This window comes from Gigantopelta aegis, chromosome 1 (assembly GCF_016097555.1).
Source record: "Gigantopelta aegis isolate Gae_Host chromosome 1, Gae_host_genome, whole genome shotgun sequence".
Taxonomy (NCBI): Eukaryota; Metazoa; Mollusca; class Gastropoda; order Neomphalida; family Peltospiridae; genus Gigantopelta; species Gigantopelta aegis.
This window is the reverse complement of record NC_054699.1, coordinates 15,755,435-15,827,523: the sequence shown is the minus strand read 5'-3', so window position 1 is coordinate 15,827,523 and position 72,089 is coordinate 15,755,435. Positions and strand designations below refer to the sequence as shown.

Sequence of the window (72,089 nt, the reverse complement as noted above, 5' to 3'; positions counted from 1 at the left end):
TTAAATGTGTTGAGTGCATCGTTAAATAAACCATTTCCTTCCTTCCTTCCTCACGACTTCTACGACTGTCCAGTTGCTAGTTTGAGCGCTTTTACAACTCAAACCCATTAGTTGTTAATCTGAGGTCACCCATCTTTCTTTTTTCTAATAGAGTCACTGATTAGACAATGTGCTGAGGTGTCATTAGATGATAAAATATTTTTATAGTATCCACTATTTATATAATGTGCTGGGGGTGTCATGAAATTCCATTTTCTGTTGACTGAGATACTTGGGATGTAGGATTGAATCCCTTCAGTGGACCCACGATTAGTATATCAAAGGCTGTGGTAGGTTGTGTCCTGTCTATGGGAAAGTGCGTATAAAAGATCCCTTACTGCTTATGGGAAAGCCCACCTCTACCTGTTACTGACTCCGGATGGGCTACTGGTGCTCTCTTGCACCTGCCAGCACAGGCGGTCCCCTATCCCACCCACCCCTTTCTTGTCCTGTACAGAGAAGCTGGCCAAAGTCGGCACCTGTACCCATGACAGGCATGCGCTAAAACAGCTTGCTCTGAATGTGCATGTTAAACCCTATGACCTGACCTGACCTTATGGAAACATATAACATGTTTTCTCTTAGACTGTATTTCAGAATCATCAAATGTTTCACATTCAATAGCCAATGATTAATAAGCATTGCTTTTTTTTTCTTCTAATAGCCAAATGTTTCAATAAATATCCATTCCCTTCTTTTCCTATTAGCTTTACTGATTAAACTGTGTTGGTATGTGCTGTCAGTAAATCATTATTCCTTTCTTTTCCTATTAGCTATACTGATTAAACTGTGTTGGTATGTGCTGTCAGTAAATCATTATTCCTTTCTTTTCCTATTAGCTTTACTGATTAAACTGTGTTGGTATGTGCTGTCAGTAAATCATTATTCCTTTCTTTTCCTATTAGCTATACTGATTAAACTGTGTTGGTATGTGCTGTCAGTAAATCATTATTCCTTTCTTTTCGGTATAGCTACTGATTAAATCATGCCGTGATGTTATTAATTAATCATTCGTAATATTTTCCTGATGACTATTAATTAAATAATACACCAGGTTTCTGCTTTGTGGTTTCTCAGACATTGCTGTTCACTGTTTTTCAGATTTACGTTCGAGCCCTGTTTCCTTATGACCCACATGACGACGACCTGATACCGTGTTCACAGGCTGGCATCTCGTTCAAAGTGGGAGATGTCTTACAGGTAAGATGTCAGTTCCAGTCACCAGGTCTCTTGAATGCCAGGGTCCCGTTCCACGAAGCAATCTTAGCACTAAGATCAACTTAGTGCATAAGGTAGCTATGCACTTAAGGTGATCTTAGGGCTAAGATCGCTTTGTGGAACGGGTCCCAGGCCTCCTGAATGTCTTGTGAGTCCTCAGTTTGGAGAATTAAGCTTCCAGGATGTCCAGGGCTTCTACAATGTGTATAAAATCCACTAGCCATGGGATCAATGATTTTAGAAATTTACTAACCATGATTAAAAATTCACTACTTTACTTGGTTAATATAATTTTACTAAACAATAGTAATAATCAGATATGTCACCTAAAGAGGGAGACAGAGATTAAAAACACTAACATTGGGGGGATTGGGGTGGGGGCGGGATATTCATATTTACAAAATAGACTTAACTGCAACATTTGACAATTTTGTTTTTCACTAGCCGTCAGGCATGACAATAGTAGTTATTTACTAGGCCACCATTGACTACCACTAACCATAATCTAGAAGCCCTGAGGATGTCCTAAAAGTGCTCTCCTTGGAGAACTGGACCTCCCAGAAGTCTTCATATTTTCTGAATCTGTCTTTCCAGATATTCTATAATTAGTGTTTCCAGGCTCCATATTCCTAAACGTACTTAAGTCAATGTATGATACCTATCTATGTATTTTAAGTATGTATTTAGGTATCATACATTGACTTAAGTGAGTTTATGAATATGGAGCCAGATCTCTTTAAATCCTCTACTTGGATAATTTAGCTGTCACTTGTCCCAGAAGTCCTCTATTTGGAGTACATGTGTATATGTGTCCCAGATATCCAGCATGTTCACTTAGTTTCAGGAATGTTCCTCTTATTTGGATATTCTAACCACTCAGATATATATTGCAATTACCAAATGTTTGACATCCAATAGCCGATGATTAATAAATCAGTGTGGTCTTGTAAGTCATCTATTTAGAGAACCTGTCTTAGGTAGGGCCTCCACGAGTCCAAACTATTGGACTCGAGTACTTGAGGGTCAAACTCGACCCGAGTACCCGAGGGTCAAACTCGACCCAGACCCGAGTACCCGAGGGTCAAACTCGACCCAGACCCGAGTACCTGACACTTATACTGCAAAATAATGAGACTAAGGAATAAAGTAAACTAGCATTATGCATCTATTTTCCAACGCTGAACATGGATGCCAAATAATGCCATTATATTGCATTCCACACATTCAACTTTTGTTTCATAGCCCTATAATGTAACGGGTGTCAAGCATATGGCAAAATGATGTTAAAAATTATAATTACATGAGAAAACTCTTCCTTGCATGGGTACTCAAGCCCTGTGAATGGACGACACAAGTCTTGTTGCTAGAGCTGGCCCATGCCCAAGTACCCGAGTACTCATGGAGACCCTACTTCTAGGTATCCTGTATATACTCTGTTTAGAGAATTTTTCTTCTCAGAAGCTCTGTATGTCCTCTTTTGAATAATTGCACCTCTTGAGTCTTGAATAATGTATATTAATGATAACCGTTCATTCTTTTTGTTTTGTTAATTAAATTTAATCCTTCAAATTGTTTATGTTTCTATATATATATTTTATTTTCTCTACCTGCAGGTGATAAGTAAGGATGATGCCAACTGGTGGCAGGCTAAGCGGGTGGATGATTCGTCCAACGAGCCGGCCGGTTTGATTCCGTCGCCAGAACTCCAGGAGTGGAGGACGGCGTCCCTCGCCATCGAGCGATCGCGGAGAGAACATTCAGGTACTGTCACTTCTTCGGCCATCTCTATTTAGTCCCCTACCGGTCCAACTGGAGGGGACTATAGGTCTCTGTCTGTCAATATGTCTCACATACAGTTTTCCAGTGATTTTTTTTTCCCTTTTATTTTGCAATGCCTCAAGATATTGAGCTACAGTTTTGTGTACAGTTGCAGATCAAGTTTGACTTTCATGCTGTTACTGTCACTTTTTCAGCCATCTATATCCAGCCGGAAGGGACAACAAGTTTCCATCTGTCTTTTCATCCATCTGTCCCACTGTCTCAAAATAGTTTTCCATTTTTTTGTTGTTGTTGTTTTTTTCGGGGGGGGGGGGGGGGGAGTGGGTGGGTTGCAATGCCTCAAGATATTGAGATGCAATTTTGTGTATAGTTTAATCATATACTGTTACAGTTCAAGTTTGACTTTTACGGCAGTTTACTCATTTTAGACAGTTATGACCCTTGAACAAAAGAGATATGAAAATTTGTTTTGCCTGGTAGGAGACATGATGAAATTGCTGTAGCAGTATTCTCGGAATGCTTGTTTCAGTTTTGTAGCCAGCCATATGGTCAGATGTTGTTATATCAATGTTGAATGGATGGAACCAAACAGCTTGAGATATCAGTGGCACAATTAAGATAAGCATAATAGTTATTAATAAAACGTATATACCACAGGACCATTTCTCGATTTCTCAACCCTGCGGTAATGAGATAACAGAGGTCAGGATAATGGCATTTGATGTACATCAAATAAGTTTATTGTGGCAAGACATTTAATTCCACAGAATTCTTGTAATTTAGTACTTTTTTCTTTCTTTTTTTAAAGATACAACAACATTAAAGAGACATACCCTAGTTTCAGCCCGTGAAAATTAACACTAAGTTGAGTTAATCTACAAACCTGTAACAAATTTGGATAACGTTACAATTGAGTGAAACATGAGTCTGTGACTTTGAAATGGTGAAATACCTTTCTAAAAATAGACTAAACCTCGACTCCCATAAGTGTTTCTTCTTAGACGCATGTGCGTTTTTAAAAATATGATAAATACCTTTTGTAATATTAAAAAACCCAGGATGATCAAAAACACTTAGAATGTACAGAAATGGATAATCTAAACTATACAATCTAAGTAAAGTATGATTTCAGTTATCAAAAACGGCTCTAACAGTAAAAATAATATGCCTTAGTGTTTAAAACCTAGAGTATGTCCCTTTAATCATGACTTTACATTATCTGTACACGTATATATATATATCTGTCTTTTTCATTTCTTCAGTGCATTGTTCATGGTTTGCGCGCAAGAAGAAAGACAAGTATCTGATCAAACACAACGCCGTGTTCGACCAGTTGGATCTCGTCACATACGAAGAGGTCGTCAAACTTCCGACGTTCGTGAGGAAAACATTGGTGCTGCTTGGTAGGTTCGGCTATATAGTACAGCTAAGACACGAGTACAGTGAAACCCCTGTAAACCAGACAGCCGAGAGACCAACCAAGTAAAAAGTCTGGTTCTGAGGGTATCCAGTTTAGAGAAGTTATGTCCCATACTGATGTTTAAAAATGGACTGTGAAAAAGTCTGGTTCTGAGGGTATCCAGTTTAGAGAAGTTATGATGTCCCATACTGATGTTTAAAAATAGACTGTGAAAAAGTCTGGTTCTGAGGGTATCCAGTTTAGAGAAGTTATGTCCCGTGCTAATGTTTAAAAATGGACTGTGAAAAAGTCTGGTTCTGAGGGTATCCAGTTTAGAGAAGTTATGATGTCCCATACTGATGTTTAAAAATAGACTGTGAAAAAGTCTGGTTCTGAGGGTATCCAGTTTAGAGAAGTTATGTCCCGTGCTAAGTGTTTAAAAATGGACTGTGAAAAAGTCTGGTTCTGAGGGTATCCAGTTTAGAGAAGTTATGATGTCCCATACTGATGTTTAAAAATAGACTGTGAAAAAGTCTGGTTCTGAGGGTATCCAGTTTAGAGAAGTTATGTCCCGTGCTAATGTTTAAAAATGGACTGTGAAAAAGTCTGGTTCTGAGGGTATCCAGTTTAGAGAAGTTATGATGTCCCATACTGATGTTTAAAAATAGACTGTGAAAAAGTCTGGTTCTGAGGGTATCCAGTTTAGAGAAGTTATGATGTCCCATACTGATGTTTAAAAATAGACTGTGAAAAAGTCTGGTTTTGAGGTTCCGATTTTGACGAGTTTCGCTGTATTATCTATCTTGGCTGTCTTGGCCATTATAGAGCATGTCCTTTATAGTCAAGTGGTTCGTATACAATATGACATTTGTAGACAAGTGCCCAGTGTATCGGATTTGTCCATTTGGATGCAGGGGCAGAATTTAGCTTAGTCAGTAGATCGGTCACCTTGGGTGCTTGGGTTTGTGGGATCAAACCTGACAAGTGGCCAGTGCACCGGGTTTGTCCATTTGTATGCAGGGGCAGAATTTAGCTTAGTTGGTAGAAGGCTCAGCTGGGGTGCTTGGGTTTGTAGGATCAAACTTGACAAGTGGCCAGTGCACCGGGTTTGTCCATTTGGATTCAGGGGCAGAATTTAGCTTAGTTGGTAGAAGGCTCAGCTGGGGTGCTTGGGTTTGTGGGATCAAACTTGACAAGTGGCCAGTGCACAGGGTTTGTCCATTTGGATGCAGGGGCAGAATTTAGCTTAGTTGGTAGAAGGCTCAGCTGGGGTGCTTGGGTTTGTGGGATCAAACTTGACAAGTGGCCAGTGCACAGGGTTTGGATACAGGGGCAGAATTTAACTTAGTTGGTAGAAGGCTCAGCTGGGGTGCTTGGGTTTGTGGGATCAAACTTGACAAGTGGCCAGTGCACAGGGTTTGGATACAGGGGCAGAATTTAGCTTAGTTGGTAGAAGGCTCAGCTGGGGTGCTTGGGTTTGTGGGATCAAACCTCCTTGGCAGAGTGATTGGTTTTTCCCCATCTCAACCAATATCCCATGTATGTCAGTATGTCAGTAAACATAGTCCCTTTTTACCTGATTAATTTACATCTACTTTGAATGTTATCAAATGCTGAAAGTATGTGATCAATGTGAGTTTTTTAAAATTGAATATGCTGTCTGTTATACAATAAGAAATGTGCTAACAGATGTTTGTCTTTTTAATCGCAGGTGCTCATGGTGTTGGCAGACGGCACATAAAGAACACTCTAATCACAAGTCATCCAGATAAATTTGCTTACCCCATTCCTCGTAAGTTCAAAATAAATATACTTACCCCATTCCTCGTAAGTTCAAAATAAATATACTTACCCCATTCCTCGTAAGTTCAAAATAAATATAAAAAAACTTACCCCATTCCTCGTAAGTTCAAAATAAATATACTTACCCCATTCCTTGTAATGGGTGGGACGTAGCCCAGAGGTAAAGCTCTCAGTTGATATGCGGTTGGTCTGGGATTGATCCCCGTCGGTGGGCCCATTGGGCTATTTCTCGTTCCAGCCAGTGCACCACAACTGGTATATCGAAGGCCATGATATGTACTATCCTGTCTGTGGGATGGTGCATATAAAAGATCCCTTGCTGCTAATCGAAAAGAGTAGCCCATGAAGTGGTGACATCAGGTTTCATCTCTCAATATCTGTGTGATCCTTAACCATATGTCTGATGCCATATAACCGTAAATAAAATGTGTTGAGTGCGTCGTTAAATAAAACATTTCCTTCTTCCTTCTTCTTCTTCCTATTCCTTATAAGTTAAAAATAAGTATACTTACCTCATTCCTTGTAAGTTCAAAATAAGTATTCCTTGTAAGTTCAAAATAAATATACTTACCCCATTCTGCATAAGTTGAAAATAAATACACTTACCCCATTCCATGTAAGTTCAAAATAAGTATACTTACTCAATTCCTCGTAAGTTCAAAATAAATAATACTTATGCCATTCCTCATAAGTTCAAAATAAATATACTTACCCCATTCCTCTTTAAATTCACAATAAGTATACTTACCCCATTCCTTGTAAGTTCAAAATAAATATACTTACCCCATTCCTCGTAGGTTCAAACTAAGTATGCTTACCCCATTGCTAGTAAGTTCAAAATAAATATACTTACCCATTCCTCGTAAGTTCAAAAGTAAGTATACTTACCCCATTCCTTGTAAGTTCAAAATAAGTATACATACAATGAATGCCATCTACACTACAAACCAAAAGAAACAAATCAGTCATGGCAAGTTTTTCATTAGAATAGGTTTGCTTGATTATAAACACTCAATTCTTTGAAATGATCAATTAAACTCTAGTCTATTTTTTTAGTGTCACAGACTCTCGTTTCACTCTGCTATTTGTAGATTTTAACCAAACTTACATGTCGTTTCTGTTTTCATGGTTTGAAATGAGGATCTGCCTCTTTAATTATTAGTGAATTAAAACATTTTAGCACTTTTATTTCAGACACAACGAGACCTCCACGAGAAGGCGAAGAAGACGGCAAGAATTACCATTTTGTAACACATGAGAGAATGATGTCCGACATCGCTTCCAACCAATACCTAGAATACGGGACCCACGAAGATGCCATGTACGGGACAAAACTAGAGACAATCCGCCAGATTCATAAACGAGGATTGATGGCAATTCTCGATGTCGAACCTCAGGTTGGTTTACTGAGAATGTGACAGTTTTCAATTGATGTCATACTTCATTAGTTTACTGAGAGTGTGACAGTTCTCAATTGATGTCATACTTCGTTAGTTTAATGAGAGTGTGGCAGTTCTCAATTGATGTCATACTTCGTTAGTTTACTGAGAGAGTGACAGTTCTCAGTTGATGTCATACTTCATTGGTTTAATGCGAGAGTGACAGTTCTCAATTGATGTCATACTTTGTTAGTTTACTGAGAGTGTGACAGTTCTCAGTTGATGTCATACTTCGTTAGTTTACTGAGAGAGTGACAGTTCTCAATTGATGTCATACTTCATTGGTTTAATGCGAGAGTGACAGTTCTCAATTGATGTCATACTTTGTTAGTTTACTGAGAGTGTGACAGTTCTCAGTTGATGTCATACTTCGTTAGTTTACTGAGAGAGTGACATTTCTCAATGTCAAACCTCGTTAGTTTACTCAGAATGTAACATTTCTCAATGTCAAGACACAAGTTAGTTTACTGAGAGTGTAAAATGTCTCAAAGTCAAACCTCAAGTTAGTTTACTCAGAATGTAACATTTCTCAATGTCAAGACACAAGTTAGTTTACTGAGAGTGTAAAATGTCTCAAAGTCAAACCTCAAGTTAGTTTACTCAGAATGTAACATTTCTCAATGTCAAGACACAAGCTAATTTACTGAGAGTGTAAAATGTCTCAAAGTCAAACCTCAAGTTAGTTTACTCAGAATGTAACATTTCTCAATGTCAAGACACAAGTTAGTTTACTGAGAGTGTAAAATGTCTCAAAGTCAAACCTCGTTAGTTTACTCAGAATGTAACATTTCTCAATGTCAAGACACAAGTTAGTTTACTGAGAGTGTAAAATGTCTCAAAGTCAAACCTCAAGTTAGTTTAATGAGAGAGTGACATTTCATAACATCAAACCTAAGGTTAGTTACTGAGAATTTAACATTTCTCAATGTCAAACTCAATGTTAAATCTCAAGTTAATGTGATGAGAGTACCGGTTTGAGAGTTCTAAATGCCAAACATCAAGTTACTTTCATGAAACCGACAGTTAGATTATGTCAGTTCGTCATGTCAAATTTATTCATAAGCATATGCGACGGGGGGGGGGGGGGGGGGGGGTGTGTGTGTGGGTGTGGTTACTGCCCCCCTAGTGCTGGAGCAAAACCTCAAATTCGAGCAAAATGATACAGATATTTGGCCAAAATATGCTAACCTGAGATCGTTTTACAATGTATTTCCACCATTCTACTCTTAAAAGTAGTTGTAATCTGTGTAAAAATGTGTAGTGATTCGTTTGCAACCCTGTTTAGCTGTTCGGTAGTAATGCTAATATGAATTTAATTGTTGGTATTCAAGATTCTGGCATTTTCATTTAATTTGGGCAAAAGCCAGCCTGGCCCCCTTCAAAGATGGGAGCCTGTACGCCTATGCCAAAGTTAATTTACTATATATAACAATTCTGAGAATTTTCCGTCAAACTTCAGCTTAGTTTAATGAGAGTGACAAGTCTTATTTTTAACCTCTGTTCAGTTCACCATGTGACATTTTTTTTTTTTATGTTGAACCTTAAATTTAATTATAGTAACTTAAATTTCTGAATGTTGTTATTTTATTCTATAATACTTTAATTTCGTTAGTTCCAATAATGATGTTTTATTTTAAATTTATATAGAGAATAATATGAAGGATCTGTTTGTTTTGCAGGCCATCAAAGTGTTGCGTTCGAGCGACTACACTCCTTTCATAGTTTTTATTGCAGCTCCCACTCTCCCCGCCATTCATCAGGTACTTTGTGGCATTTCAGCCAATCAGAGCACGCTGCAACAGAGTTCCTGCATGTTTGTCAGCCAATCAACTGTGCCGATGTATTTGTTGCATGTCGTTTAACTAGCGAATCGGTGAATTCTTGTTAACATGGTTGTAGAAGGGAAAGAGATAATTCTGAGGCATAAAATGTGATGGTGGTAGAAACCGACTAGACAGAATTAGATTTTATTAGGGTAAGTGGGATGAACAATGATGGGATGGTGGGTTGGGGGGGGGGGGGGGGGGGGAGGGGGTTTGGATTTAAAGTCGCAGACCCTAGTTTTAGCCAGTGAAAATGAACACTAACTTTAAAGTTAAAGTTTGTTTTGTTTAACGACACCACTAGAGCACATTGATTTATTGATCATCGGCTATTGGATTTCAAACATTTTATAATTTTAGAATATAGTCTCAAAGAGAAAACCCGCTACATCTGAGAAAGGGATCTTTTATATGCACCATCCCACAGACACGATAACACATACCACAGCTTTTGACACACCAGTCGTTGGTGCACTGCAATGAGAAATAGCCCAGTGGTCCACTGACAGGGATCGGTCCTAGACTGACCACGGAACACTAAGTTTAGTTAATCTACAAACATGTAACACACATTTGAATAATGTTACAACAGAGAGAAGCTAAAGTCTGTGATGTTTAAACAGAGAAATACCGTCTAAAAATAACTAGAGCTTGTCTCGATAACCATTACTTCTCAGACAAACATGCGTTTTTAAAATTATGGAAAATGATTTTGGGGTATTACAAAAGCCTGGATGACCAGAACCACTTCAGGTGTACGAAAATGAATATTCTAAATAATAAAATGAAAGTATTTCTAATTTAAATAATAAAAAATAGCTTTTATAGTAAAAAATATGTTGTAGTGTTTAAAAACTAGGGTCTGTCATTTTAAAACAGTGCCATTTTATTATAATTCTTAGCATTGCCTCTTTCCTGGAACAACATTACAAAAGATTTTGTTTGCTTTAACCTGACAAACTGGTAAAAATGCCCTTGCTAAAAAAAAATTATTCATCCATGTTTGTTTTAAATTAAAATAAGATTTGACCAACTAGATCACTATGGACAGTCAGGTTAAGGCAAACCATTTTGTTACGGGTTGTTCCAAAAATAATTACACGTGGGGATGGAGAGGGGGGTCAAGGCAGTTTTTCATAAACTCACCACTAGCAAAATAAACTTTTTATTTAAATGATTTATGCATAAATGGAAAGTTGTCACTGATGCCTATGACATAAAATAATAATTATGGTACCCACCCCCATATGATCAATTTTGGAACAGTCCTAATTTGAATGGTCCCATGCATGTGAATACACAGCATGGAGTCTGGAGCGATTCCGGGGTTTTGTCCAGCATGGAAGAAAACCAGTACAGGAATATATGTTTTATATAACAGATTTCTGTGTTGTTGTTGTTGCTTCCATGTTTGTTTTCGGGTTATATTATATGTTGTGTCAGGCCTCTGCAAAATGAAAATAAGTTTGCATAAATCGTTTATGGGTTATATTAAACAAATTATAGACAACACATTTCATTTTGCTTATGTTTACTGATTTTTGTACATACGAAAAAGAAAAAACAACAACATTAGGATGACCCACAGCACTAACTAATGACTGCCGGTAGTAGGGGAGCATAGTAGGTGATTACAAGTGTCTCTTAACAGTGCCAGAAGTAACACTCTCCGAAATGGTCAGACAAAGCCCACAGCTAAAAGCTGCTGGGTTATGGCAAATGTGTGGCAATGACAGCCACAAGAGACAGGCACCTGTTGCGGTTGGAGTGACAAGGACTGGGATGTTGCGGTGGATAGCGGAAGAAGTTGAAAGATAGGAGGAGTTGCCAGATCGGGAAGAAATGAGATAGGAGAGAAAGGAAAGACGGCAATGGAATAAAAAAAAAAGCCCACCCAAAAACCCCATTAATTAGGGTGACCACAAACACTGAATATACAGACTCTGATATTCTAAACAAGAAAGTGTCTTAACGTGTGATTTTATTCGTTAAAAAGGCTCCGTTAGTCAGATACATCTTACAATGGCAGCAACCTCTGGACTTTACCTTGCTTTGGGTGGGACGTGGGGCGGGACATAGTCCAGTGGTACAGCACTCGCTCCGTTAGTCAGATACATCTTACAATGGCAGCAACCTCTGGACTTTACCTCGCTTTGGGTGGGACGTGGGGCGGGACATAGTCCAGTGGTACAGCGCTCGCTCGATGTGCAGTTGGTGTGGGATTGATCCCCGTCAGTGGGCCCATTGGGCTATTTCAAGTTCCAGCCAGTGCACCATGACTGGTATATCAGAGTCTGTGGTATGTACTGCTCTGTCTGTGGGATGGTGCATATAAAAGATCCCTTGCTGCTAATCGAAAAAGAGTAGCCCATGAAATGGCGACAGCGGGTGTCCTCTCTCAATATACATGTGGTCCTTACCCATATGTCTGACGCCATATAACTGTAAATAAAATGTGTTGAGTGCATCGTTAAATAAAACATTTCTTTCTTTGCCTTTCTTGTTCAAACACGCAACTTTTTTATTCTTTCAGTTTGCAGAGGCCTGTTTCAGTGTTTGATTAATTTCAGTTTAATACATGTGCTAGTGGGGAATGTGTAGAAATGTTTGGTTGATGGTCTTGGTTTGTCACCGATGTCTGCATGTTTAATGTGATTGCATGTTACAGGCACTGAAGGTACTCAGGGCTGCGGAGAACGCTCCGTTTGTTGTTTTTATTGCCGCACCACGAGCCGTTGATTTACGAAAGATGAAAAATATTGCTGTGAGTCAGTAATTAAAGCATTGTATGCATGAACCAATTTACCAATTAATCAAGTACAGTTTTCATGATCGAGTAAAAATATGTAGGGGAGTGTTTGTTGTTGTTTATCGAATACAGTAGAGTTAGTTTCCTAGTTACTAGGTGTGTTCAGACTTAAATAAACCAACAGTGGGTGGCTAGTTGACTTTGTAGTTGGGTTGCATACTGTAGATCAGTTTTGACATGGGCATTTTAGAAATCACAAATTTGAAAGATGTATTCTTGCTTAGATTCTACCTGATTGTAAGTTTATACTGTATACTGTCAGTTTATCTATTAATTAATAGAAAACAAATATTAAACAAAAATTAAAATTTGAAGCTGTTCATATTTTAACTAAGATAGAGTGAGAGTGAGAATGAGTGAGAGTGAGAGTGAGAGTGAGAGTGAGAGTGAGAGTGAGAGTGAGAGTGAGAGTGAGAGAGAGAGAGAGAGAGAGAGAGAGAGAGAGAGAGAGAGTGAGTGAGTGAGTGAGTGAGTGAGTGAGGGAGAGAAAGAGACAGATTGATTATGTGAGTGAGAGAGTGAGAGTGAGAGTGTGAGTGTGAGTGTGAGTGTGAGTGTGAGTGTGAGTGTGAGTGTGAGTGTGAGTGTGAGTGTGGGTGTGGGTGTGGGTGTGGGTGTGGGTGTGGGTGTGAGTGAGAGGGAGGGAGGGAGGGAGAGAAAGAGACAGATTGATTATGTGAGTGAGAGATTGTATAAGTAAGAGATTCCTCATTTATTAATGATAGAATGCTATAAATATTCAGTTGGACATAGTACATAATCTTGCTGCACCTAACACCAACTCACATGACACACCACCATGTCGCTCTTTGGCATGCTTAAAGTCTCTTTTGAATGTCTTCCCACTTTCCCACTAATGTCAATCATGTCCTGACCCTCACCACCTTTCCTTGTTAACACTGAACAATTGCCTTGTTGGTTTTACTAATGTCTTTACAAAATTAGTTTAAATGGCATAGTAATTAAGCCATCTTTTCCTGAAGGGAGAGGGCTGTGTGTGGGTGTGGACAATTTTTGGCATGCTTCCATCAGAGAACTGTTCAAGCTCACCTGTCGTGGGCACAACCTCTGACTTCGCCAGAGAGTTCTGTCCATGACAGTGGGGAGAGGGCTGTGTGTGGGTGGAAGTGGGTAATTTTTGACATGCTTCCATCAGAGAACTGTTCAAGCACACCTGTCGTGGGCACAACATCTGACTTCGCCAGAGAGTTCTGTCTATGACCGGGGGGGGGGGGGGGAAGAGGGTTGGGGAGGCATACAAGATAGAAGGCATTGTAAGTTAGCAAACTTGTTACAGATCCTTTTGTTCTATGTGTGTTAACATGTTACAATAGCAGAGTTTTGATTGGTCAAATGAAAGGTTGTTAGGACATGTGATAATACTGGTTTTGCCGATACATTCCAGGAAAAGTGTTCAATAAGATCTGAAATCTGTTTTATAACTGATGGATTTTTTTTTTTAATATAAAAATTGTTTTCTTTTAAATATAAAAATTGTTTTCTTTATTAGAAAGATTTTCAGAAATAACTTCATGTACATGTACAAATATGCGACATAATTTGTATTGATTTAATGCTAAACGGTTCTGTGCAGCCGAATAATATGCAAATAACCGATTTATGCTATAAACCGATATACAATGAAGTGGATTCAACTTATATATAGTTGAATTCTGTCGGTACTTGAAAAAGTGTTCGACCCATCGAGTAGTTTGACCTAAACATTTGGTCAACATCATGTAACTTCATTTTTGGTTTAAGCCTTGTGGTGTATTCAACCATTCTGAGTTTAACCCAATGAGATTCTACTGTATATTTGACTAGATTTTTTGTTTTTTGTTAATACTCATCCACTACCCATAAAATGAAGTAATAAATAATAAATAAAAAAATTAAATCCTGGTTATCCTTAAAATAAAAATAATTTTAAATACCTTGATGTGATCAGTTCTAAAATATAGCCTTAATTAAATTATTTAATTTTTTTTTTTTTTTGTATTTTTATATTGTCCTAGAACATAAAACGGCAGAGTCAGGGTTAAAAATGGCCTTGATTTAAATTAAAATAACAAAGAATAAAAATGATTTAACCTGTCATATTTTGTCGCACAGTTTTTATTATTTCATTCTTTATTAAATTTTTTATTTTTTTATTTTTGTGTGTGTTTAGGATGACAGTCTGGAGCGGCTTGCCCGGGAAAGTGAGTTGCTGGAAAAGGCGTACAGACATTACTTCGATCACAAAATTGTGAACAATGACATTGACGAAACCATTAGGACTTTGGAGAAAGCCATTGACGAAGTCTGTTCCACTCCACAGTGGGTTCCTGTTAGTTGGGTGTACTGACGTGTATCTGAACACAACTTAACAAATGAATTTAATGGCCTTATACAAGAAATGAAAAAAAAAAAACTAATCGCCAAAGTGATTTTTTTTTCTTGGTTTTTGTTTTTAAATTTTGCGTCTTCATTGTGATGAAATAAAACAAAATTGGCAGCAGATTTTCCAATGATTACCATGTGGTGATAAATTTGCGGTTTTATTGGATCATCTTTTCGCTGAGACTAGACATTTGATTTGACAAACGTCTGTGATTATTGGAGTTTTAATCTGTTACCGTGGAGTCGCAGATGGATTGTGATTGGTGGAGAACTGAAAGATGAAAAGATGGCTTGTTGTTTGGAAGGTAGTATCTTCCTACACAAGATGGCTTCTAATGATATTTAGACTGGAAATCTTAAAACAAATGACTAAAATGAAGGAAATATTTTTTTGTGATCAGGAACATTGATATACATTGATTTGATTTTTATTTGATTTAATATGACTATCAAAGGTTGGATGCGAGTAAAAAAAATAATTAAAAATTGGATTGGATTCTGAGGAAAGGAAATCATATTTTGATTGGTTGTTGGATGTTCAGTCATAACTTTAACTCAAATGGTCACTTCATTTTCTTGTCAGACATTTCCTGCTTGTACAAACTTGAACATAAACAAAACACCTACAAAATTACCTGTTACAGCATTATACATGTATATATTCACACAAGAATACGGCATTGGTTGGTAGAGAGAGAAAAACCAAGTACAGATAGTGATCAAATGATTTAATAAGAGGTTGGCAAACTGCCAGTTGATTATTGGTGATTTGGAGAAAGTCTTTCACTGGTCACTTTGCATGAAGTTTATTTCATAAACATCTAAATGGTGATAAACAATTTCAAGCCTTCCTCATAACAGACATTTCTGAATGAAAGGGGTTAAAAATGTTGTTTTTAAATAGCCATTTTCTTCGGTGCATGCAGTCAGACACTTTTACTACCTGTCCAAAGATTTAAAGCAAAAACTTATTTTTTGTACATAAATATAGTACTAATATGATTGGTAGAAAATCAATCACAGATTATTATTGGCTGATTTGACAAGTTAATTTCTTTATCCCAAATATAAGCACAAAGCTGATTGGTAGAAAAGCAATCACAAAAAATGATTGGTTGATTTGAAATACTAATTTTTTTATCCCAAATATAAGCACCAAGTTGATTGGTAGAAAAGCAATCACAGATCATGATTGGCTTATTTGAACTGTTAATTTTTGTATCCCAAATCTAAGCACCAAGGTGATTGGTAGATATAAATTCTGTATTGTATTTCTTTCTTTTTGCATTAACAATGCTTAGATAATGCTGACTAAACAGATTGTTTTTTTTGTTTTTTTTTGTTCTATTAGTCTTGGGTGTTCAAGCTGGTTTTTTAAAGCTACACATTCACCATACTATAAAATACTATTAAATATAGAAAGAGTTTTAGACATTGTGCATGAGTTGCTGATGTCACATATTAAAATGTTATGCTCCCGTGCTGTTATTAACTTCATAGATATTGTTTCTATTAATGTCATTGATCTCTCATAACAAATTTATATTTTTATTGGATACAGAATTCATCCAAAAGGTATGGTAATCCTATTCAAATATTTTGTGCTGCACATTTTTAATTTTTATTTACTTTATAATTTGTTTAGGTGTTCTACAAAGAACAATTTCTTTTTTAAATATATAGGTTTTAAAAAAAATATTCTGCAATTTTTTGTTAATAATAACAAAACAAATAAAACTAAAACCATCTACAATCAAAGATTTTCATGAGAGAAAAGCAATAAATTTTATTTTATTCTTCCATCAAAAATGGTTGCTAATTAAAATATTTACAGAATAATTGCAACACTTATTTGAAGTCACACACAAGGACTTGACAAAATTAATGTCAATCTTGTGTCACTACAAGAACAGTTACAAAGTTACTTAATGATCAAGTATTTTTTATTCATGTCTTGTGTGAAATGTAAAATTTATCCCATAAACTACAATACATGCTAAAAACATACATCTTTGTAATTTCGTCACTACTATTTTAAAATCATATTATTGAAATAAGGCTGACCAACATGTTAACGTGATGTCATAGTTTAAATCTGAACTGCATTTCCATTTTGATTTGAAAAACCACCCAAAATTGGCCACTGTTTTAATGGATCTGTGAAGGATATTTTCTATGTTCTATATAAAACTTTTCCTCCAAGGATTATTGAGAAAACTGCTGTTTGCGTCAAGTGTCAGAACATTAGATTTTGATATTCTTGAGTTAATTACATTAATATTTATATGTGGGATCAAGTAATTTTTAGTAATTTATCACAAATACATATAAAATAGCAAAATATGAAACTTTAAAATTTCAAGAATGCACCTTTAATTTTTTCAGTTTGCAAACCTGAAAAACAAATAGCTCTAATGTTTCTCCTAGTTTCAGAAAGATATTATTTGTGTGGATGCAAGCACAAGCAAGCTCTTCTTTGAAGTAATGTTCTGAAATAAATCTTGTAATTAGTTTATAATTAACTGACTTGAAGATTAATTATTTATAATCAGCAACATACATGTATATATTTATATATATAAAACTTTAATATAGTAACAGTTTCTCTGAAACTTCCCATTGTCTAAAAGCCTGTGTAATTAATAATTATAAAATAATATTACTTACATGTATATAGTTTTTCAAACTGTTCTGATATTTTGGCTCATCAATCTTGAGATGATGATATATACCACCAACCCATTATTTACTAACATTGCAGGTTCATCAGTGTTATGGCATTTATTATTTGCTTTTTATGAACTGATGTGGAGGTGAAATGTAACCCATCTGCTGTTGAGGTCTAGGAAGATGTTTTAGAAAAGAACCTGTTATGTGTATGTTGTTAACAGCAATACCAATGCTAATATAGATCGAGTGTTCGTTATGGGATCAGAAGCATAATAAAAAGCGATTCTGTGAAATTTATGTGTGTGAGTTAAATGTACAAGTCTTTGGTTTCGGTATTTCGGCATTGTGGATGCTTTTCACAACACAGACACAGGGTTTTAAACTTACATTTTATAGATTTTTGTTAACTCAGTCTTACAGGACTTTTGCATCTGTTAAATGGCACATTTATAATTACATAGTATCACATGCTTATAGAATTATTTTATTTATTATTATTGTTGTTTTTTTTTAAACCATATGTATTACTTTTATTTTTACAACACTAAATTGTTTTTCCAACAGATCACAACTCTAAACTGTTTTCTAACAGTTAAGATTATAAAATCATCTTTAACAATTATGCATTATTTTCCTATCAGGCTTTTCAGTTTTATCCTGTCCTAACCTGTGTCCCGCAACTCTTACAGTGCTGTCCGGTGTATCGGCGCACATAAGCTTTCAAGGACCATTTTCTATATGAACATTGTGAAATATTTAATAAAATGCATATCTCACCAATGAAGAAGTGCATAATCTGAAATACACTACAAACTGTTTTATGTCTGTAGTAAATAAACATTTTAAAATGGTGCATAAATATAGGCACCCCCTTGTATCCAAAACGATTTGCATGTCCGGTGATTCAGCACAGTAGATGTGGATCGTTGACCCCGCTATTTATAAACCGCCCATGACCTCACTTTTAGCCCACTTTTAGAATTATTTAGTACTTTTTTGTTTTGTCTTATTAAAAATATTACTATGAAAATGAACGATCACACATCACCCATCTCATGATCAGTTTTGGAATCGTTTTCTTGAGAAGCACAGTACTGCAGATGCATACATGTTCATTGTCATGCATGGCTAAGATGCCTACATGGATTTTATTTTTCTCGGATAGATTGTACACACACGTGGATCTTATTTCGCTTTTATTTTTTATAACAATGTGACAGTTGTGAACTGGAATGACTGTCAATTAAGGTGTACAATTTTCGTTTTGTTTGCATTTGTCTGTGTTTTCTTTTTCGGTTTAAATAAAAAATAACCGAACAAAAATAATTAAATTTATACTGTTTACTATAATTTTTAAAATGCAGGAAAGGTGTTTTTAGACTGGTTTTAACATTCTTAATATCAATATTATTGATTGTCAATAAGGATAACCTAGGCTACTTCGCGTTTATAAACACGAAAACAGGTGAATGATTTATTTTGAAATTATTATATAATTATTGATAATTCTAAAAAAAAAAAAAAATTGCACCCTTAACGATAAATATGTTGATACTTATTGAAAAAGGAATTGAACTTTAATTCGTTACAAACTCCAACAACATGACAACTTCCTAAGCATACTCAAGCAAAATACCAAGTGCGCCGAATCACCGGACGCGCCGATACACCGGACACAGTTGTATATCAAAGGCCATGGTATGTCATGTCATCTCTACCGGCCTTGGTGGTGTCGTGGTTAAGTCATCGGACATAAGGTTGGTAGGTACTGGGTTCTCAGCCCGGTACTGGCTCCCACCCAGAGCGAGTTTTAACTACTCAGTGGGTAGGTGTAAGACCACTACACCCTCTTCTCCTTCACTAACCACTAACAACCAGGACAGACTGCCCAGATTGCTAAGGTGTGTGCACAGGACAGCATGCTTTAACCTTAATTGGATATAAGCACGAAAATAAGTTGAAATGAATTTATGTGTCCTCTCTGTGGAAAAGTGCTTATAAAAGATCCCTTGCTACTAATGGAATAAAGTCATATAATTTAACAGTAAAAAACCTGTATATTATTAAAATGGTTGAAAATAGTTTACACTGCCTAATATTTAAGGTTTGTGCTTTTAATATATATATAATTTGGCCTTCCTTTGCATCAAGATCCCCCTCGGTAGGCCCATTGGGCTATTTATCGCTCCAGCCAGTGCACCATGACTGGTATATCAAAGGTCGTGGTATGTGCTAGCCTGTCTATGGGATGGTGCATATAAAGGAACCCTTGCTGCTAATCGAAAAGAGTAGTCCATGAAGTGGCGACAGCGGGTTTCCTCTCTCAGTATCTGTGTGGTCCTTGACCATATGTCGGACGCCATATAACTGTAAATAAAATGTGTTGAGTCGTTTTCCTTTGCATTAAAAACATGGAAGGCCAAATTTACAAAGCCTGTTTATTTGTCTGACACACGTCTAACCATATAAATTAAATGATTTACAGTGCTTAAACACCTGCGTTTATTCGTCTCACACACGTCTAACCATATAAAATTAAATGATTTAGTCTTAAACACCTGCGTTTATTCGTCTCACACACGTCTAACCATATAAATTAAATGATTTACAGTGCTTAAACACCTGCGTTTGTTCGTCTCACACACGTCTAACCATATAAATTAAATGATTTACAGTGCTTAAACACCTGTGTTTAAGAAAAAAATAGGCTGCGTTAATTCGGCCCAGAATGTACATACTTTTAAAAACATTTTTAAAAATCTACAATAATATAACACCAGTTTGTTAAAAATGTATATATAGACCAAATGATTTTGTTTGTCAACCTATGCTGAAATTCTGTATGTTTGTTTGGTCATGTAGTGAAAGTTGAAACACTTCAAAACCAGGCCCTCTGTAAACCGGAATTTTCTTCCAAAAGCAGATATTTTTAAATATCGGTATACAACAGAACCTCTCTAAATCAGATACTCTTAAAACAGGACTTTTAAATTGGTCCTGTGGGTGTCCAGTTTAGAGAGATTTCACTGTAGCAAATGCATTTCTCATACATCTTATAATGCTGGTATTTTATTTAATAAATGTTAAAGAAAATTAACAGTGTTGTGCAGCCTGAACTTATATTAGCAGTTAAATATATATATGTATATGAATTGTACTTTTGAACAGATTCCACAGTGCATCTGTTTTCAAAATATTTACCTATATGTTGGCAACAGATTTGTTTTGAGGTTTTGGTGGGATCTAGCGCTGGCCTGAGCTGCATGGGTAGTAGCATTGATCCATCTTGGTGGACCCATTCTCTGAATGCTTTTTTTCCCATTCCAACCAATGCACCACAACTGGTATATCAAAGACCATATTATATGCTGTCTTGTCTGTCTGTCTGTCTGAAAATGCAAATATATAAAAAGTTATCAATGTACTCTAGTGGTATGATTAAAAAACAATATGATGCTTTGGTTTGTAATAAGTAGCACTAAGCCCATTCTTATAATACTAATGTCCAAATATAAGACTTCAGTAAAGTCTCCAGATGAACCACAGTGAAACTAATCAAAACCAGAATTCATTGAAAACCAGATGTTTTTCAGGATTTCTTTTTAAATATTAGTACAGTACATAACTTCTCAAAACCAGATATCCCTTAAAACCAGACTTCAGTCCTGTGGGTGTCCATTGTAGAAGAACTCTTAAAACCCGACTTTGGTCTGTTGTAGAGGAACCCTTAAAACCAGACTTCAGTCCTGTGGGTGTCCATTGTAGAAGAACCCTTAAAACCCAACTTTGGTCTGTTGTAGAGGAACCCTTAAAACCAGGCTTCAGTCCTGTGGGTGTCCGTTGTAGAGGAACCCTTAAAACCAGACTTCAGTCCTGTGGGTGTCCATTGTAGAAGAACTCTTAAAACCCAACTTTGGTCTGTTGTAGAGGAAGCCTTAAAACCAGACTTCAGTCCTGTGGGTGTCCGTTGTAGAGGAACCCTTAAAACCAGACTTCAGTCCTGTGAGTATTCGTTGTAGAGGAAGCCTTAAAACCAGACTTTGGTCCTGTGGGTGTCCGTTGTAGAGGAACCCTTAAAACCAGACTTCAGTCCTGTGGGTGTTCGTTGTAGAGGAAGCCTTAAAACCTGACCAGTCCTGTGGGTGTCCATTGTAGAGGAACTCTTAAAACCAGACCAGTCCTGTCGGTGTCCATTGTTGAGGAACCCTTAAAACCAGACTTCAGTCCTGTGGGTGTCCATTGTAGAGGAATCCTTAAAACCAGATTTCAGTCCTGTGAGTGTCCATTGTACAGGAACCCTTAAAACCAGACTTCAGTCCTGTGGGTGTCCATTGTAGAGGAATCCTTAAAACCAGACTTCAGTCCTGTGGGTGTCCGTTGTAGAGGAATCCTTAACACCAGATTTCGGTCCTGTGTGTGTCCATTGTACAGGAACCCTTAAAACCAGACTTCGGTCCAGTGGGTGTCAATTGTAGAGGAATTTCACTGTATATTGTTTTTATTTGTATATGTGTCAAACATGCACAAGAAATGTTTGAACAAATAAAAGCTATTTGGGGTTTTTAATTTTTATTTCTTTTACAGCAATTTTAACAAAACCAAAATCTTGATTGATTGCCAGTCAGTGCCCCACCACCAGTTATTTTACTTAAGCTCTGCTTTTAATTAATTAGGTATGTTATATGTTGCTGTGACATCACATTTTTACAGCCTTTAATCTAGGTAGACAATGTATCTTACATGTGATATGAAGATAAGCGTAATGGAATGAAATTTAAAACTTAGGTGTCTGCATATAGAACACTGATTTTGCTGATTTTTTAAATTGAATATTATGTTTTTTGAATATGCTTTCAAAGTATTTTCAACAACAATAAAGTAAACTTTATAGGTTGTGTATCAAAAGATTTTAGCATCATCAAATAATTAGTATTTTATGCTCACTAACATTTTCTGATTTACGGTGCAAAGGCCAATTTCAGACACACAAGTCTTTAACTGTAGATGCTCTTGATTTCATTTGTCCGACGCCATATAACTGTAAATAAAATGTGTTGAGTGCGTTGTTAAATAAACCATTTCCTTCCCTGATTTCATTTGAAAACATTTAGTCGGATTTTCTATAATTTTTAACACTGAGGTGGCTCTGATGGTTAAACAGTGAAGAGTTAGTTAGTTAGTTTATTTGGTGTTATTTTGTTTAATGACACCACTAGAGCACATTGATTTATTAATCATTGTCAAACATTTGGTAAACAGTGAAGAAAGATGAACTTGAAATATTTTTATTTTTAGATGAAAGAGAATATTGGCATGATTTTAATTATTAAATTTTATTATGTTTTAATTGACTTTTTGCTACGAAATAAGTCGCAATCAGCGGCTTTAATTATTTAATTATATCTGTCCATTCATTTATTCATCCATTCATTCATCCATCCATCTGTTCATTTACATGAAATGTTCAGAGATGTACATTGAACTAATACTAATATAATTTCTTTTCTGATGGATTTATGAATCTTTCCACAAATAACCTCAAAATAATAATAACCTGAAATGTTAAAATATTCATTTTAAATCTTAATATTGTATTCTGAAGCATAACATATATCGTTTTACAGTCTCTAAAATATTGTACACAGTATATTATACCATACTCAATATGTCAAGACTTAGACGATGATGTGGCTATGCTGTACAGTCTTTCCAGGTGCAGGTCCAGGAGGTATTTCAGGGGAGGTTTACATATGGCTGCTTCCCTGGAAGTTGTATATTAGCAGAGAATGCATTTTAAAATAAGTGGGAAGAAGAAAAAAGAATTTTTTTTGTCATGAATAGGGGTGGTGGTGTTTAGAACAACTGAACCTCCACTCCCCCCCCCCCCCCTCCTTCCTGGATCCGCACCTGCTTTTAATTCATATTTTAATATACTTGTTTCAAAATTTCATAAAAAGAACAAATTTACCACATTATATAATATTTAAAATGTGTTTTTAATGTGCATAGACTTGCTTGAGATGTATAAGCATCCATTCATTTAAAAAAAACCCAGAATTTATAGCCAAAAAGGATTATGCCATTAAATTTGAGTACTAGTATTTAAATACAATGCATTTTTTATATGTTCATGTACCTACTTGTACATGTGATGGAAAATATGTTGTTGCTTATAGAACTGCCTGAGGTAAACACATGTAAAATATATAACCAAACACTCATTTCTCAGCAGTTAAAGCCAAAATGGTTCACTTTACAACAGCATTTGATTATCCAAAATGTGTTCATTTTTTAATATGCATGGATTTGAGATAAAAACAATATGTGAAGTTGTTTTTTTAATGTACCTGAGATGAAAAATGCTTGGACATGAGATGGAAAATATGTAAAGTGTTTTTTAATATACCAATTGAAAATATTTTAAATGCGCTTTTATCTTGTTCTTTCTTTTCTGTTTTTTTTAATGTGTATGTATGTATATGAGATGGGAAAGATTTGAAATTGTTTTTAATATGTGTGTACATGAGATGAAAAACTATTTATAATTGTTTTAATGTGCATGACAACCTGGAAAATATTTTTTAATGTGCATGCACATTAATGAGGGGAAAATGTGGAATAAGCAATGCAGAATTGTTCTGATTTTGTCATGTATTACTAGCGTTGTTAATGTCTTCCAAATCAGAAGTCTGACTGACTGACTGACTGACTACAAGAAGTTATTTCTTACCCTCGTTACTATACTACTACTACTACTGCTAGGAAGAAACCAGTAGTTTACAGGCTTGTAAGAAAGATATCTGAAATGAGGAAGGCAGAAGCAAAATATTTTACCTTTAGATTGCTGCATATGCAATTTCCTAGTATAGCATCCAGTGTTTCTGCCAGAAAGAAATTTTTGGCTATGTTACTATGGAATTGAATGTAACCACAGTCAACAGTGGGAGGGAGTATGGAAGGCCTCCCCCAGAAAGAAAATGGGTTAAGTTTAGGGTTAGGGTTAAGAAAATCATACAGTAATGATAAGAGTAATTAATTTTGTCAAAAAAAAAAAAAAAATTTAAAAAAAAAAAATCTGCCAAAAATATTGGATATGGCACCATACCCGTTTTACCCTCTGGCAGAAACCCTGGTATCTACTACTATACTGTTGGGGATTTACCAACCTGTAAGAAAGATATCTGAAATGCGGAAGGAAGAAGCAAAAAAATTTACCTTTTGATCACTGCATATGTGATTTCCTAGTATAGCATCTACTACTAAACTATTGGGGATTTATCAACTTGTAAGAAAGATATGTGAAATGATGAAGGCAGAAGCAAAATTTGTACTCTCAGATTGCTCTATTATTTTAGAAAAATAAATTTCAATCTAAAGTTAATTTTTGTTTAAACAAATCTGATAGGATGTGGGGGTTGGGAACACATGCTCTCTGTCCCCTCCCAATTCACATGTGTCTTCATCTGTCAGAGATTCAAGCATATTTATCTGCCTTAGGCACACTTAACAAGTTACCCCCCAAAATCTTTCAAGAATAGATAATTTTAATTTCTTACATACAATATATTGGAAGGTTCAAAGCACACTTTTTAGGGCTCTTAACCCGTCTGAGATTAAAAGGGCCAGTTATATTGCAAGACCAAATCTGTTGCCATGGGTTGCTGTGATTATCAATCAGCAGCAAGGAATCTTTTTTTATGTATGACTCATGCATGCCATGGTCTTTGAGATACCAGTTGTGAAGCTCAATCACCATTTAAAGCCTGGTGGGGGAACAAATTACTGTCTCATACAAAAACGCTTTATATATATATACAGTATTAAACACTTAGAAACTTGCCACCATACAACTTACTATATTTTTGTTTGTGTCATAATTGGTTAAATTACATACAAAACGTTTGTTTGTAGGTGGAGAAAAACAAATTAAATTCACTTGAGTACTCTCTGGCATTACATGGCTAACTCTGGGTGAGCAAAACATTTCACCAACTTGTCTATTAAACTAATTAAAAATTGCAGAAATTGTCAGTTATTTTCTTTAAAATATCAATTATTACATGAAATTATTTCGCCAAACTAAAATAAAATTTGCCAAATGCTTTTCAAAATTGACAATTGGCGAATTTAGCGAGTGCCAGAGCTAGCCCTGCTTTATAAAATGCTTGCTAACCTGGTTTTTGCACTTAATGTTGAAGGATTGTGACTCAGTTAAAATCATTACATGGTACATGTGATAAACCTGTGTATTGAGCACAACCCAAATCTCAGCTAAGTACATAGTGTTGTGACAGTATGAGAAAACCATACCATCATGTTAAGTAATTCACACAAAATAATCCAGATTTAAAAATTTAAGTACCTTAAGCATCTGCAATTAAGAAAAGTTAAAAAGCAAAAAAGTGCTGCAGAGAATTAAATACTCTGCAGCAATCTCCATGGGGTAAGCAATTGCTGTTGGTAGTTGCAGGGGTTCACAAAGAAAATTGGGAAATGTAGAGGGTTTCCTCTCAGACAATGCGTCACAATTATCAAATGGTTGACATCTTATAGCCAATAAATCAATGTGCTCTAGTCTAGTGATGATGTTGAATATAGAGAATAATACATGAATTGTTTTAAAATGTATCTAACGAGCAAAAGCGAGTTTGAAACGTTTTTAAACAATGGGTTGTGATATAAATGGTATCCAACGGACACGAATGTATTATTCTATTTCTTACATATCCACAAAAACCAGGTTTTGAGCAAATTTTTAAATCTTTATCGACTAAAAGATATTTACAACCCTTTGCACTTATAGCTGACTTACGCATCACAGACACGATTGCCAGTTTAACTATATGTCACAGTGTAATCGATTTCAACCATGCTGGGTTTTTTATAGGACATATGGCAATGGTGACATGGTCATCACCTAGGAGCAGCCAATCATATGTCTTGAAATTGTTAACAGCTATGTGTTACCAAAATAATGCATGGTGTTCTCACCAACATGTGTGTAAGAAAAAAACGAACTTTCTAATATGTGGTTTTAAATTATTCCATGGGTGAAGGTTAACTAGCAGTAGTAGACATTGGAGGACACTGAGGTTAGTATATAATAATATTATAGTATGCCATATATCGCGAATCAACATGTTACCATATTGAATGTTACTTTGTAAATGCAAAGATTTCCCCAGTTTGGTTGAGATTTCTCGGTGGAAAATAAAATACACTATATATGTAGGTGTTTGTGTTGTTTGTGTACATTAATTAACATTATTACAGACCGGTGTAAGATATTGCTCATGTCATAACAATCGCTCAATATCTAACTAGTGTAATACTGGTGTTTTGGCTTCGTACACAATCAATATAACTTATAACACACCAGTGTAAGATATTGCTCATGTCATAACAATCACTCAATATCTAACTAGTGTAATATTGGCATGATGTAGATGACTTGCTGACCCAATTCATTGAAAAATGTGTAGTAGGTCTCGACATGATAACAACATCTGCTTACTTCTGTGTTGTGGCTTGTTTGCAGTTGGTTTGTAATAAATAAAATACCAAACGAGCTTGCCTGTTATACCATTTTTATGAAACTTGTGAACAGTGTTGGTATCAGACTCACTTTTGCTCATCAGATACCAAAACTGTTGACTCATTTAATAAAAATGGTATGACAGGCAAGCTTGTTTAATATTCTATATTTCTGATACCAAAACTGCCAGGAAAGGTGAGTGATCCCTTCCACTCCCCTCCACACGCACCTGGAAAGTTTTAGGAGAGCGGCAAATTGATCACCTTGCAATAAAAAGCATCAGTGGACATACCCTTCTAAAAAGAGGAGCTGCACAATTGACATGAAATAAGGAATTAAAAGGAGAGAAAAGAAAGAGGACAGTGTGATAAAAAGTATTAATAATAAAAAAGAAAGAAAGCAAAAACACCTTGTGCATTTTCATTATCAACGTACTGGTATATGCATAGTCAACTGCTTGGATATGTCATACAGGTCTTAATTTCTGCCATGTTTTATAATAACATTACTGAAGCTTACAGTTCTTGTTTCAATAAAAAAATTATGTCAGAAAACAAATATATCTTTAAATAAATATAATTTGTCTATTTTTTTTTTTTTTTAGGGAATTTGGGATTTTATGAAAGCATGTTGGTGGCCAATTTGTTTTTAACTTTTTTAAATCAAGCCTAAAGATGACAAAGTGGCACTGTACAGAATTTCATTCAGAACATAGTTTTAAATAAATCTATGAAAAAACCCAGCTTGCTATACCCCATTTCAACGTTCACTTGATTTGGTGCCAGACTATAATATATTGTTCAAATACCGGGTAACAAGAATTAAGATAAAGGAACTCGCAAGTCCACCCTTTATCAGGCCCATAGGAATGGTATCTAGAGGGGGGTGGGGCATATACTCTAGTGAGGATGGGGGGGGGGGGGGGGGAGCACAAGCCACATTTTAACCTTTATTTTCATCCCAGTGGGGGTGCATAGCTCCCCAGCTCCTACAGGCCTGTTAATACAGACTACAAGTCAACAGCATCTGGTTTACCAGGACAACTTTAACATCAAGCTTGTTGATCTGGGCAAATTTTGACACAGATTAATTTGTGGACCACTAAACTTATTTGCCTTTTATTTGCCATTTTGTATGTAAACATGGCCATAATCTTTATATATTGGTAAAAAAAAAAGGAAGAAATGTTTTTATTTATTGAATCACTCGACACATTCTAAGGTTATGTCAGATATATGGATAATAACCAAAGAGACTATTATAGAGGAAACTCGCTGCCACCACTTCATAGGCTACTCTTTTCTATTTATTAGCAGCAAGGGATCTTTTACATGCACTATCCCACAGACATGATAGTACATACCACAGCCTTTGTTACACCAGTTGTGGAGCACTGGCTGCAATGAGAAATGGCCCAATTGGGCCCACAGACGGGGATCAGTCCTAGAATGACCGCTCATCAGACACGCACTTTACCACTGGACTACGTCTTGACCCTTACATCGGGCGGCAATTGTCCATATAGTAATGGATGTGAAATTTCAAAGTTGCAGTCTTCATACCTTTTTAAACAATAACATATTCAGTAGGGTTATCGGTTTGTTTTTGTTTTGTTTTTTGGAGGGGGTTAGGGGTCCACCCGACAGGACCTCCATGAGTACTTGGGCACTAACCGAGTCTAGCAAAACTGCAAGGAATAGGATAGGATAACATTTTAACACATCTATATCCAATTAAGGTTCAAGCACCATGCAAAGAAGAACATTCTCATTTAATTATATGTTTTATGTAATTTTGCCATATGCTTGCAGCCGGTCACATTACAGGGCTATGGCAATGTCTGCAATACAATACAATGGCATGATTTGGCATCCATATTCAGTGTTGGAATAAAGATACATAATAATTCTGTAGTCTCATTATCATCTAGTGTACTCAAGTCCAGGTCGAGTTTGACCCTTGAGTACTCGGGTCCAATATTTTAGACTTGTAGAGGCCCTACCACCTGATATATATTGGTAAAGACCCTTGTCAGTGACTTGTTTTATGGCGCAGGGCGTTAGATTGCACAAAAGATAAGCCAACAAATGCTGTATCCTTCCTCAAAATTACTGACTCAAAAAAGAAAATCAGTTCACGGCAGTGTCCAGTTGCAGAGGTCACGGTCATTGTCATACGGAATGACTCGGTGTGAGCTAAATAAGCAATTAGTGTAGTTTAACTACTTTGAATGGCACAAAACTCACACTGAATACTGTAAAACTGAATGAATAGGGATAGTTTTGGCCATTCAAGTGAATGTGTATCAATACATAAGTTTTCCACCCCAAAATGTTTTGTAGAGGATTTATGTCCAAACATACAAGTTAATAATCCTTTGGCAAAGCTAAACCAATTATTTACATAAACAGATATAATTTATTTGTTGTTCCTATGCACCACACAATTATGGTGAATAGGGACAGCAGTTATTAATTGCCACTACTCTGTCTATTGAACCACACACAGGACACACATAGGAATGCAGAATAGTTTGGGTTTTTACAAAACAATTCTGATATATTTACACAATCTGAACAATAAACCATTATCCATAGTCAAAAACGTATCTCTGCACAATGCAGAGTTGAATAGTGGTCGATTCCATGAATCTCTATCTCAGGGAATTGGTGAACTGTAAAAATGAGGAAATCTAGAGGGGTCCGGACTGCCATTTTTACTTCAGATATCCCACGCTGCATTGTGATGCTGGCTAAAGCTTACTCGCTCCCTTTGCAAATGAAACCAAGTAAGAAAAGCAGCCGCATTTAGATTCATAATTAATGACATCACAACGTAATTTGATGTATAATGTCATCATTTAGGACAGTTTTACGATATCGTAGCGCTAAGATAGGTTCCAAAATCTGGGCCAGAAGTTTACATGACCGATTTTTTTTCCCCGCGGAAAGGACAATTAAAATGCGAGGAAACGCAATGTTCCATGAGAGGAAAACCATGGATCCGAGGAGAATTCCCACCCTTGCTATCTAGTAGATAGCAGCCTATAAGAGAACATCCACTCCTGAAGATATCCTTTACTGGACACTACATGGTTCCTGCACTGCTCAAAGGACTGCCACTATAGCAAGATCATATCTGACGGTTGTTAAACTTCACACACATATTAGGCCTACGTAGTTAAAAAAACCCACAAAATTAATCATCCCTGTCAACATTGCATACTTTTTTCTCTTTTTTTTTTTTGAATTGCATTCTAGACGTGAGAAAAGATGACCCTAAAGGTTTGTGTAAATCCAATTAGAAAAGAAACTGAAGCATCATTCACCCAGTTTTATTGTTATTAAAAAACAGATATATTTTAGTATGCTTTGCTACCTTCTTTGAAAAAATAAGTATGCCCAAAAATGTGCCCCAAATAACTACACATATCAACTACTAAAGAATTTAAATTAGAAAAAACTACTGAAATATTAAGCCTAAATTAGCTTGAAATAACTCAACATGCATTTCTGAATATCTACAACACTTCAAATCACTTTCAGAAAGAAAGAAATGTTTTATTTAACGACGCACTCGACACATTTTATTTACGGTTATATGGCATCAGACATATGGTTAAGGACCACACAGATTTTGAGAGGAAACCTGCTGTTGCCACATAGGCTACTCTTTTATGACAGGCAGCAAGGGATCTTTTATTTGCGCTTCCCACAAGCAGGATAGCACAAACCATGGCCTTTGTTGAACCAGTTATGGATCACTGGTCAGTGCAAGTGGTTTACACCTACCCACTGAGCCTTGCGGAGCACTCACTCAGGGTTTGGAGTCGGTATCCCATGCCTCGACTGGGATCCGAACCCAGTACCTACCAGCCTGTAGACCGATGGCTAACCACGACGCCACCGAGGCCGGTAAATCACTTTCATTTCATATCCTCAATTAATTAATGTGCTCCTTAAAGATCTTGTTATTCTCAGAACAATAAAAAATATATGTTCTGCACAAATTAGTGAGATCTAAAGTCTTGTCATCACACATGATATTTCTCGTTCCAGCCAGTGCACCATGATTGGCATATCGAAACACTGTGATATGTGCTATTCTGTCTGTGGGATTGTGTATATAAAAGATCCCCTACTGCTAATCGAAAAGAGTAGTTCATGAAGTGGCGACAGCGGGTTACCTCTCTCAATATCTGTGTGGTCCTTAATCGTATGTCTGACACCATATAACCGTAAATAAAATGTGTCGAGTGTGTCGTTAAATAAAACATTTCCTTTCATTTCCTTTCACCTATGTGGGGTCATACACTCGGGAGACACACCCATAATTGCACCCGTGAAGTGGGTGCAATTTAGTGCATGTGGCCTTACACCTACCCATTGAGTCTAATGGTTCAATCAATCTGGATTGGAGCCAGTATTGGTATAAAAAAATCCCCTATTGCCTTAGGTGGGATATGAACCCAGTACCTACCAGCCTTAAGTCCACTAAATCACTAGACCAGTTGCAAAAATGTCCCCACAATACTTTAGAATGTATAATGTTATTTGTTGTTGGATGGGCTGATGTAGCGTCAAGGATCGATCCCCGTTGCTGGGCACATTGGTCTATTACTTGTTCCAGCCAGTGTACGACTGGTATATCAAGAGCCGTGATATGTGCTATCCTATCTGTGGGATGGTGCATATAAAAGATCCCTTACTGCTAATAAAATAATGTAGCAGGTTTACTCTCTTAGACTATATGTCAAAATTACCAAATGTTTGACATCCAATAGCCGATGATTAATAAATAAATTGCTCTAGTGGTGTTGTTAAACTCAAACTTGAACTTTTTTGTGGTTGGAATTCCCCACAATATGACCTCTAGCAAGTGTATAGGCCTCCCGGCCTCAGTGGTGTAGTGGTTATGTTTTGGAATTACCAGGCCTAATTAAGGAACACTTAGACTGGAAGGAAACACCCCAACAAAAACAATAGCAACTTAGCGGTTCCCAGTCTATTGCTACGCCACTATTGCTCCAGTGTAGCATTAGACTGGGTACAAGTTGGGGGAGATATTGTTTCGAAAAAGCTGTTACTTAACTTCACCAGTAAATTATGACTTTCATTGTTTCAACAAAAAATAAAAACTCAGGTTTAAAACCCCCCAGCATTATATGGTATCCCAGTGGGATACTGGGTTCTTGACGTCTGGTATCCAAAATTAAAATCTGGGATATCGGGATACTGTTAATCTCGAACAGCACAAAAATAAATTAAATTAAAAGGACATACTGTAGTTTTTAAACACTAACGCATATTTTTGACTATTATAACAGTTTTTGATAACTTAAATCATACTTTACTTAGATTTTATTGTTTAGATTATCAATTCCGTACATTCGAAGTGTTATTGGTCATCCTGGTTAAGTAACACTTATGGAGTCGAGTTTTAGTCTGTTTTTAGAGGGTATTTCACCATTTCAAAGTCACAGACTCATGTTTCACTCTATTTTAACTTTATCCAAATGTGTTACAGGTTTGTAGATTAACTAAACTTAGTGTTAATTTTCACGGGTTGAAACTTTTTATTAGTTCCTGACATGGCCATTTGGTTTCCTGTGAAGTACACAAACCGTTCTATAGTGGACGTTTTTCTGCTTGGTCTGGCTGAACACAGTCAAAATTTCACTAAACTCTCACAACTTTGCGATATCTAGCAATGCAATGCTATAAGACTTGAAAGCACAATGCGATGTTGCTTAAGATAGCTTTGTAAATCAGGCCCCTTACCCGTAACTTGTTTTGAGTAGTATAGATCAGTAGTGGAAGGAAGGAAATGCTTTATTTAACGACACACTCAACACATTTTATTTATGGTCGGACATTTATCGTTAAGGACCACACAGATATTGAGGGAGGAAACCCGCTGTCACCACACATGGGCTACTCTTTTTGATTAGCAGCAAGGGATCATTTATATGCACCATCCCATAGACAGGATAGCACATACCATGGCCTTTGATGTAACAGTCATGATGCACTGACTGGAGCGTGAAATAGCCCAATGGGCCCACCAACTGGGATCGATCCCAAACCGACCGTGCATCAAGTGAGTGCTTTACCACTGGCTATGTCTCGCCCCAGATCAGTGGTGGAGCACATTTAGTAGTGCTGGTATAAAGTGCTCCTACTAGCAGTAGCTAGTGGGAATTTCCCTATTAGCTTAGTTGTTAGAGCACTGGATTCTCGTTCTGAGTCTGTGGTTCGAATCCCCTGTGGAGGTTGATCTTTTTCTGTTACCTTTGGAGTAGACATAGGGACTGGGTGCATTCTTAGCACAAAAATACCATTATAATACCCAGTTAGGATCCATAACAGTTCCAACTGCCCGTGGCCTACAACACCAGGATGTAGCTTCATTTAAGGGGGCAGTATGTAGTAGTGTTAGTATATAGTGCTCCTACTTGTAGTAGTAGAATTTCCCTATTAGCTCAGTCGGTAGACCGCTGGATTCTCATACTGAGAGTCTGTGGTTTGAATCCCCCTCAGTGGAGGTTGATATTTTTCTGTTACACACATGCCTGATGTGCGATGGGCAATGGGGTCGATTAGCTTCAATGGATTCGACAGCCTTTAACCTTAATTTTCACTTAGTAGCCTATGACCGGTATCATCAAAAGCTGTGGATACTAGTATCCTCCATATAAGAAAATGCAAGTAAAAGATCACTTTCTTTGGATCCAAAGGGGTTTACGGGGGTCCTCTCTCAGCATGTTTGAACAATTGCAAGCTGTTTGGAGATTCTTGAACACAGGGTAGATATCTTAATCATATCTTCATTTTGAACCATTTTTTGTAAATGCATCAGTTTCTTCAGCCATACTCCCCCTCATGCGGTCAAATGCATGATAAAAAGGGGCTGGACATAACCTAGTGGTAAAGCACTCGCTTAATATGCAGTCTATATGGGATTGATCTCTTTCTGTGGGCCCACTGGGTTAGTTTACGTTCCAGCCAGTGCACCATGACTGGCATATCAAAGGCTGTGGTATGTGCTATCATGTCTATCCATGAATGGTGCTTATAAAAGATCCCCCGTTGCTATTAATGGAAAAATGTTGCAGGTTTTCTCTCTAAGGCTATATGTCAAAATTACCAAATGTTTGACATCCAATAGTCGATGATTAATAAATCAATGTGCTTTAGCCTAGTGGTTTCGTTAAACATTTTTTTTTTTTTTTAAAAAGCATTTGCATAGTTTTTTTTTTATTATTAAACAAGGCGTTTTCGTTCTTGTTCTTATTAATTTTCACACGCTCTAAAAAGTAAACTGCTAGATATATCGGATTGGGAAACCTGTATTCAATCACTCCAGCTATCATGTTTCATGGACATAAAAGTTCGACCGCGTAGCAGACGACGCTATCATTTATTACTACGCCAATTCCAATATGCGTAGGTTTACATCCAACGAATTCAGTTCGTCGTGGTGGCGTTTCCATACACGTAAACATAACATAAGTATCAAATATTTTAATACAATATGTAACAATTCCCGTTATCACCTACACAGTGCATGGTAACCGATTCAAAACGAACAGATATCTCAAATAGGTCATATCACCGTCCCCGGAAATGGGAAAATTACCGTTCTAAGCAATAAATATGTTAACATACCTGTAATATAGCTCCCAATTTGAAAGAGCTTTTCTTTGGGTTCGGTAAATTACTGGGTTTTATTTGATGTTGTGATATTGGGTATGCTTGCTAAAATGTGAAACTGTTGTTTTTATCTGTTACAACTCACTAATTATGTAATTGAAGTTTTGTACAACCGTGGAAAAAAATAAAATGCGGAAGTAACGAATAGTGCTAACGCTGACCGACCAATCAAATTCGCTTTTACAAATGTTTGTTGGTAATATCTTGCTTGTGCATTTTACGAGCGAAATATCAAACCAGTTGAATGTTTTTACTAAATTGTCGAAAACCTGGGAATATTTATCACCGTCTTGTGTTTGCGCATGATTAAGCAACAAGGTAATAACAATATGGCACGGCCGATATCAAATTTAATCTTTCATTGTTTTACTTCATCTGTTCGTAGATGATGACGCGTTGTGTGTTGACATCAAATTATCAAAGGGGGAAAAAAAAATTGTTACGGACCCCAGACCTGTCACGGAGAAAATAAATGTTAGTTTACATTTTTGGTCTAATATAACCAAGACCCAAGGAATAGTCAACTCTATTTTGAGAAATAATTAAATTAGTTCACAGATCCCTTTGCTTTAAAACCGTTAATGTCCAGAGTACTCAGCTGTCCCAGACATTTCGATGGTTTTAATCCTCTGTACCATCAAAGATAACGAAATGTAGAATTTTGTTTACCACTCAGTATACAAAGATTCATGCCTAAATATAATAATCCTATGTTTGACATTAAATACTGTAACATTAATAATTTTTGTAGTTTTCTGGTAACACGTCACGAATACACACACTACAGAATGAAATTCATCAGCATGTACATATTTCACTAAAAAAATTGTTGAAAGGGGTGGTCACGCAAAAATCATGATCTTTTGTTATAGTTTAAATCATTACGGCAAACAGCGATTATAGTCAGGACTTTAGATTGCATCAAAGTCGAGGCGTTAAATGTTGTGCTCAAAATACATATGCCCAAATTAAGACAAACATACTGACTTCAAAACCAATGAAATGTTAAGTATAATTAGGTTAAAATAACTACAAATGCATTTCTGAATATTTACAACTGTACAACAGCTGTTAATGACAGTACTGAACGAAAACAACCTTCCTGCACAAGTTCAGAAAAGACAAAAGTCCCCGTTGCCCAAATTAGTGAAATGTAAATACCCGATAGCATAAAGCTAGTGGCACATCTGTACATATCCGTTAACAGTCCGTTTATCATCCATATAAATGCATCCAATAATGGATGATTTCAAACCAGTGGTTTTTAATGAAGACGGACACATATATATCTATCTATAACGTTTATTTGTCAGATCCAATTGTCGCACGTTTTGGACAGTTTATAAGTGCTCTGTTTTCACACTGTTAACAGAGCAAGCATTCCCATATTATGATATATTGGGAAAGACCCTGTATTAGTAAATTGTCATTTTCTAGTCTCTGTGCTGGGATAAACAATGGCTGGGGATTTGTTATTATGTAACTATGGGGAATCACAATTACATGTAGCACCATATGAGGTTCTCTAACCTCAGGTCAAACATGACCTTTTCAGACCAGATTACTTTGTATATTTGCATGCCATACATGTATTTCTGTAGTTTGGAAAATTATAAAATCAGTTTTCACTTGTTACTCATGAGTTGTGTGGGAATCTTGAGAGTTGTCCTCTGTAATCTTTTTTTTTTTTTTAACGGACATGATTTCAGATGTATATCTCATGGTTTGTCGCATACGATAAATGGATCAGTTAAATACAGACGTCGCTGGTTTTACCATCCAGATACAAGTCTTGTCTAGCTTGAATGGTACAGTACTCATCTTATAAATGGAAAAGTCCCTAATCCAAGGTATATGCCATGCAGCGATCGAAATGAGCACTTGTTCATTTGTCCTGACAAGTGAAAATTTACTCAGACAAGCATAATGTCCTCATTAGTTATCCGGTGGATAACAAAATTATAAAGCAGTATCATAATTTTTTGCAATTGTATTTCAATATTAAAACAAAATAATGATCAATTATAAAACAACGACATGAGCGATCAACAAAACCCAGGCGAAAAGGCAAATCATGTGATTTGTTGTTGATTTTTACAAGTTTGTCATTTGTCAAGCTTTGACAGTCACAAACTTAATATTAACGACCATATTTTATTGAAGCAGTACGATGCAGTAGATTGTACAACATGTCATTAAAATAATTTTTGTCCATATCTTGCAGTATGCATGTTCTTATACAAAAACTGTTGTATTAATAAACCTAAGCAAGCCTGATGTGTGGCGAATGGCTGAACAATTAACACATCTTTTATTAGTTTTAACACCAATGTTTACCTTTCTAAAAAGTATATTCATTCAAATCCATATTTAGATGCCTTTCAGCTGGGGTGGGTGGCATGTCATTTTAAAAATAATTTATAATATTTTATTTCAAACATAAACATATATATAATGATATATTATTAGTACCATCAGTAGAGGCCTGAAACTCGCATGGTGAAGGTAAGTAGACTATTCTTTTTTCTTTTTTTTAATATGGCAAAGGATAGTAATAATACAAATCTATGTTTGAATTTGAATGACATTACGCCAAGAGGTGTTTAATATTTATTGTGTGCAAAGCTAAAGCAACGATACAGGAATTGTCTGTCATCAACTTTAGAAGTATTTCTTGCACGGCGGTGACGTTTTGGTCTTTAAAAGTAGGGACGTTATGACTGGTAATCAGGAACATGCATATGTTATTCATGATGCCCAATAGCCGATATGTAGTTTTGTGCTGGAGTGTCATTAAACATTCATTCATTCATTCGTTATTCATAAACTTGATAAAAATTAGAAATAAAAACATTTATGAAAAAGATATGTTAAAAATCCAATGGAAAAGAGATGTCTGCAAGGACAAATTTGATGACAGTTTTATATGTGAACCCAACAAGATCCACGGGGCATTTGTAAAGTGTTCTGATGCCAAGAAGTGTATACATACATGTAGCTATTAAAGATGTGACTTGTATTCAGTGCAATCCTTTGTGCACTAACAAGATTGTTTAATTTTATTCATGAATACATTTAGCATGCTGCATGCATATATATATGCACATGCACTTGCTAAATTCAACAATTTAAATTGCAAATTTAAAAATAATTTTATGTAATACTAATAACTGATATTTTTTGAGAGAATGTTTCTACAATTTATGTTGAAGTGTTACTGATACTTTGGCAAACTGTTTTGCTCATCCGTGCAGAGCTACATGTTCTGTGCTACTGTACATATACATAAAAGTTAAGAATTCTGGTTAGACTGTAGAATGTTAATTATTTTTATAAGGGACGGGATGTAGCCCAGTGGTAGAGCGCTTGCTTGATGCAAGGTCAGTGTGGGATTGATCGCCGCCGGTGGGCCCATAGGGCTATTTCTCGTTCCAGCCAGTACACCATGACTGGTATATCAAAGGCCATGGTATGTGCTATCCTGTCTGGGAAATTGCATATAAAAGATCCCTTGCTGCATTAGGAAAGATATAGCAGGTTTCTGCTGATGACTACGAATCAAAATTACCAAATGTTTGACATCCAGTAGCCGATGATTGATTAATCAATGTGCAATCAACATTAAACAAAACAAACTTTATTTTGATAAATTGACAGGCAATGAGTAGTAGTAGATTTTAAGGGGAGGCAAGCGGGAAGGTGATGTTAGGTCATTTGAGGGTCACATTAAATTTTATTTGTGCATTTAGTAAGCGACATACATAAAAGTTGTTAAAAATTCTGGTTCGGTGGAATGTTAATTATTTTAATGAATTGACAGACAAGGAGTAGCAGTCGATTTCAAGGGGAGACAAGCAGACACGTGATGACAGGTCATCTGAGCATCACATTAAATTTTATTCATACATTCATGTATATATAAGTTGTTAAAATTTTCGGTAGTTAATTAGTTTGTTGAATTGACAGGCAATGAGTAGCAGTGGATTTCAAGGGGGAGACAAGCGGGGAGGTGATGACCGGTCGTCGGAGGGTCGCCCACCAGGGATCTCCCAGATCTCCGCCAATCAGCCGGCGCTTACCCAAGTTCTGTCTCAGGGATCAACCATCTCCATCCCAGACACCAAGATGTTACAGGTACGACCCTGGTGTATATTAAAAAAAAAAAATTTGTCCAGGCCCGTAGCCAGTGGGGTGGGGATCGAACAATCCCAACAGGCAGGATTGAGAGTTCTGCTCAAATGAAACAAAAAAATTAAGATTTTACATATAAAAGTCCTTGTCCCCAAATGACCGGGATAATGTAGCAAGAATGTCTGTCTGAGGTTCCATTTGCTGAAGGTTCCGTGTGATTATTTTCTGTCCCAACCAATGATCCATAACTGGTCCGTCAAAGGACATTGTGTATGTTATCCTCTTTGTGGGATGTGGGAAGTGCACATAACAAGCCCTTGCTGTTATTTGGAAAGAGTAGCCATGTGGCGACAGTGTATTTCATCTGTAACCAAGTGTTTGCCATCCAATAACTGTTGTGTGTTCCAGTAGGTTTAATTTGTTACAATTTTTGCCAAGTATCATTTATTATAAATACATTGGTACGATTGAAAACAAACGGTTTCTTGTCGTGGCTCTGTGACCAGGCCATTTTATATGCATACCACAACTTTAAACAACTTAATGCAACAAAAGTTAGTGTATTAATTTCGAGTGTAACCAGCGTCAACTCATTGTTTGGCAAGGGGTTCTATATATATATATATAAATCTGGGGAAACTCCCTCTCTCTCTCTCAACCCCCCCCCCTGGTCTATGGCTCCGCGCCCTTGGTGCTCGTGTTTGATGAATTCCGTCTACATGAAATTTCGATCCTCTCCCCACTAATCATGCTGGCTATGGGCCTGTTGTCCTATTACTAGTCACGGATCTTGTGGGTTAATATCACTAGCCCACCAAAATAAAGCTCTAGTCCAAATTTCAGATCAATTATAGCTGAAATTTTTATATAATTTGTAACACCACATATTTACAAGTTTAACAGTATTTAAATTAAAAAGAATAATCTCTGCTAAATAGATTTGGTTGCAAGATCGAGCGTCTGTGTGGACCCATTCTCTCATTGGGTTTCCCCCACATCCCAACCAATCTCCCACGACTAGTATATCGAAGTTCATGGTACATGTATGTCCTGTCTATGGGAAAGTGCACATACAAGAGCCCTTGATGCTAATGGAAAAATGTAGTGGGTTTTGGCTGAAATCTTTTGAGTCAAAATTATCATGTATTTGACACCTCATGATTAGATTGCTCTAGTTAAATGAAACAAATTTTAACTTGTAATTGATGTGCAAAAATACAACTTTTGTTACAGCTATATGATATATCTATGGCATCGCCAGGTTTCTACATATTTATAAGATCAAGATTGCGTTTACTTTTGAGTTTATTTTGTAATTTAATGCTTATTGTAATTTCTTTTGACGTAGACAATTCGACCAAGAGCAAAACCAGCTGGTCCAGCATTTGGAGCTGCATATGGACAATCTCAAAGTAAGTGAATTACTACTTAAATCGCCTCCTTTTCTCAAAGTAAGTGAATTACTACTTAAATCGTCTCCTTTTCTCAAAGTAAGTGAATTACTACTTAAATCGCCTCCTTTTCTCAAAGTAAGTGAATTACTACTTAAATAACAAGAAAAACGGCTTCATGTCAGTTCACAGTTTTTAGATGTGACCAGGCCCAGATTTTTGAAGCAATTGGTGATGTCGTTTATGAAATTTGGCTTCTGTTCAAAATGTTTACCGAACTCGCAGACCAACATCACAAAACGCGAAAATAATGAGTCGTTCGGCAGAAGTGGATTTTGGTATTGACTTGCCTAGGAATTGTTTTTTTTCCCCATTTCAGATGAGCTGGGTTAAAAATGGCAAATTTTGAAAACCAAAAGTACAGCTTTTTTCTATCTCCACAGTTACGTTTGTTTGAAGTAAAAAGTAAAGTAAAAGTGTTTTGGAAATAATAAAAAGAATACTATTTTTTGTGTCCAGTTTAGAAAACAATCAGCTTAGCTGCTAGCTCAGAAACAAATAACTTGTAGTAAATTCCATAGCATGAAAAAAGGCGTTCCCTGTGGGACGAACTGTAAGTAACACTATAAGCCCACAACTACTTTTATGAATGGTGACAGATTAAATCACTGTTCATTCATTTATGCATTTTAACTTATTTTTCTGCTTATATCCAATTAAGTTTCGAGTAAGCTGTCCTAGGCACACATCTCAGCTATCTGGGCTGTCTGTCCAGAACAGTGGGTCTAGTTGTTAGTGAGAGAGAAGTCGGTGTAGTGGTCTTACACCTACCCACTGAGTTGTTAAAACTTGCTCTAGGAAGGAGCTGGTTCCGGGCTGTGAACCAAGTACCTACCGGCTTTAAGTCCAGTGGCTTAACCGTGACACCACTGAGGTCGGTAAGCAATGTTACTGTTTTGTGTAAAATAAAGCTGAAAGCGTAGACGTTGGTTTTACTCGTGTTGATTCTTTGCAGACTTGATGACAAGAAGTACGACGCTGGACAGTGGCAGCCATGGCCGCGTGTCTGCCCCGATATCGACTACCATGCATTCGGTGAGTGCGCCACTTGCAGGACATCCGCACACAACCATCGCCATGCCGATCACATTCCCGCAGTCGAACATTGTTCATGTGAATCCACCCACGTCATCCATAGTTGGCCAGCAGCTGAACAGTCCGTCTATCGCTCTCAACGTTAACAGATCTGCAGGTCCTCAGCACACACCAGCGTTTCCATCTCATTTACCCAGAGGTTGGTTGAATAGTACACCTCATTTATCCAGAGGTAGGTTGAATAGTACATCTCATTTACACAGAGGTAGGTTGAATAGTACACCTCATTTACACAGAGGTAGGTTGAATAGTACACCTCATTTACCCAGAGGTAGGTTGAATACTACACCTCATTTACCCAGAGGCAGGTTGAATAGTACGCCTCATTTACACAGAGGTAGGTTGAATAGTTCAGCTCATTTACCCAGAGGTAGGTTGAATAGTACGCCTCATTTACCCAGAGGTAGGTTGAATACTACATCTAATAGTACACCTCATTTATCCAGAGGTAGGTTGAATAGTACACCTCATTTACCCAGAGGTAGGTTGAATAGTACATCTCTGACACTCAATGTTAACAGATCTGCTGGTCTCCAGCACACACCAGCGTTTCCATCTCATTTACCCAGAGGTTGGTTGAATAGTACACCTCATTTATCCAGAGGTAGGTTGAATAGTACATCTCATTTACACAGAGGTAGGTTGAATAGTACACCTCATTTACACAGAGGTAGGTTGAATAGTACACCTCATTTACCCAGAGGTAGGTTGAATACTACACCTCATTTACCCAGAGGCAGGTTGAATAGTACGCCTCATTTACACAGAGGTAGGTTGAATAGTTCAGCTCATTTACCCAGAGGTAGGTTGAATAGTACGCCTCATTTACCCAGAGGTAGGTTGAATACTACATCTAATAGTACACCTCATTTATCCAGAGGTAGGTTGAATAGTACACCTCGTTTACCCAGAGGTAGGTTGAATAGTACATCTCTGACACTCAATGTTAACAGATCTGCTGGTCTCCAGCACACACCAGCGTTTCCATCTCATTTATCCAGAGGTAGGTTGAATAGTACACCTCATTTACCCAGAGGTAAGTTGAATAGTACATCTCATTTACCCAGAGGTAGGTTGAATAATACATCTCATTTACCCAGAAGTAGGTTGAATAGTACATCTCATTTACCCAGATGTAGGTTGAATAGTACATCTCATTTACCCAGAGGTAGGTTGAATAATACATCTCATTTACCCAGAAGTAGGTTGAATAGTACATCTCATTTACCCAGATGTAGGTTGAATAGTACATCTCATTTACCCAAAGGTAGGTTGAATAGTACATCTCATTTACCCAGAGGTAGGTTGAATAATACATCACATTTACCCAGAGGTAGGTTGATTAGTACATTTATTGCACTCAATCTTAACAGATCCACATACCAGCGTTTCTATCTCATTTACCCAGAGGTAGGTTCATTGAGTCATATGGGCGGGACGTAGCCCATTGGTAAAGCATTCGCTTGATGTGCGGTCGGTCTAGGATCGAGCCCCTTCAGTGGACCCATTGAACTATTTACTGTTCCAGCCAGTGCTCCACAACTGGTGTAACATACCGTGGTATGTACTATCCTGCCTGTGGGATGGTGCATATAAAAGATCCCTTGCTGCTAATTGAAAAGAGTAGCCCATAAAGTGGCAACAGTGGGTTTCCTCTCAATATCTGTGTGGTCTTTAACAATATAACCGTAAATAAAATGTGTTGAGTGCATTGTTAAATAAAACATAACATTTCCTTCATTGTGTCGTGGGCGAGTTTTTTTGTTGTTGAGGGTGGTTGTTATCTTTTAAAGTTGGAAGCAGTTTGAGAAACGTTGATAGCTATATCTGCAGTGCAGTTAGGTGTACAATTACAGGTATGAAAAATAAGAGGCAATGGATGCTTCAGTAACCACCATAAACCCCCCACTGACAATGACCGCCTACCGCCCAAACTAATGACTATGGGAAAATGCATGTAAAAGGTTCCTTGCTAACTTTCAGTAAGTATGGTTTGTGCAGCAGCATCTATTATCCTTGTGTATTGTGTCTCTCTCTCTGTCATTCTCTGTCTCTATGTCCCCTCTCACTCACTCACTCTCTCTCTCTCTCTCTCTCTCTCTCTCTCTCTCTCTCTCTCTCTCTCTCTCTCTCTCTCTCTCTCTCTCTCTCTCTCTCTCTCTCTCTCTCTCTCTCCCTCCCCTCTCTCAACCTTTTCTTATTATTCCACTGTCATTTATTTTGTATCTGTATTCACATTACGATCTAAATTTGAGTTCAAGTAATGTAAATGGACTCTTCTTTGATTTGATTGTTATACATATGTTTCTTTGTACTTTTTCAGGAGCAATTGCAGCCGCATCGGCACTATCATTATCAAAGAGCAACCCAAACATCGCATCACCAGCCACGGCAGTACTACGACAGAATGCCCCCAGTATTCAGATCCCCTCCTCCCTGAGTGCCCTGCATGGCTCCACCCTACAATCCTCCCTGGCACGCAGTCCCCTGTTGGCCCTGAATGCCCACAGAGCAGGAACCCCGCCCCCAGCAAGGCCAACTTCGCCTGCTGTTGGTTTGACTTCGGTACAGACTCAAAGGTAGGTATTCGCATGTAGTTTAAAACTTAAGTTGGCAAGTCGTACATTGCATTAGCTTTTACATTTTTGGTAATTTTTTGTATCTACTGTGTAATTTTATAAATGTTAATTGCACTTTGGAAGTTGAGAAGAGAGATAAAGGATATATATACTGGCTTCATGTACAGTAAAACATTCTGACTTTATTGCATGGAAAAGGAATACATCCTGACTACTCTGTGTTTGATTTTCACTGCCTTTTAAATAGTTTGTGCCCCTGTCAGGAGTGAATCTTCTGATATCATCAGGAAATGGTTAATACTTTGTAGACCTAGAGGCCTGAACTTATCTAGAACTCACTCTGTCCATTTCGAAATATTCAGTGGCTACAGTATTTAGTCATTGACTTGTTTAACATTTCCCTTAAATTGACCACTTTTTCATAATTTTCACGAAAATACTCTACATATTTCAAAATTGACTAAACTAAAATTCATTCCAGTGTCACTGTTAGCCCTGTAATCATCTAGGATCAGAACTTCCTTTCGAAATTATTCTTGTTCCAGCCAGTGCACCATGACTGGTATATCAAATCCCGTGGTATGTACTACCCTGTCTGTGGGATGGTGCATATAAAAGAACCTTGCTGCTAATAGAAAAGAGTAGCCCATTAAGTGGCGACAGTGGGTTTCATCTCTCAATATGTGTGTGGTCCTTAACCATATGTCTGATGGCATATAACTGTAAATAAAATGTGTTGAGTGTGTTGTTAAATAAACAGTTTTGTTTTTCTCCTTTAGATCCGGTTTCCCAGCAAGTTCTTCGACTAACAAGCAGATAACTCTGCAGACTTCACGTGCAAATATTGAAATCCCGAAGCCCGTCTTGGCACACAGCCAAACAAAATCTATACATGTGCCACACCCTGTTCCACTCCCATCGCAGACGAAGGTGATGGTTTCACAAACACTGACCCCACACTTGCATTCTGCTGTGTCGGCTAAAGCAGGTATTTATGTTTGTTAGTCCCCTACCGGTCCAACCATAGGGTTCTATAGGTTTCACCTCCATCCGTCTGTCCTTATGTCTGTCCCACACATAGCTTTCTGGCCTTTTTCCTAATTCCTCAAGATATTGAGTTAAAAAAGTTATGTATAGCTTTATCATGTGCCATTACAGATCAAGTTTGACTTTCATGGCGATTTACCCATTTCTGACATAGTATGGCCCTCGGGACCTTAGGGGATATGGAAATTTGTTTCCTGGATTTTTTTCTTCCAAAGCCTCAAGATATCGAGTTAGAATTTTATGTATAACTTTACTATGTACTATTACAGATCAAGTCTGACTGTCATGACGATTTACACATTGTTTTTACATAGTTATGGCCCTTGACCGTACAAGATATGAAAATTAGTTTTCCGGACTGTTTTCGCAGTGCCTCAAGATATTGAGCTGAAATTCTGTGTATAGTTTTATCATTTCCTGTTACAGATCAAGTTTGATTTCCATGGCTGTTTACCTATTTTTCACAGATTTATAGCCCTTTAACTTTGGAGTTGTGAATATTTGTTGGGCCCCATATGGGACATGTATTGCTTTAGCAGTACTCTCATTGGGTGCTTCTCCCAGAAAGAAATTCTCCTTATACAGTGAAAAGAAAGTGATTGTTTTTAATATAATTAAAATATATGAACCCATTCATCCTCAAGTCAGACCTTGCTGATAAAATAAATTGTAGGGAATTATTAGTTGCTTCCCAAACTTACATGGGGAGTCATTTCAGAGAACATTTTGTATTCTACATTTTGATTAGTGACAGTTACTAACCAACTAAACATTGATTAGCAACCACTATTTAACAGTTAAAAATTGTGTAGCGATCTCCAAAAATTGCACCCGCCAGTTTAAGCCAAGTTTTTAGATATGAATTCTGCATGAATATTTTATGTTTGTTTCAGTGAGTATATCTGTAGCCTCGAACCCCACAGCGACTTTGAACTCTGTGCAGGCAACCACTACAACCGCAACTGTCACAACTATTCCAGTCGGTATGTTATTATTGATTTGACCGAGTGTTATTACTCTACAGTGAAACCCTCTCTAAACTGGACATACAGTAAAAAGTCCAGTTTTAAAGGGTACATGGTTTAGAGAGGTTCTATTCTGTATCAGTATTTCAAAATGAGCTGTAAAAAACATATAGGCCCAAATTTACGAAGCATGTTTTTCTTAACTGCAGATGTTTAAGCATTGCATATGCATGAAGTGACATGCGTGTAAGACATAAACAGGTGTTTAAGCATTGCAAATGCATGAAGTGACATGCGTGTAAGATGTAAACAGGTGTTTTAAACATTGCAAATGCATGCAGTGACGTGTGTAAGACGTAAACAGGTGTTTAAGCATTGCAAATGTATGAAGTGACATGCATGTAAGACATAAACAGGCTTTGTAAATACGGCCTCTGGTTTTTAGAGAATTCTGGTTTGCTATAGGTCAGGTTTTTAGGGGTTTCCCTGTATTTATAAATTATGACACTGTTTCACTTTCAGTTTCAGTAATGGGAAAAAATTTGGATTTGTTTATTTTTTTTCTGAATTGTAGATTTTAGTCCAGTGTGAAAACTGTTGAAAAGAAAGGATCACAATAATCCAGTATTTTTCAAGACATAAAGTTTTATAGGTTTTCTCTCCAATGTTATTGTCATATACCTGAACCTTTTATAGCAGTAGGTACAGAAATGACGCCATATGACCATAAATAAAAAGTGTTGAATGCATTGTTAAGTAAAACCTTTTCTAATTTATCATTGACTTAACATTTCATGTCCTACTGCGTAATTTTTACATAGGCGACTGATAGTTCAAACAAAACAACAGTTTGTATTAAATATTGAGCCCTGTGAGTATTGGTTAACAGGCGTTTGAGGGTACGTAATGAAGACAAGACAGACCATAAGTGCCCACACTACATGATTGTGAGTTTTGAAATTGGACACTTCATTTTATGTGCTTTGACAAATTTTAAACAGCAGCTATCATACTATTATCTATCTAAAAAATTTAAACAAAGTTTGTTTTTGTTTTGCTTTTTGTTTAACAACACCACTAGAGCACATTGATTTATTAATCATCGGCTATTGGATGTCAAACATATGGTCATTTTGACACAGTTACGGAGATGAAACCCGCTACATTTTTTCCATTAGTAGCAAGGGATCTTTTATATGCACCATCCCATGGCCTTTGATATACCAGTCGTAGTGCACTGTCTAGAGCAAGAAATAGCCCAATAGGCCCACCGACGGGCATCGATCCTAGACTGACCGTGCATCAAGCAAGCGTTTTCCCACTGAGCTACGTCACACCCCAAATATTACAAAAAAAACCAAAACCCTCCTTTAATTTCCAAGATTTTAGGGTACATTACATTACTTTACTCTTTGTACCCTCTGGCAGAAACCCTGGTTTAGTAAATCAATCCATTATTAAATACTGTATAGTAACTACAGATTCCAGGTAATTCAGGGAAGAAATGACAAATTTATAATATAATGTCGTTTTTTCGTGTTGCCAGCCAAGGTTCCCCCGCTGAAACAGTCATCAGTCCCCGAGGTGATCAGACCGGAAGTGAGTCACCCGTCGTCAGGCAGTAGTATCTTCATCTCTCAGTCTCACAGGACCGTTTCCACGGCCGCCACAACACCCATCTCCATGACGACCACCATTCCTGCACAGGATTCGAGGTAAGATGGAATCTTATTTGCCAGTTACATGAAAAATGTATTTTAGCTTAAAAATAGAATACTATGTACACTCAAATCTGTTTGGTACCATACCATTTAACATACAACTTGTTTAAAAACGTATCCAACTTGCCTTTGCTTGTTAATATGATAGCGATCTAATGGCCACTCATGTAATATTGTCTATAATCTATGGCAATTTGGTGTTGGGATCCACTATGGTTAGGACAATATTTAACTTGTCTCAAAAAAAATTGTGTCTTGGTTAAAGTGAATGTTTTACACTTCATGCTCATGGACCATACAGAATCAGTTTCATCCAGAACTTAAAAAATATTGTCTAAGAGATGCAGCATTTTATTCCAACTTATATAGTTACCTGTAATATTTATCGTTTTACACAGCTTTTTACACTGTTTTAATTTCATTTTAGAATGTGTTTCTTGACACTGAACCTTCAGTCATTTTCTTACCTTTGTTTGACACCCAATAGCTGATGTATTTACCATGCAGGTACCGGCCTCGGTGGCCATCGGTATACAGGCTGGTAGGTATTGGATTCAGATCCCAGTCGAGGCATGGGATTTTTAATCCAGATACCGACTCCAAACCCTGAGTGAGTGCTCCGCAAGGCTCAATGGGTAGGTGTAAACCACTTGCACCGACCAGTGATCCATAACTGGTTCAGCAAAGGCCATGGTTTGTGCTATCCTGCCTGTTGGAAGAGCAAATAAAAGATCCCTTGCTGCTAATTGGAAAGAGTAGCCCATGTAGTGGCGACAGCGGGTTTCCTGTCAAAATCTGTGTGGTCTTTAACCATATGTCTGACGCCATATAACCGTAAATAAAATGTGTTGAGTGCGTCGTTAAATAAAACATTTCTTTACCATGCTGGTATGGTTGTTAAACATTAATTCATTCTCTATTTCATGATCGACATTTTTAACGGTGGACTTTGTTAACATTTTCCATATACTTACTTTTTATGACTCCTGATGTATATTTTTGTGTTGGGAGTATCGTTAAACATTCATTCATTCATTCATTCATTCATTCATTCATTCATTTCATTCATTCATTCATTCATTCATTCATTCATTCACTCATTCATTCACTCACTCACTCATTCATTGTTAACATTTGTTGGTTTCTTTTGTTTTAGGCCCAACCTGCCCCAGTTATCTCCCTTCTTATCACACCAGGAAGCCACTCCCAGCGTTTGGCAGTATGGACTGAGCTACCCACTCATCTACCCTCAGGGGTCATTACCCATGTCATCCCAGGGGCCCGTCCGACCCGGGGTTAGCACCCTGATCTTTCCCCCTCGACAACAGACTGATCAGACAGGTACAGTAGAATTTCTGATTGTCTTGATGAGTGCCATGTTTCACTCCTGGTTTTTTCAAAAATGATTAATCTGGTGCAATAAAGTGATTTTTTATTTTTCGATCTGCTTTTTTTTCCAACCTAAAATGAATTTGACACTGTTAAATGAATTTGTTCTGAAATGCCTAAAATTAGTCTTTATTTTGCTATGTATCTATAAAGGTTTAAATTTTAAGAACTTTTTTTAGTTAAATTTAAAAAAAAAAAAAAAGTTATGAGAGTTGGTATGGAGTTCAAACTTAATAATATCTTTTTATATGAGCTTTATAATTATTTAGCATATAGTTACATGCCATTTCATCTGTTCCTTTTTAATTAAAATAGACTTTTGTAATAAACTATTTGTTGAACTGTTTTTATTTCCACTTGGAAGGTCATGCAATGACGATGGCGTCTGCCTCGGCGGTGCGGTTTGCTGGCAGCCCGATGATGGTGTCAATGGACCAGTTACGACAGCCGCTGTCTGTCCATCCGCCTTTCAGTCAGTCTATCACCAGCACCAGCATGTCGTCAGATTCTAAACCTTGTAAGTTTGTGTTCAAAACTGTTCAGATAGGGGTTTTTTTCTGTTTTTAGTCCCCTACTGGTCCAACTGTATGGGGCTGTAGGTTTCTTCTCCATCCTTCTGTCCGTCCGTGCCGTGCCACAAATAATTTTGTGTATAGCTTTATCATGTACTGTTACAGATCAAGGTTGACTTAAATTTACCCATTTTTCAGAGAGCTATGGCCCATGATTTTAGGAGATACGAAAATGTGTTGGGCCCAATAAGGGGACATGTATTGCTCTCAGAATGCTTGTTTTTTATTATTATTATTAGTTAGAATTTCATGTGTGTGGTTGCTGCAAGTTTATGATTCAGGTTTTTATATTTTGTTTTTCTTCTGCCATTGCCTCCTTTCCTTTCTCTCTTTTGAATTCCATCTCATTTCTTACCGATCTGGCAGCTCCTCCTAGCTTTCAACTTCTTTCGCTGTCCACCTCCACATCCCAGTCCTTGTCTCTCCAACTGGGACAGGTGCTTGTCTCTTGTGGCTATCTGTGCCACATACCTGCCACTTTGGATTGTTCAATAATTACTTATAGCATTGTTAAGATGTACCTGTAACCACCTACTATACTCCCATACTACAGGCGATCGTTAGGTAGTGAAGTAAGTCCGTGTTTATTTGGAGCTGTTTAATGTTGATCTTATTGAGGTTCATGGGTGAAAACAAGGTATTGTTTATTTTTTTTATCACCTTCACGAAGTAGAAGGTGTCTCTTGACAATGCCAGATGTAACTACTGAACATTCTCACACTAAAAGAAACTGACGGGGAATGGTAGGTGTGTGGCACGGATGGTCATAAGAGACCAGTACCTGTAGCAGTTGAAGAGACAAGGACTGGGATGTGGAGATGGACTGCGAAAGGAGGAATTGCCAAATAGAATGGGGGTCCTTCATTTTAGACCATTATGCAACCATAACCCTAGGGCTAATACCGGGAGCTGACCACCAGTATTAATATTTCTTGAGAAAAAAAATTTACAACCCTTTTTCATCTCTTTATATTGCAGTTTATTGTTATAGAAGACATTTAGGGCTGAATTTATGCAAGATATTTCTTTTAATCATGATTAATGTATGTATTTAATCATTTTGATTGGCAGGCATGTGGTGTACACGTCATACTTTGTGCCTATTTAAGGCTTAAAATAACCAAATGATTGCTATTTTACCCGTAAACGTTTCACAAGTTTTTTTTGTTTTGTATTCTGCAGTGGTATCATTATCTTCCTCCAATCTGTGCAAGACGCCCCCTCCTGCGAAAACCCCGCCCCCCGGCCTCAGTCTCCACTCCATGGCGGCGGCGGCCAGTAGCATGTACACGAGTCCCGCCAACCTGCACGCCCAGCAACCAGCAGCATCTCCGAGTTCAAACCCCAGCGCTTCCCCCAGACCAAGCATCCTTAGAAAACGAACCAGTGAGGCGTAAGTAACACAAATTACTTTTTTTTATTTTTTTTCTTATAATTTATTTATTAAGTTTTGTTTTGTTTTGTTTTGTTTTTATCTTTATTATTTAAAAAATGTTTCTAAAAATTATTGAATTATTTTTTAATTCAATCATATTTTGGAATGGTTGTTATGCTATTGAACAGACATTATTACAAAAATAGTTACGTATCAAACTGGGAATTTTCAAGTGCCACTTAAGTGTTCTCGCTGGGTGAAAATTAAAGGAGGGCGGCCGCTCGGCATCACACCAAAAAAAAAACCCACACCAAAAAAAAAAAAAAAAAAAAAAAAAAAAAAGGGGGGGGGAGAAGAGGAGTAGTTTGGTTACCATATTGTTTTGTGTTGGTAAACTTTGAGAAAAGACATACTCCTTATTTTGCCTACAAAAAAGTGCAAAGGGGTTTATAAAGACTCGTCTTTTAATTGAACCGAAGATAATATCGGTCTGGCATTCACGGGCAGTTCCGGTTTTGCTGGACCGATCACAGTTTTAATATTATTATTTTTAATAAAGATTTCAAGATATACGAAAAACAATAAAGATGTTTGTAAAGTGATCTTAATGTCAGATACATTTTTGTTATTTCCATCTTCATCGAATTGTAAAGACGGTGTATATATTATTTGGCACTCAAGATAAATGACTTTAATGATAAACACTACCACTTCCGTTGTTTTTATAAGCGTTAATATCCCCTCAAAATTAAAAGTTTACAATATTTTATAAAGAACTACTGAATAAACAGAATAACAGAAAGTAAAAATCATCAGTTTCAAGCAATTATATCTGCAACTGAGGACAAAATATCAAACGATAGTTAGTGGAAACAAAAGACAGAATGACCGTTCTGATCACGTGACAAATTTGGCGCCAAATAAGAGGGTTTTTTTTCAATTGGAGATTGCCGAATCCGTAAAAAATTAAATGTTTTCATTGCTTACATAAAATATAACTTTTATTGTGTCTGTCAAACATACAAATGGATACAGATATTAGACAAAATAGAAGTTGTTAAAAATACTGTTAAATTACGTTACGGTAACTGTCGTAAATGTTTTGTCAATTGCTTTTTCGTACACAACGCGGCTTGTTTCCTTTGATGTCCAGTGTCACAGTGTGCAGACTGATCATTGTTTTTTGTGTGAAAAAAAAAGTGCATTTGGAAATAGCAGAGATAGGTGCTGGAAAATAAAGAGGGGCGCTCAAAAATAAAGGAGGGCGCTCAAAAATAAAGGAGGGCGGGGAACGTGAAAGGAGGGCGGCAAAATGGAATAGCGGGGCGGGGCGCCCCGCTTAAATGGAGCAGCGAGAACACTGCACTTACTTTTGTGAAGGAGCCTACGTTGGGTACCACTAAATCCGTGAATAAATCTTTGAGAAAGATATTAACTCTCTATTGTACTGGATCATAAAATGCCGGTTCAACTAATTGGTCAAAATTAGGTCATGTGAGTCACGTGTGATGAACTTAATTAATTGGAATATCAGTAATGATAGCATTCAGGGCTCTCTCTAAAGTTGGGAACACTATTTTGACACAATAAAATGCTATTTGTTTTAATGGTACCTGGATTTTTGTCTTATCACCGGTAATTTAAAGGGACTTCCCTGAGTTTACAGCCATTGTTAACATATTGCCGACTTAACAGACTTTTTAATGACTAATTAAGGATTGTCTGTTATTTCGTTTACACTCATAAAAGAAATAACAGACAATACTTATAATTATTAAATTTGAATTATACTTGCTAATAATAATACTAAAACTTCATACTTTATTTTGAATTATTTTTGGTCCATAAAGAATAATATAGCAACAGGAGTTTGTTCATTTCTCGATAAATATGAAAATGACAGCCTTATCGTTTATGGACTGATGGCATTGGGATGACGTTATATTGTGATGAATGTGATGGAAATTTAATTACATCTTAAATATATTTTTCTGCGTAACATATGTATTAAATATGTATGTTACATGTGTTTCTGGTTGTCTTAATGTTTTGTCAAACTTTGTCAAATTTCCCAGTTTGCCCTGCTTACAAATAGCAGGACTATCGGAAACACTTTGAATATACAGACACTGATGTTCTAAACAAGAATCTGTATTGAGTAGTAGGGCAGGATGTAGCTCAGTGATACAGTGCACACCTGATGCATGATCGATCTAGGATCAATTCCTGTCAGTGGAGCCATTGGACTATTTCTCGTTCCAGCTGGCGAAACAAAGGCCATGGTATGTACTATCCTGTCTCTGGGATAGTGCATATAAAAGATCCCTAGCTGCTAATCAAAAAGAGTAGGCTATGAAGTGGCGACAGCGGGTTTCCTCTCTCAATACCTGTGTGTTCCTTAATATATGTCCGACGCCATATAACCATAAATAAAATGTGTTGAGTGCGTCGTTAAATCAAACATTTTCCTTCCTTCTTGTATTTTGTATGTAATTTTAGTTGTTATAAAATGTTATTAATTAGTAACATCTTACAATGGCTAAAAACTCAGGACAGTCTCTTTACTTATCTCTCTCTCGTGTATTTTTCTTTTCAGTGCTGGTCTCGTGAAAAGACCACTTGGCTTGATGCCTGATAGTAATCACAGTCCGAAATCTGAAGCAAAGACCGACTTGAAACCGGAACCACCATCAAACATCAGCTCTCCGAAAACTCCTGCAGGGTGAGTAGTTAATCATATTGTTTGTCCCACATATAGTTTTCCCGATGTTTATTTATCACCATACCTTGAGATATTGAGCTAAGGTTTTGTGTATAGCTTTATCATGAATTGTTACAGATCAAAGGGCGGGACGTAGCCCAGTGGTAAAGCACATCGGCCGGTTTGTGATCGATCCCTGTCGGTAGGCCCATTGGATGTTTATTTTTCACCATGCCTTGAGATATTGAGCTACAGTTTTGTGTATAGCTTTGTCATAAATTGTTACAGATCAAGGGGCTGGGCCTAGTCCAGTGGTAAAGCGTTCACTTGATGCGCAGTCGGTTTGGGATCGATCCCCGTCTGTTGGCCCATTGGGATATTTCTCGTTCCAGCCAGTGCACCACGACTGGTATATCAAAGGTCGTGGAATGTACCATCCCGTCTGTGGGATGGTGCATATAAAAGATTCTTTGCTACTAATGAAAAAATGTAGCGCACTTCCTCTCTGACCATATGTTTAACATCCAATAACCGATGATTAATAAATCAATGTGCTCTAATGGTGTTGTTAAACAAAACAAACTTCTTCTTGTTACAGATCAAGTTTGACTTTCATGGTGATTTTTGCTCCAGCCAGTGCACCACAACTGGTATATCAAAGGCCGTGGTATGTGTTATCCTGTCTGTGGAATGGTGCATATAAAAGATCCCTTGCTGCTAATCGAAAAGAGTAGCCCATGAAGTGGCGACAGCAGGTTTCCTCTCTGTGTAGATGTGGTCCTTAACTATATGTCTGACGCCATATAACCGTAAATAAATGTGTTGAGTGCAACGTTACAGATCAAGTTTGACTTTCATGGTGATTTATCCAATTTTGACAGAATTATTTATGTCTCTTGAACTTGTATTATTTTGTTACAGACTTGTTGGCATATTATAATTTCCTTTTTTGACCAGTTGATTTGTTTGTTTTGTGTGTATCAGAGATAACAGTCGTTCGTCTACGGACACCGCCCTGTCATCAAATGATGCCACGACGCCCACGCAGACCAACCAGTTGGATGGGAGGTTAAAACAGGACACATCAGACACTGTAGAAAATGGTATTTTATCTTTAAAATGTATGTACAGTATGTAGGTGTGAACGTACATCATGAAAATATGAGATACGAGGACTTGTAAAACTTAGCAAGGTTCAGTAACAGCTCATTAGTCCGGTCCGACTGGAATCATACTTTACTTTGATTTTGTTGTTTAGATTATTAATTTCCATACATTCAAAGTGTCTTTGGTCATCCTAGTGTTTTTAATATCACAAAATGCATTTTTCATATTTTTAAAAACGCATGTGCGTCTGGGAAGTAACAGTTATGGAGTCGAGTTTTAGTCTATTTTTAGAGGGTATTTCACCATTTCAAAGTCACAGGCTCGTGTTTCACTCAATTGTAACTTTATCCAAATGTGTTACATGTTTGTAGATTAACTAAACTTAGTGTTAATTTTCACGGGTTGAAACTAGGGCATGTCCCTTTAAACGAGCTTCTGTTTCATATTATGTTTATGTCCCAAGTGAAATAACTTTCAATTGTCACAAGCTTTAGTGAGTGACAATGAAAATTATTTCATGTGGGACATAAACATGATTCAAAATGGTAGCGAGTTTAATATCCTATTTTTTACTCATAATCGATCTTAATTTATATCACTCAACTTGTTTAGTTGACGTTCCTATGAGGTTGTAGTGCGCCAATCGATGACGTCATCGTGTGACGTCAAAGTGTTAACGTCCCACTTGGCATTCTAGTGGGACGTGTCACTTTGATATGTATCAATATATTTTTAACCATATGGGTAATAATATAGGTTTTGTCTGCTTGTCCATCCATCTGTTTAGTCAGTCCCACATATGGTTTTCTGTACATTTCTTCGCGATACCTGAAGATGTTGAGCTGAAATTTAGTATATAGCTTTATCATGTACAGTTACAGATCATGTTTTGACTCTCAAAATGCTTGTTGAATTGAGAGATTTTGCCATATATTCAGGGTGGGTTTTTTTGTAGGTCTGTCAACTGTTATTGTAGTAGCAATATATATTTTTTTGTATTAAAAGTCTTGACAAATAATTGGTTTTGCTATAGGTATGTCAACGTATGTTTTTGTGGTTGTGCGTTTTTATATGCCTGTCTTTGACGGGCCCTATTATGGTATGGTGTTGTCAGTTCATATAAGATCATCAAATCTTGTACGCAAATACAACTTGGAATGGTAGTGTGTCACAAAGCAGAACTAGGTCTTCGCGACCTACTTTTCATGCATTACTGCACATGAAAGGAAATCCTTATCTGGCTCATATCTTCCTTACCAATTCATATAGAATCATCAAACATTGCATGTAAGTACAAGTTTAGATGGAGGTGTATCACATACCATAACTAGGTCACTGTGACCTACTTTCACAACATTACTGCACATAAAAGGAAATCCTTGTTCAGGCCATAACTTGCGTATCACATTCAATAATTTGTGTGCTTGTCCATTAAACTCCTATGTCATGAACCCCACCATGAATGTTTGAGTAAGTCATTAGCCCTCACAGACACTATGGCTATTTCCCTATGTATTACAGTAATACAGTTGATCATTTCCATCAGCCCCGACCAAACATTCATTACTGGGACTGAGGTCTAGTGGATTTGATCAACCTTGCTCACCGGTACTCTTGTTGTATTAAGAAATCTTGATCTATATTCTGTTTTGTTGTTGGTCTGTCGACTCTTGTTCTAGTAGCAGTGTGTTGTTGAATTAAGACATTTTGACATATATTCTGTTTTGTTGTCAGTCTATCGACTTGTTCTAGTAGCAGTGTGTTGTTGAATTAAGACATTTTGACATATATTCTGTTTTGTTGTAGGTCTGTCTACTCTTGTTCTATGGCAGTGTGTTGTTGAATTAAGACATTTTGACATATCTTCTTCTTTATTTTAGGTCTGTCGACTCTTGTTCTAGTCGCCGCTGCCTCTGCTCACAACACATCGGGGACAGAGGCGTCGCCGAGGAAGAAACCACGGAAACAGTTACTGTAAGAATCAAAACTGTCTTAGATAAAAATCTGTATGTTAAGAAGAAAAAATCTGTAATAGATCAAATAGGAAATATTTTAGATTCTCATTGCCACTGACAACCTTTTTTCCCCCCTCTTTTTTTTTTTTTTTTTTTTTTTTTTTTTAAATAGTTCTAGTGTATAAATACATTTTTATTAATTATTAAAATTTAAGTGATGTTCCTATTTCTGATCAATGTATATATATGAGATGCTAGTTTGATTCAAACTATCTCCTGTCATGGACAGAACTTTCTGGTGAAGTCGGAGGTTGTGCTCACGACAGGCATACTTGAACAGTTCTGTGATGGAAGCATGCCAAAATAACCCACACCCACTCTAACTAACTTTGCAGTTGGCTGTAAAAATATAAGATGGTTGCTTGTCATATTATTACATAATTTTTATTCAGGTTTCATCACTTTTATTTTACTGGCAGAATATATTTCAGACTGGAAGTATAATAATGTAAGCTAGGTAATTACTGCATACCTACCATGATATTAAATTGTGTTTTAGTCCCCTACTGGTCCAACCAGAGAGGACTCTAGGTTTCATCTCCGACCTGATTGTCTGTCTGTCTGTCCCACATATAGGTTTCCGGATACTTTTTTTCACAATACAGGGCCATTTCTGGGTAATCAGATAATTTCACCAAATTATCTTAAAAATGCAAAATCTATAGTTATTTTCTGACAAAATATTAAGTATTACACGCATTTTTTTCCGGCAAATTAAAATAAAATTTGCCAAGTCTTTTAAAATTTGAATTTGAAATATTAAGCTGAAATTTTGTGTATAGTGTTATCATGTACGGTTACTGATCGAGTTTCCATGGCGATTTACCCATTTTTGACAAGTTATGGCCCTTGAACTTAGGAGATAAGAAAATTTGTTAGGCCGGGTAGGGGACATCTATTGCTTTATCAGTACTCTCAGAATGTTTGTTTTTGTTCAGAAATGCGACAGAAGAGTTAAAGGACAACACGTCCACAGATGAAGAGATAGATCGACTGGCTGAACTGAGGAATGAGAGAGCCAGGGAGATCAAAAAGGGCATCAGAACCGGTTAGATCATATATCTCTTGCTTATGTTCACCATTTCACTGAGAAGTGTTCTCCATAATTAATTTGGGCTAGTTCTCGTTCTAGCCAGTGTACCACAACTGGTATATTCAACGGCTGTGGTATGTGCTATCCTGTCTGTGGGATGGTGCATATAAAAGATCCCTTACTGCGAATGGAAACAAGTAGCACATTTCCTAAAACAACTGACTGATGAGGTGTTAAGTGGGCTGGGCTATAACACTAAGTAGTCAGGTTTTGACATTTGTGCAATGTTGTTTTTAAAATCAGATTAGGTCCAAAATAATGTCACTACTGCTAATAACTTGGCAACGTGAGTGTGGCGGAAAAAAAGCGTAATTTTTGTGGCTAGATTCAGGCCTGCCCTGCATATCTCATAATGTTAGCACAGCCCAGTATGAATGTGTAAAGCTAATGTAACATTAATTCTCTTACTAACCACCAGCCACGGTGTGTGTCCACAAGTTGATCATCTCTGTTAAAGACTCTTCACTGGCTACCAGTCCCAGCACGAGTCAATTATAAGATTTTATCCATTGCATACCAGTGCGTCCATGGAACTGCTCCTGTTTATCCGTGTGAGCTCCTATAGGTCTATCAACCACCTGGGTATCTTCGTTTTAGCCAGCAAAACCTACTGGCTATCCCAGGATGGAAGCTTAAGTTTTTTGGCTCCCGTTCCTTTAGTGTGAGTGCTGTGAAGAAATGGAATGAAATGCCAGGCACTCTTAAAAATGCCCCAAATCTTATATTGTTTAAAAACTTCTTAAAACACATTTGTTTATCCAGTACTTTAATTATTCAGTTTGACTTTTTATCTTCCCCATCTTAGGCATTTATAATAACTCATATTTATTTGTTATTTTTGTATTATCCTACCAATTGTTTTACTATGTTATTGTTTTAAGCATGTCATTTTGATTATGTAATGCACTTTGAACATACATTATTGTGGAGTTCAGCGATATATAAATGAACTTATTATTTTATCCTGCAACCACTGTTTCTATTGACAGATTATGATAACTGATTAAAGCAAAGTCATAAACGTATACTAGCAGATTATGACTTTTGACATCACTTATACGACGTCACACGCATAGCTACATTACAAAATTGCTCATTTGACCTCTAGGTCATCGTACAATGTGGCAGAAATAACAGAAATAATAGCTTTTCACCTTAATTTTTATAGTCTGCAGGATAAAAATAATAACTAGTTACTGATGTCGGATATCTGCTTTATCCTGTTCAGGCCGAATGAGAAATTCCACTCGGTAGAGCCTCGCGAAATTTCCTATTCTTACCGTCACAGGATAAAGCAGATATCCGACATCATTAACTAGTTATTTTCTATATTATCTTGCAGGGTTCAACAAATTCACTAACCCTCGGTCTTGGCTAGTGAATATTTGGTTTAGGCTAGTGAAAATTATTAACTGAATTACCAAAATAGCTAATGCTTCTGTGAGGGTTGGGGGGCGAGATGTAGTCCACTGGTAAAGTGCTTGCTTGACGCGCAGTCGGTTTGGGATCGATCCCCATCAGTGTGCCCATTGGGCTATTTCTCGTTCCAGCCAGTGCACCACGACTGGTATATCATAGGCCATGGTATGTGCTATCCTCTCTATGGGATGGTGCATATAAAAGATCCCTTGCTGCTAATTGAAAAGAGTAGCCCATGAAGTGGCAATAGCGAGTTTCTTCCCTCAATATCTGTGTGGTCCTTAACCATATGTCCGACGCCATATAACCGTAAATAAAATGTGTTGAGTGCATTGTTAAATAAACCATTTCTTTCCTGTGAGGGTTAGTGACTTTGTCGAACACTGGCATGTTTGAACCTTAGTTGAATTGAAAGTTGCTGTCCCAGAATTACAGTTTTTAATCATTGTTAACATTTTTCAGAATACGTTGATGAAGATGGAGTCCGGTGGACCACTGAGAACACGAGACCAAACATAAACCTTATGCAGTTTTATAACCTGACGTGGAAACCCAGATACAACCACTTCTGTAGATACTCAGACGTCAAACCTAAAGGTCTGTGTTCTGGTTACGGAGTTTCATACAGCAACCTGACCTCTAACCTTAGTGCATTTCTCCCTTCCTTGTGAATTAGGCCTCATTTAACGAAGCTATGGTAGAGACTAAAACATTTTCCTATAATTGACAGCCAGTTTTACTACCAGATCTCAGCTTACAGTCACCATAAGTTGCAATCAGTATTTACAATAGGTCTTGTATGTTCTATAATTGCAATAATAAATTAACAGTAAATAACAAATGGATATTATTTTTTCAATTTAAATTTTTAAAATTAAATTTTAACAAATTAAAAATGAAATTGAAAGTGAAATTGATCAAAGTGGCAGATTTCATTATTTAAAAAAAAAGAAAAAAAGTATTTCATACTGCCATTGAATGAAGTGAATAAAATTTGATGGTGTTTATCCATCACGTTACATTATGTTAAGTTCTTGTTTGCCAAAGTTATTCTTTCAAGATCATATCAAGGTCTTCATAAGAATGAAAAAAGACATCTGTTAAAGAAATCCATGAAGATACGTACCTTTGGTTAATATTTACAAATTATGCCACGGTCTTTCAAATAGCAATTTCGTTTACAAAGAGAAATAACTCTAAGTTATTACTAAATCGGATTACAATTTCTTTTCACAAAAGATATTGATGGTATTGAGGTAAAGTTTAAATTTATATTAAAATTACTTTGTCGAAGGGTTGTACATTTTAATCTTGATTTCAAGTATCAAACTTTGTAGACGCAATTGTTTAAAGGGACATACCCTAGTTTTTAAACACCAAGGTATATATTTGACTATTATATCCATTTTTGATAACTGAAATCATGCTTTACTTAGATTTTATGGATGAGATTATCAATTTCCGTACATTCGAAGTGTTTTTGGTCTTCCTGGTGTTTTTAATATCACAAAATGTATTTATCATATTTTTAAAAATGTACGTGCATCTGAGAAGTAACAGTTATGGAGTCGAGTTTTAGTCTTATTTTTAGAGGGTATTTCACCATTTCAAAGTCACATCGTGTTTCACTCAATTGTAACTTTATCCAAATGTGTTACAGGTTTGTAGATTAACTAAACTTAGTATTAATTTTCATGGGTTGAAACTAGGGTCTGTCCCTTTAATAAAAAATGGGGGTGGGGTGGGGGAGGTCTTGGTCATCTCATTAAGTAATCAGGACATAGCAACAACCAATCAGGACATTGCACCAACCAATCAGGACATTGCACCAACCAGTCAGAACATCCAAAAAAACAATCAGGAGATCTGAACAACCAATTAGATAGATGTTATCTGACCCAAGACGCCCACATTTAAGTCATGTGACAACCTCTTTCATTATTTCTGCAACGACTAGAATACAGACGTGGACTGGTTGGATAGATTTTTTGTTTGATTTTATAATTTCTTGAATTTTAGACATAGGATAAAACTATTATAATATCTTGAATTTTAAACAGGATTTGTATGTGGCATTATAGTACCAAATGTTTTTGGGGAAAATAAAAAATTATTTAACTGAAATATATATTGATTTGTCTGTATTGTGTGTGTGCATGTATGTGTGTGCGTGTGCACGCATGTATGTGTGTGTGCACGCATGTATGTGCGTGTGTGTGTTTGTGTGACATAGATTTTCTCATATTTATTTTATTTATCCTTTCTGTTGTAGACGAACGAAGGCCGACAGTGAATGAACTGTCGAACCAGCGAGGTATACAGCAGAAGGCCAGTGGCTGGAAGCTTTACCACATGGCAGCTCAATTAGAGAATCTCGTGAGTAATGAGTAGATATTCATTATTACAAGTGCAGATGAGATGAACGGGATTTAACAAACATATGTAGCATACGCAAATCTAAATGTAGTCCTTTTTACAGACCTAGCATGTGAAACAGAAATTCACCTGCTTAAATCCACCAAAAAAAATCACAGGTTTTTTTCCAGAGACAGATGTATGTGCAGTTATCTCATTGGGGGATGGGGTGTGTGGGTTAGGACGGACGAAGCCCAGTGGTAAAGTGCTCGCATGATGTGTCGTTGGTATGAGATCGATCCCCGTCGGTGGGCCTATTGGGCTATTTCTTGTTCCAGCCAGTGCACCATGATTGGTATATCAAAGGCTGTGGTATGTGCTATCCTGAGATGGTGCATATAAAAGAACCCTTGCTGCTAATCCAAAAGAGTAGTCCATGAAGTGGCGACAGCAGGTTTCCTCTCAATATTTGTGTGGTTCTTAACCATATGTCTGATGTCATATAACCATAAATAAAAGGTGTTGAGTGCGTTGTTAAATAAAACATTTCCTTCCTTCCTTCCTTGTCTCATCGGCTATTATCTGTTCCTAATTGTGTTGTATTTTAATTACCTAAAGATCTAAAAGTACATCTCAGAGGTCCTAATTATACACACACCATTCCAAACCCTTCCATCATCCCGTACTGTCTTATTTTTCTTAGCAGAACATATTTATTTTGGCCTGTTACTTTAAAAAAACCCACAACTAGCGGGCCATATTATAAAATGTGAAGTGCAATCAGTTGGACTGTTTCTTTCACTGAGGAGAATACAGTGCGCAAACAAACACTAAAAGCATCTAGGTGTGGATATCCAGCTAGATCAGGTTATACTGCGTGTGGATGAGTTTGGATATTATTTCCGACTTGTCATCTCTTAAAGGCTAACTTTATAATAAGTAAAGTTAAAACCTGACCAAAAACTATTTTGCCAAGTTATAGACAAATAGCAGATGATGTCATGTTTGTTTTCATTTCCAATTAAGGCTGTTTTAATTTTATTTTTAAAAACATTGAAAATCCTGCATTGCTTTTTGGTTAAAAGAAAGTAGCATCGAGTTAGAGCCGTTAATTAACACTGTATGATTTTGTGTATGTTATCAGATGGACTCTGAGAGGGAGATGTGTTCGCGGATCAGTCAGCTGAAGGAGGTGATCACCCCGCGACCACAGATCAAACACAATCTCATCGAGGATTACGACGGGGTCGTACATGAACTCTCTCAGGTCAGTAATAATCTTATAGAGGATTATGACAGGGTCATACACGAACTCTCTCAGGTCAGTAATAATGTCATTGAGAACTCAGGTCAGTAATAATTTCATCGATAAATCTCAGGTCAGTAATAATCTAATCGAGAAATCTCAGGTCAGTAGTAATTTCATCGAGAACTCTCAGGTCAATAATAATGTCATAGAGAACTCTCAAGTCAATAATAATGTCATAGAGAACTCTCAAGTCAGTAATAATCTCATCGAGAATTCTCAGGTCAGTAATAATCTCATCGAGGATTACAACGCGGTCGTACACAAACTCAGGTCAGTAATAATCTCATCGAGAACTCTCAGGTCAGTAATAATCTCATCGAGAACTCTCAGGTCAATAATAATGTCATAGAGAACTCTCAAGTCAATAATAATGTCATAGAGAACTCTCAAGTCAGTAATAATCTCATCGAGAATTCTCAGGTCAGTAATAATCTCATCGAGGATTACAACGCGATCATACACGAACTCTCTCAGGTCAGTAATAATCTCATTGAGAACTCTCAAGTCAGTAATAATCTCATTAAGGATTATGATGGAGTAATACACAAACTCTCTCAGGTCAGTACAACCACAGATATTAATCGGAGGTTACATGTGGAAAATTCAACAAGTTACAAAACAGAATATCTGATGTCCGTATTAATGAGAAAAATTGTAGTCCCTTACTGGTCCAACCTGAGGTGACTATGTTTTTTTCTTTCTGTTCATATGTCTGTCTGACTGTCGGTCCGTTTGTTCCACATATAGTTTTCCAAGCTGTTTTTTTCACCAACATTTGGTATATAGCTTTATCATGTACATTTGCAAATCAAATTTGACTTTCATGGGAATTTACTCATTTTTGACAGAGTTATGGCCCTTGACCTTGAGTTGCAGCCAGATCAAGATTGACTCATGGGAATTAGAGTTATGACCCTTAATCTTAAGCAATCGGAACATTTGTGGGGCCTAAAGAGGGAACTTTGACTGCTTCAGGCAGCGTTCTCATGCGATTAGTCGCAGGGCTAGCCCTGGTTTAGGCAGAAAATTTTGCCAAATTATCAACTCAACTTCAAAAATGGCAGAAACCAAGTTATTTTCTAACAATATCATTTATTTCATAAAATTATTTTGCCAAATTAAAATAAAATTCGCCAATTGTTTTTTAAATTCGCAATTGGTGAATTTGGCGAGTGCCAGAGCTAGCCCTGAGTGGCACTGACTTGTCGCATGCGATCGAATCGTACTGTGAAAATACCTAAATCGGAACGACTTTTGTCTTATACGTTCCAAATTTTTGTAGGGCTGACAGATCGCATATGACTTGTCGATGCGACCGATTGCATATTTTAGCAGTTCTCTCGGAATGTTTCTTTGTTTACTGACCGATGATTTTCTTCCTCAGGCCAACATCCAGCGGTGTCAGCTGATAGGCGACCAATTACAGGAGGCGAGGAGCTCCATGTTGAATATCCTCGAACACAAACCGCGCATTCAGGAGATCATTAACAAACACATCAGCAAACGACCAATCAAAAAGAAGGAGAGAACGTAGCACTGGGTTCCGACATTCAAATTCATTTTCCACTAAGAACAGTCGGTGAACAGTAATGTTTTTAACAAAAAAGAAAGACAGTTGTGGTTTTGAAATTTGAAGCGGATGTTCTCGATGTATAGGTCAAGGATTCGTAGAACAAACAGAATTTGTTTTACGGATTTCCCCAAGTGCTTGGATCTGTTCGTTGGGAAATATATGTGGCAGAATGTGAAAGAAAGGCACTAGGTAGGGAAATGTATTAACTGAAGTGATCTTCACTTAAATGTGGAATAGAATGAGGTAACGTAAGCTTTAATGAATGCAATAAAACTGTCGTTCGCCACGGAAAAATTTAGTATTTTTCGTCTAAGATTATATTTGACATCCAAAAGCTGACAATTAATAAATCAGGTTTCTCTAGTGGTGGTGTTAAACAAAATAAACTTTAACTTTTTCTAAATATCTAGATTACATCATTGCAATCCTTTAAAAAAAAAGTCTCCGATTTAGTGCCTGATGAGGATGTAAATCCAGTTCCTACCAACCTTAAATCAAAGAGTGGGAAGTAGCCCAGTGGTAAAGTGCTCGCTTGATTCTGTGGGATGGTGCATATATTAACATCCCTTGCTACTAATGGAAACAAAACAAACTTAATCATAAGGCTTAACCACTACATGACTGAGGCTGGTAGGCATACAGTGATTGTTGTCCAGTGTAAGAACAGCGATATTAGATCTTACTGTCTGCTCTGCCAAGTTATCTGTTGGTAGATCTGATCATAACCAGTGTTTTCCCATTTGAAACACTGCTTGCATAAATCATAGTTTAAATTAAAGGTACTTTTCCCTAAAAATAACATGAGAAATACTTGTGTAAAATATACTGATAGAAAGAAATAAGAGTTCGGATAAATACCAACAGCAAATAGTGACAGCCACAAACTCCCTCATCCATATTATCAGGAAATTAACCGTCTTTCTGGCAGTGATTCCCACACTCAATCGCACATTACATTTTTGTATTCTATACAGATATTACTATAGTCGGTCCCATCCTCCTACAAAAATGTTTTTTGTTAATAATTTCAGTTGGTTTTAGAGGTAAAAGTGTTTTGGAAATAACAAAAAATAAACTATTTTTGTGTGCAAGTTTCAAAACAGTCTGCTCAGAAATAAATAACTTGTAGTAAATTCTATAGTATGAAAAAAGGCATTCCCTGTGGGAAGGACTATAGATTAGTAATTGAATAAAATTTCCACCAACTTCAGGTTTGAAAATGGTGTCCGAAATGCTCCCAAACTCTGGGGTTTTTTAATATAAGTTGTAAACTCTGAAAGAAAAATGCTATCTGAGAAGCCTTCACCTTCGAAATTCAGAAAAAAACGGTCAACGAAATGTTTCTTTCAACCCTGTATTGATGATAAAGCATAATTACTTTCATCTTCATTATTGTGCTAAATTAAGACGAGACTTTATGGGTTACTTGAATAGTGTGATATACATACATTATATATGCAGAACAGTACCTAATCTAAAATAGCTTAAGAGGTGGAGGGGAACAGTGAAAAAAAAAAGCCCGGGGGGAAACAGTAATAAAGATGGTCTTATCATCCATTAAAGGCTTTTGTAGGAGATATCGCTGGCACTATAATTTGGCGATATCTCCTGCGATATTCTTCTAGGAGATATTGCTTCTTTTGTTACGTCACTGTGTATGTTTCAGTGCTAAACCTATCATTAGTGACATCACGCCACTGTTGTTCTGCTAGTTAACGAGTACCGCTGCCAAATATAGTGACATTCAACTCACATTACTGACATTGTTTACAATTGTTGCAAATGAAAAGAATGATAATGGATGATAAAAAGAATATCCCCCTCGTGTCTTGTGATATTATAATTTATCATCACTCGTTAATAAAAGTATAAACATCCTCGACAAGCCTCGGATTTCATACTTTTATCAACTCGTGCTGATAAATTATGATATCACAAGACACTCGGGGAGTATCATCTATATCTCTAGATAGAAAAAGAGGACCCTTTTAAACCAAAAAGTATTCATATTTTTCCAGGGGTAACACTAGATAAGACTGTATATAAAGTATACACTAGACTCCGTATACCTTGTGATCTTTGAACGAAATCTCTCATGTACAGAACACACCCACATGAAGTTTCATGTTGATATCGTTTAGGGTTTTCAGTAGAGCTCCAGTTTACACTTTGGCCCCGTTCCACGAAGCGATCTTTAGCGTTAAGATCACCTTAAGTGCATAACAAACATATGTACTTAAGGCAATCTTAGCGCTAAGATCGCTTCGTGGAACAGGGCCCTGGAGCCTAATTCAAAAAGCTCTCTTAGGAAATATCGCATCATCTTTGCATGTCGTTTTGCATAGCACTACCAGATCACAAACATGCGACAGTTTCGTGAATTGTGCCTCTGATGGCTTATAGTAATACCTGGCCTGGTGCTTATAAAACTTTTAGAGTCTAGACTTGAGATTGTAATAGAGTCTGAGACAGTAACATCATGGCAACACCATACAAGTTGCATGTGTGCGATGTCATTTGAGATTGAGTCTGGACTGTAAAAGTTTTATAAGCACGGGCCCTGGTACTCAAAAGAACAGTATAGTACAGTACTGTTATACCACAGTGAAACCCGTCATAAACCGGACACCCTCCGCACCAATTAAAATGTCCGGTTTTAACATGTACACTCATGTCACCTTAGTCTGCGCGGCACAAAAGTCTGCGCACGTTACATTACGTCTTGAAACAAGTGTCTGGGTATGTTTGTAAACAAACAAACACAACGTTAATTTAATTCACAAAACCGTTGCTAAAACAACACATCTTGATTGTGAATATATGTATAAAACTGGTCGACAACACTTTTATTGATAAATCTCTGAATTAATGCACTAAAAGGCTACTTTTGCTAGCCTCGATCAACGTGTTTTTCTATCACCTGTCAACACGTGTCTGTCAACGTTGTAATGATCAACCTTGCATATCAACTTACATAAATTTACATAGAAGCTTCAATACATACCTTATTATAATTTATGAATTCATAAATGAAATGAATGTCTTATTTTATCTGTTGACGTAAACATCCAAGAATACTTTGAATTTCCCTCCGAGTGACACAGTGCAAAATGGCTGCACACAGACTTTGAAGATTGTACTTACAGCATGGCCTATTTTAGCTATAGTCTGTTTCAAAATTATCATTGATTGTCCTATATGTCTAACGAACACTATTTGTGCTCATTTACACAGTTAATAACAGACAATTTTTGTTGAATAATGATCAAATATTTTTACATTGGCTTTTTTTATATTGTCATTTTGTGTTGTCCAAACTAAGGAGCACGGAACACCATTTATATTTATCTCATTTGCACAATCTAAATGTTTCTGAAACAGACTATAACAGGAAGTATTTGTTATTTAGAACTTACAAAAGTCGGATCCATTGTTTGTTGCTGTTTTATGTAAGCATTAGCGACAGAAGTGGTTGTTTTACTGTTTGCTGCGCAGACTTATGTGCCGTCATGCAGACCAGTAAATGCAGGGGGTCCTACTAAAGATGTGCCCATTACTTGAGTTTAAAAAACATTAAAATTAAAATAACTTTAGTTGGAACACGTTTATTGTTCCATTGTACTATGGCGGTGAAACAAATATTTTTAAAGAAATATTTAACTTTAAAATATAACACAAATGCTTAGGTGTGCAGACTTAGGTTCCACCAGTGTATCTGGTTTAGAGAGGTTAATTTTTGCACTGATTATGAAAAAGGAACCGTGTTAAACGTCCGCTTTGGAAGGAATTCCGGTTTACAAAGGGAGGGTCCAGTTTTGCAGGCTTCTGAGAATTGAAACTGTTTGAAGCGTTTATTGGTTACGCAGAAATAAATCCAGGTAACTCATTTACTTTTTGCATAACCCGCTATATTGAAGTAACTGGTGTTGCGAACAAAATATAGGTTACACAAATTAGATTTGTGCGAACGAAACGATCGCTGTCGCAGAATTGAAAGACCTCGTTTTGGGAGGTTTCACTGTATATTTTCAGGAGATCATGGTTTACATTTAAGTTATTAATTCCCTGATGACCGACTGCCAAATGTCTTCATACCGATTTTTATTGTGTTTTTATTTTTGTTTCTGTTTTTGTATGCAACAAAATATGTACAGCTCATTGTAGATGATATCATTCTTCAACTCTTGTACATTTTAAAACACATTTATGTACATATATAATCTGTGTATTATAAAAATGTTTACGCTGTTTTAAAAAGCTTAGCATGCAAGGCCAATAGTTGTCACCAACATTGTTGCAACAGTAATAATGTTTTTCGATTTGTTTTGTTTGCCCACACTCAGCTGATTTAAGTTGCTCGTACACAGACGACGAACACACTGTGGTAAAACCATAGCGCCAATGTCGCTAAGGACAAAGTAAAATTCTTTATAACAAAACAAATATTAAAAATTAGATGTGATTTACAATGATAGAAACAAATTTGTCATATTTGTTGCAGTTTATTTAAACGGGGTAAAAAGAAAGTTATAGTTATAACCTGGATAGAATTTGTAAATAGTTACAAAACTGTGTTACAATGTGGTCAAAATACTGATTTAAAAACAGATGTCGCACTTTTAAAAGTGGAGTACAGTGAGGACAAGTATGCATTGTAGAATATTGAAATTTTGAACAAAACCAGTTTATTATGTTGCATATTGATGGTAACATTTTCAGTTTGATGCATAGCTTACCTATTAAAATGAAATTTGTGTAGATGGGGAAGTGTGGAGATAGCCCACAATTTGATTGCAAGTAATACAGAAACAAATTCAAATAGAAAAATTGTAATCAAATTAATTTTTTTATAAAAGTTAACTTTGGTTAGTGCACTGTAATTACTACTAAATACTTAGTTATATGAAAAAAAATAAAAATAAATAAGGATTGCTTAATGTTCTAAAAGTGTTAATTTACTAATTGAAATTACAATTTATAATATGTACTGGTCCACCATTTTATTACCATGTGACCACAGACTTAATTGGTCAGTGTGGCAGTTTTATTGAATATATTATTGAGGGTTCACTGCATGTGAATGGTTTTTGTTGTAAATGTTTATTTTGTTGTCAGCAAGATCAAATATGTTTGATCTAAAATATATTTATTGACAAATTATGTTTTTTGTTTTAAAAGCATATTGTCACAGACCACTGACCTATTACATGGCCTAACAAAGTATTACATATATATATATATATATATATTTGATTTGTCCCTGAAAGTACTACATTCAACAATCTACGTAACCACCATACTCCACTTATTAATGATATTTTGTAGAAATAATTGAATTATGGCAATGGTCCATAATTCAAAAACTAACATTGCTGAGAGGGTTGACATGGATTTCACTCCATCATGGTTAAAGTGATCCAATAGTAGATTTGGTCTGTTAAAATTAATGTAATTTTGATTTATTATTCATTTTAAGAGAAATAAGATCCTTAAATCTGTGACAGTATGCCTTTAAATTGCCATACATGACTATCATTTATAGAAAAATATTATTGTCAACAGTGTTGGTGACAAACTTTGACCTAGTGCTCTAGACCTTACAATCATGTACATTATTGTAATCGTATAATTATACATAGTTTTTATGTACAGCATTTTGAAATCAAGTATGCATTGTATATAATCCAACGTTATGGTTGATGAAATGGTGGTTGTGGATTTCTTAATTCTAGAATTTACAGAAAAAAAATAGCCTAAATGAATTAACATTTTTATATCGGTTCATGAATTTGTGAAACATGGAATGTTGGATTTAATCAGAATTGAGTAAAAATGATCTAGGGTTTAATTCATATTAATTAAACATGGGGTTTTGTATTTTAATTAAAATTGTGATGTTGGATTAAATTTAACAGGGGATCTTGGATTGTATTAAACATGTGATGATGTGGTTTTCTGAGATAACACTTTAAATTTGTATTCTTGGAATCGTAAAATTTCTTGAACATTAGATCATGGATTTAATTCGAAATTAATTTTGTTAGCAATTTGATAAATATGGATTCTTATGCTGTTTAAAACATTGAATTCTTACATCGTCTAAAATATGAGATCATGAATTTTTCTTCCACGTAAAATGTGAGATTTTCAAAAATTGTGACATAAACATACAAATGTAGCATTAAAACAGTTTAAAGTAAGCTTATGAATTTATGTATATCACTTCTTCTTTTTCAAAACCTGGTTAATACAGTTGGGTTACTAACAAAGATTTTTGATATTCTAGACTTGAAAAGATAAACTTTTACAGTGCTAATCTTCTTTTTTTTTGAAGAAAATTACAGCACGAACAAGGACAACAAAGTATTATTTTATTTGTTCTTGTACTCTATTTACAGGCCTTTGGAATTCGGTAAAATCACGAAACCAAATTTTTTTTCCCATGATTGTTATTATGAATACAACAATTCAATGAAAATAATATATACATTGTATATAATTGTTGTTTTTTTTAAACGGTTTTCGATGTGTTCCCATGATCACAAGGCACGGAACTGAGTGTTCCCTATGAAATTTGAAATCCTAGGACCTGTATTTATGTGCCTATATCCTATTTAAGATTCAGGCACAACCAGTCTCTACAATAGCCAGTGGCTGGACGTGTACAGAATTGTATTTCATTTAATGGGGCATTTTTGAATTTTAAACCAAAATAAGGGGCCTACACTAAAAGTTTTGAATCACCTGTTAGGGAAAAAAAAGCACTATTTAATGAGACACCCGTTTTAAACCATGGCTATTAAAGTTTTAGTGTCTACATACTGTGATTGCATCACTTGTTCTAGAGTGAGAACTTACTGCCTCCACATTAAATGTTTTTCATTTCATTTCAACATATGTTCGTGCTTATATCCAATTGAGATTCAAGCACGCTATCCTGGGCACACACTTCAGCTAGCTGGGCTGTATGTCCACGACAGTGGGTTAGTTGTTAATTGTTAGGGTGTAGTGGTCTTATACCTACCCACTGAGTTGTTAAAACTCGCTCTAGGTGGCAGCCGGTACCTCGCAGCCTTATGTTCGATTGCCTAACCACGACACCACCAAGACCAGTCTTAAATGTTAAACAGTTTTCTTTTTGTCTTGGCTTTCCGAAGTAAAAAGTCAAGATATATACAGAACATCACATTCATTGTTTTCACTTCCTATTTACTGCATGTATTTATTTTGCGCAAGAATATAAATCACGAGACTGTATAGCAATCGAGTGGTCTGTTCTTGCACAAAATAAACAAGTGCAATAAATAGGAAAGAAAGAAAGAAGTGGTTTACTTAACGACGCACTCTACAAATTTTATTTACGGTTATATGGCGTCAGACATATGGTTAAGAACCACACAGATTTTGAGCAGAAACCAGCTGTCGCCATTACATGGGCTACTCTTCCGATTAGCAGCAAGGGATCTTTTATTTGCGCTTCCCACAGGCAGGATAGCGCAAACCATGGCCTTTGTTGAACCAGTTATGGATCACTGGTCGGTGCAAGTGGTTTACACCTACCCATTGAGCCTTGCGGAGCACTCA

The 72,089-nt window shown here is 36.6% G+C and overlaps 2 protein-coding genes across 5 annotated transcripts in view; both read left to right on the top strand.

The window, feature by feature from the left end:
* The window catches only part of LOC121371158 (peripheral plasma membrane protein CASK-like), a 492,097-nt gene extending 474,443 nt beyond the window's left edge, over positions 1-17,654 (top strand). For 3 of the 4 annotated variants that reach the window (XM_041496867.1, XM_041496847.1, XM_041496839.1), the window contains 7 exons: positions 1,141-1,239; positions 2,871-3,018; positions 4,299-4,439; positions 6,147-6,227; positions 7,433-7,635; positions 12,169-12,264; positions 14,480-17,654. In XM_041496867.1, the coding sequence (XP_041352801.1) occupies positions 1,141-1,239; positions 2,871-3,018; positions 4,299-4,439; positions 6,147-6,227; positions 7,433-7,635; positions 12,169-12,264; positions 14,480-14,656 (945 nt within the window). In that variant the 3' untranslated portion in view covers positions 14,657-17,654. Of the gene's footprint in view, positions 1-1,140; positions 1,240-2,870; positions 3,019-4,298; positions 4,440-6,146; positions 6,228-7,432; positions 7,636-9,356; positions 9,438-12,168; positions 12,265-14,479 lie in introns of all 4 variants that reach the window. The other variant, XM_041496856.1, reaches the window with a different exon arrangement.
* Positions 17,655-34,829: 17,175 nt separating this feature from the next.
* LOC121371151 (histone deacetylase complex subunit SAP130-A-like) lies at positions 34,830-66,175 on the top strand. Its single transcript, XM_041496825.1, has 19 exons — positions 34,830-34,926; positions 38,575-38,742; positions 40,088-40,151; positions 41,146-41,424; positions 43,609-43,864; positions 44,644-44,852; positions 45,805-45,894; positions 47,423-47,591; positions 48,754-48,938; positions 49,351-49,503; positions 50,741-50,951; positions 53,530-53,655; positions 54,619-54,737; positions 56,622-56,715; positions 57,695-57,804; positions 59,731-59,865; positions 61,541-61,644; positions 62,768-62,890; positions 64,317-66,175. The coding sequence occupies exons 2-19, from the start codon at positions 38,578-38,580 to the stop codon at positions 64,464-64,466; spliced, it is 2,742 nt and encodes a 913-aa protein (XP_041352759.1). The 5' UTR covers positions 34,830-34,926; positions 38,575-38,577; the 3' UTR covers positions 64,467-66,175.
* Positions 66,176-72,089: the final 5,914 nt, after the last annotated feature.

Coding starts and splice junctions, on each gene's coding strand:
- LOC121371151 (XM_041496825.1), top strand. CDS start 38,578: ATGAGTAGCAGTGGATTTCAAGGGGGAGACAAGCGGGGAGGTGATGAC. Junction 38,743..40,087: donor CAGACACCAAGATGTTACAG/GTACGACCCTGG, acceptor CTTTTGACGTAG/ACAATTCGACCAAGAGCAAA. Junction 47,592..48,753: donor ATTCCTGCACAGGATTCGAG/GTAAGATGGAAT, acceptor CTTTTGTTTTAG/GCCCAACCTGCCCCAGTTAT.